This window comes from Wolffia australiana, chromosome 19 (assembly GCF_029677425.1).
Source record: "Wolffia australiana isolate 7733 chromosome 19, ASM2967742v1".
NCBI classification, from domain to species: Eukaryota; Viridiplantae; Streptophyta; class Magnoliopsida; order Alismatales; family Araceae; genus Wolffia; species Wolffia australiana.
In genome coordinates, this window is record NC_135853.1 from 1,771,020 (window position 1) to 1,842,340 (window position 71,321).

At 40.4% G+C, this 71,321-nt stretch overlaps 5 protein-coding genes and 1 non-coding gene across 12 annotated transcripts in view; 5 read left to right on the plus strand and 1 right to left on the minus strand.

Moving 5' to 3' along the window:
* Positions 1-26,999: 26,999 nt before the first annotated feature.
* On the plus strand, positions 27,000-40,921 carry NUDT9 (nudix hydrolase homolog 9). Of its 5 annotated transcripts, none has more exons than XR_013584764.1 (9): positions 27,000-27,154; positions 27,607-27,712; positions 28,313-28,347; positions 28,838-28,920; positions 29,768-29,826; positions 31,038-31,186; positions 35,550-35,751; positions 40,455-40,613; positions 40,704-40,921. XR_013584764.1 is itself a non-coding variant. In XM_078590930.1 (9 exons), the coding sequence occupies exons 1-9, from the start codon at positions 27,089-27,091 to the stop codon at positions 40,794-40,796; spliced, it is 894 nt and encodes a 297-aa protein (XP_078447056.1). In that variant the 5' UTR covers positions 27,009-27,088; the 3' UTR covers positions 40,797-40,921. The 5 variants fall into 5 exon arrangements, 4 of the variants coding, with proteins under 4 accessions (XP_078447056.1, XP_078447057.1, XP_078447058.1 ...); XM_078590930.1 differs by having other exon boundaries at positions 27,009-27,154; positions 35,550-35,693; XM_078590931.1 differs by having other exon boundaries at positions 27,009-27,154; positions 27,607-27,681; positions 28,313-28,369; positions 35,550-35,693.
* A 343-nt stretch (positions 40,922-41,264) lies between these two features.
* PAH1 (Lipin family protein) lies at positions 41,265-47,497 on the minus strand. Of its 3 annotated transcripts, none has more exons than XM_078590928.1 (11): positions 47,232-47,497; positions 45,267-46,537; positions 44,598-45,193; positions 44,450-44,523; positions 43,930-44,014; positions 43,397-43,483; positions 42,747-42,819; positions 42,270-42,313; positions 41,886-42,014; positions 41,711-41,809; positions 41,265-41,641 (listed from the first exon to the last, which is right to left on the minus strand). In XM_078590928.1, the coding sequence occupies exons 2-11, from the start codon at positions 46,393-46,395 to the stop codon at positions 41,585-41,587; spliced, it is 2,373 nt and encodes a 790-aa protein (XP_078447054.1). In that variant the 5' UTR covers positions 46,396-46,537; positions 47,232-47,497; the 3' UTR covers positions 41,265-41,584. The 3 variants fall into 3 exon arrangements, with proteins under 3 accessions (XP_078447054.1, XP_078447052.1, XP_078447053.1); XM_078590926.1 differs by having other exon boundaries at positions 47,213-47,497; XM_078590927.1 differs by having other exon boundaries at positions 47,099-47,497.
* A 3,063-nt stretch (positions 47,498-50,560) lies between these two features.
* Positions 50,561-52,062, plus strand: LOC144715924 (protein CANDIDATE G-PROTEIN COUPLED RECEPTOR 7-like). The gene has a single exon (XM_078590929.1). The coding sequence runs from the start codon at positions 50,664-50,666 to the stop codon at positions 51,975-51,977; it is 1,314 nt and encodes a 437-aa protein (XP_078447055.1). The 5' UTR covers positions 50,561-50,663; the 3' UTR covers positions 51,978-52,062.
* Positions 52,063-58,599: 6,537 nt separating this feature from the next.
* On the plus strand, positions 58,600-62,497 carry LOC144715914 (uncharacterized). Its single transcript, XM_078590914.1, has 3 exons — positions 58,600-58,636; positions 60,273-60,609; positions 62,080-62,497. Exons 2-3 carry the CDS (start codon positions 60,309-60,311, stop codon positions 62,355-62,357), a joined length of 579 nt encoding a protein of 192 aa, XP_078447040.1. The 5' UTR covers positions 58,600-58,636; positions 60,273-60,308; the 3' UTR covers positions 62,358-62,497.
* A 6,079-nt stretch (positions 62,498-68,576) lies between these two features.
* On the plus strand, positions 68,577-68,650 carry TRNAI-AAU (transfer RNA isoleucine (anticodon AAU)). The gene has a single exon. It is a non-coding gene; the product is annotated as a tRNA-Ile (tRNA).
* Positions 68,651-68,684: 34 nt separating this feature from the next.
* The window catches only part of LOC144715818 (valine-tRNA ligase), a 3,309-nt gene continuing 672 nt past the window's right edge, over positions 68,685-71,321 (plus strand). The window contains exons 1-3 of the mRNA XM_078590822.1: positions 68,685-69,006; positions 69,901-70,076; positions 70,763-70,955. Of these exons, the coding sequence (XP_078446948.1) occupies positions 68,931-69,006; positions 69,901-70,076; positions 70,763-70,955 (445 nt within the window). The 5' untranslated portion in view covers positions 68,685-68,930. The remainder of the gene's footprint in view (positions 69,007-69,900; positions 70,077-70,762; positions 70,956-71,321) is intronic.

A 71,321-nucleotide genomic window follows, 5' to 3' on the forward strand; every position in this document is an offset into this window, starting at 1 on the left:
ACCTCCAACATGGTGGGGACGAAGGTACCATATTTGGAATAATGGTCCATGACCATCAAGATAGCTTCGTGCCCACCCACGCGCAGAAGGCAGATGATGAAATCCATCGAGATGGACTCCCACGGTCTACCTGCCCTTGGAAGAGATTCCAGTGTTGCTGTAGCTTTAGCGTTCTTAGTTTTATCTTATTGACACACTAGGCATGAATGGACATAAGCTTCCACATCTCGTTCCATTCCTAGCTAGTGATAGCTGTTGGATAGGAGTGCAAGTGTATGTGTTTGTCCTGGGTGTCCGACATGGGGTGTGTCGTGTGCTTCGTAAAGAAGTTTGTAGTGCAACCCACTTGCCCACAGCAAATATGACCAGTTTCCACTGGCATAGATTATATCTTCCTCAATCCAGAATCTTCTCGTCTCGCCTGTAGTAATGCGCTTCATAAGGCGAACAACTTTTGGATCATCTTACAGCACCAACTTGATATCATCTAGGATGCTTCCCTAGACTATTGAAAGTGCAGCCACAAAAATCTCTGGTTCTTTGGGGCTTAGGGCATTAACAACTTGATTGGCATACCCTGATTTGTACTTCAAGTCGAAGTCGAACTCCGCCAAGAAATCTTGCCATCTTGCTTGCTTCGGGGTGAGCTTCTTTTGGGACTCAAAGCAACTAGTGGCCACATTGTCCGTGTAGACCACAAACTTACCTCCAAGGAGATAATGGCGACATACTCTTAGGCAATGTACCACGGCAATCATCTCCTTCTCGTGTACCAAGTACCTTCTTTTTGCATCTTTAAGCTTCTGGCTCTCATAAGCCATGGGATGTCCATACTACATCAAGACACCTCCAAGTGCAAAATTAGAAGCATCGGTATGTATCTCGTACGACTTGTCAAACTTGGGCAATCAGAGCGTTGGTTCATTAGAGACTGCCTTCTTTAGCTTATCAAATTCTCTCTAGCAGCGGTTTGTCCACTGCCACTTCGTATCCTTCTTCAACAAGTCTGTGAGCGGAGCAGCTAGTCGCGAGAAGCCTTTGATGAATTTTCGATAGTAATTGACTAGCCTGAGGAAGGACCTTAGCCGGGGAACTCATTTCGGCACTATCCAGTCCCGGATAGCCCTCACCTTAGAGGGATCCATTCTCACACTTCCCTTCCCGATTAGGTATCCGAGGAACTCAATTTCCTACAAGGAAAATTCACATTTCTTCAGGTTGAGGTAGAGCTCGTGTTCCTTCCACTTGGCCATCACCCTCCTCAGGTGTTCCACATGGTCGTCCAAGTTTCGGATGTATACAAGATTATTTTCCAAGTACACCACTACAAAATCATCGATACACTCCAGAAAATATTGTTCATAAGACATCAAAATGTCGTAGGAGCGTTTGTGAGTCCAAAGGGCATGACGCAGAATTCAAAACAGCCATAATGAGTAATCCACGCAGTCTTTGGCTCATCTCCCTCCTTCATCCGCACCTGGTGGTACCCACTCTTCAAGTCCATCCGCGAGAAGAAGCGAGCATCCCCGAGCCTGTAAAACAATTCCTCAAAATTCGGTACATGATATTTATTTTTTGCTATCACCTTGTTTAGTGCTCCGTAGTCCATGAAGAGCCGGAGCGACCCATCTTTTTTTCTGGAAGAGGGCTGGTGCACCAAAGGATGTCTTGGATAGCCACATTAGTCGGTTCTCCAACAGTTCTTGTAGTTGCCTCCATAGTTCCTCCCGGTAGGCTGGCAACATCTTGTTTGGCGCTCGTTTAGGCAGATGGGTACCAAGAAGTAATTCGATTTCATGATCAACGTCCCGCTTTGGCGCTAATCTCACTGGGAGTTCCGCATGCATCACCCCGACAAACTCTCGTAACACATCCACTATCAACGTCGGTAGCCACCTACAGCAGCGCCAGGGTTGTTATCATCGTCATCACCCCAATTGAGCGCAGCTAGATGGTTGGTGAACACCCCTACCTTCCACCCTTTTTATGGAGTGTCGGCCCTCAAATGGTGACGAGGAAGGTCTCTTCCCGCTTCCTTAAGCCATCCTTGATTTTCATCACGGACAACAGGGCGGTGTCCCGCGGCTTCTGGACCCCTTGGTCTCTCACAAAACATGGGTGAGAACCCTCAAGGAAAAATATGCCACGGTATTGGGGAAACACAACCGCACGGGCTCCCATCAGGAGGTCGAGACCTAGGACGGCCACAAAGTCATCCATGGGGGACACCATAAAGTTGGTATGGCCCTCCCACGTTACCACCTACAGCAACACCCCATTGGCCAAGCCTAGAGCTAGAGGAGGGATGACGAAACGTCATCTGTCTTTTTACTTTTTGTCATCCGTCTTCGTCCGTAGCGATAGAGGGATGACTGAACAGTCAGATATTTATCATTCGTCATTAGTCATCCATCCTTTGTGATGAATCAAGGATGACAAAAATTACGGACGAAATGACGGTAATGACGGATGACTTTATATGATGACAAAAATTTTAATCTATTTATTAGAGCAATGTGTCTAATTTTTTCTTCTTGTTTTTTCTATGTGTGTCTTTCTGCTTGGATTGAAGGACGGTGTTCTTACCAGTTTGCATCCATTGTTGCGATCAGCGTTCTCATTGAATTGGATCAAATTGAACGACTTGTTGTGGGAACTAATGGCCTCGGCCATTCGAATGCAACAATCGGATTTGATCAATCATCTGATATAATTAGACGTTTTTTTATGATCGAGCTATGAAATCAAATAACTTGATGAGTCTAGTTGGGTGCTGCCACTTGGCATGCCCAATAAATCAATTTTGGTCAACTGAATTCTACCACTTTGGATCCACGTTTTGATCTTAAATTTCTCGATGATTTGAGCTCCACTTGTTCTTATTTTGATAAGTAACAACCTGATTGAATAATGTTTCTAGGGTACCACTTGCCTGGTAAATTCCTAACCCAGTAGAGAAAAATTGTAGAAATAGTAAAACATCTTGCCGGGTTGAGTTTGGCATGGTTTTTTTGTTTTCCTTAGAGTCACTTGAAAATTAGAGTTTGGATTTTTTTCTATATTTTCCTCATGGTTTTTTTTTGGTTAATGCTAATATTCCACCTTATATTAAGTCAAGAACTTGTGCAATCTATTATCCCATGATGGCCATCTTGTGTGATTTTTGACAAATTAGCTCCACTACTATGATTTGTCGTATATGTGCTCATACTTGTCGGTTGAATAATAAAGTCTATTTTGTGTGATGAGTTGATCTTAAATATTTGAAACATATGTGAACAGTGAGAGATAACCCTGATCTAAAGGGTCCTGAGAGATATCTCCATGCAATTGAGGAAATTGCATGGAGATAGAGCAGGATTGAAGCATGTGAATAGGATTTGTTGTTTCCTTAGTTGCCCTTTATCACTTTTTTTAAGTTTCAAAATTGAAACAGTGGTTTTTATGGTTTTCTATCCTGCATACAGTTCACTTTTAAACATTACAATTGGTTCACTCAATAAAATGTGAAACAATCTCAATTTCAATAGATATTACATAGAAAAACTTAGGTAAAGTTCTGTTTAAAACTTAAAACCACCTCTATTTATCATTCTATTGGAAGGAATATGTTTCACCCCCAATTTGTAACCTAAAGTTTTGAGTAAAAAACAATACTTACATCTACATATCGATATTTACAATTTTAGCAAACAGTTAGATGCACTGCCATAATATTTCGACTGCATCGATCAAGAATGTAGACTCGATCGTTGGGGCAACATCCAGGCTCGATTGTTGGGGCGTGACAACCTGACCGCCCACTAAAAAGAGTCGCTCTGATGGTGTACTTGTCGTTGGCAAGGAGAGGTACTCCATGGCCAACTTTGTGAGATGTGGATAGGCGCGCGCACCGGTGACCATCCACCATTTAAGAGGGCTTTCACCTTCTGCAATAAGGGGCTCACTGAGGTAGGCATCCAACTCCTGCTCGGGTCTTGTTTTTGGCTTGGATATTTAATGCTAGCTTTGGCCTCTTTTATCATCTTCGTAATTGCAGGAGTAAGCAGCTGACCACCTCCAGCTTCGTGCACATCAATTCGATCGGGATGCTCATCAGTGCTTAGTGAAGTATGGAGACTAGATCGCAGTCACGCAATGGAGTCTTCAAGGGTTCGAGGATCGATGAGAGCCATTTTTGTTGCCAGGTCAAGAAGTGCTGCAGCTACAATGTATTCATTGCAGCGTATGATACTCTCGTATTTTCCAAACTTAAACTTCATGGCCACGCATGCATCCTGGATGGATTCCCTCTATAAGCTTGGTTACAAGTCCATCATTGCAAAAATACCATCCCCTTCAAATCAGTCCATGACATCGTTGAGGTGGTTTGATGCAGTCTTGATCACAAAAAGCACCATCGTTGCAGTGACAACCTTGGAACTACTTATGAAGTTTGTTACTTCGAGAAAGACTTCTAAGATTTTGCAAAAATCTTCCAACATCAGCCACTTGTCTACCTCTAAGCTATAATTCTTCATGCTCGTCGAAATGAGCACACGCACCATGTGATCAAGAATGTCTCGCTTATCTATGGCACCTTGCAGCATAGTATATGTCAAGTTCCACCTTGTCGGGCAGTTCAGCAGCACCTTATTGTCGTTTGGCATTGCAAAATTCTTGCATACCTGCTTGTAGTTTCCCCTCCTTTGGGAGGAGCGAGAAATAGCCTTCACTAGTTCACGAACTTGGGCCATTGCCTCCCCCGTGGAGGTCCAGGTGTGTCCATACGATGTGTTGATGGGATCTCTGACTTCGTCAAACACAAACATTTCTGTTTCTTGGGTGTCCCACAGAGGCTTTTTAAACCTGCCAACATGATCAGGTTCAAGACGTGGGTGACACATGGCACATGTCGATCACTACTAAAATCTAGATTCGTAGCATGCAAGCTAATCGTCAGAAAGTGCATCATAGTCGTGTTGTTCGCAATGTTGTCGGTGGTGACAGTAGAGACCTGTATGTTATTCAACATTCAGATACATATGCTAAAATAATTATCAGTAATACCAAGTTGCTATTGGAATGTTTATCACACATTCGATTGAAGGTTGAAATCTTCTACAACCTCAGCGATGAGTCCGCTCATCATCTCCCCGTCATGCTTGTCTTTGATATGACGTAGGCCAAGCACCTGCTCTTGAAGCTTCCATTCTGCATCAACCCATTGGCCGATTACGCCTAACATCGAATAGCCATTTGAAGTAGTCAAGGCGTCTACCGTGAGGGCCACAAGGTGGACGTCATTAAACCTATTTGCTATGGCTGCTTTTAGTTGGGTGTACATTGTTCTAAAGGTCTCCTTAATAGCCTATCGTCCATACATCTTTATGTTGGACTGAGCTCCGAATCTCCATGCCCGTTGGAATTGCTCGGTATCGACAAAGGACCAAGGCAATGCACTACAGGCAATAAGTCATAGAATTTCTTGCCTCTCCACCTCTAGAGTGACCCGATGAAGTACTGCTTCGTTGATGACAAATTGGAAAACACTTCTGCAACAGAACGTTGCGAAGTAGGTATACCTTTTGGTTCATCGTGTATCTTTCAATGAACAGTTAGCAAATGTTGCCAAAAAACATTTTTGCTCCCATCTTTTGGCCGTTGTAATAGCATTTAACTACAGGGTTGATAGCATGGCACAGTTCGCATATGTACTTTGAGTCTTCCACTGTCATGAAGTACTCGAAGATTTTTGCTCTAGGTGGCTTCCTTGAATTTTGACTCTGACCCTGAAGGTCGTTCCTAACCTCACCCTCTACCCCCACCGCCGGCACAACGTCATTGGTCTACTGTGGCACATTGTCAGCACTAGACTCCATGCTACGCTTAAATTACTCAGGATATACTTTTTCTTGGAAAATGTCCAAATTTCTCTGAGAGGTAACCAAGAATATTGTTGTGTATTTAAAATGACAAACAGATTTGTAAATTGATAGAACAGATAAACACACTGTTGTATATTCAAAATGACAAACAGATTAATAATTTGATCAACCAGATAAAATATTTGATGTGTATTTAAAATGACAAACACATTGTTAAGTTTATAGGACAGATAAAAACCCTGTTATATATTTAATATGACAAACAGATTTCTTAATCTGACCAGATAAAATATTTTCTGCTGTGTATTTAAAATGACAAACAGATTAATAGTTGTCGTGTGTTTAAAATGCAAGAATGTGGCGTTCAACACAGCCCAAGCATAAGTGTCAAGGGAGGCTTCTCTTATTGGGGATGGGGATCCAAACAAACTCCTATTTAAACATGAGACTCTCCCTTGTAACATGGAGAGAGAAAAAAATAAATAGGAAAAAAAGAGCCAAGTCCATGCTACTTTTGAATCATAATTTCTGAAGAAAAAACCAAGAATTGTATGTTAATTATGGTAATATTAAGGATCAGATAGTTTCTCATTGCAAGAAACTGGCTGTATTAAAGGAAAAAATAACCAAGAAACAAATTCAAAAGTGACAAAAAAGATGAAACCACAATGTTGTACAGAAAATACAAGCACAAAGTATGAGATGATTATACAAGCACGTACCACCGTAACATCCCATCAAAAATATTTATTCTGAAGGAGATGACTAGAAACTAAATTTGATGTATAAAGAGATAGGCCCAATCACCTATCCGGGGTCAAGAACTTGATCTTGTTGGAACAAATGAAGGGAACAAAATAAAATAAAACTATTGATAAGATGAAAAAAGCTCTACTCCAAATGGGTAAATCTCAAACGCAGCCCACATTAGTCCTACAAAGATTCCCCAGAAGAGGGAGGACAACCTTGGGAGAAGCATAAAAAAATCATCGGATCATGAATCCAAAGCAATGGGCAGCATGAAACAATCTCAAGAACAATATGTCATAATTTTAGAAGGACGATCCAATGTGATCAAGAGTTTCGACTTAGTGTCGACGGATGATACCTGGTAAGAAGATGCACTACTCTTGCTAGCACCACAACCAGCCCTTCTAATTGAGTTAGAGAGTTGAGAGATAGAGAGAGGGAGAGAGGCGACGACCGCACAGGGGGAGAGAAGGGACAGACAGAGAGAGGGAGAGGGGCGAGATATGGAGAGGGGGAGAGAGTCGACATATGAAGAGGGGGCAAGGCGACAGCGGACAGTCGAAGAGGGGGAGAGCGTAGACAGACGTGGGGGGGAGAGTGGCGACAAACGAAGGGTTTGTGAGAGGGGAGGCCAAGGACGCCCGTTCCATCATCAGGATGTCCATTCCGTTCCGTTTACTTCAATAGACGAATGACAAAATGGACTAATGATGGAATCCTGCAGATGACAGAACGGAGATGAATGACAAAAATGATGAAAAATTTTGCTCCAGATGGATAACAGAATAGAATTCCGTTCCGATACGTTCCGTCCGTTCAAAAGCATCATTCATTTTCATCCTCCAGCTCTAGCCAAGCCGACAATGTCTCACGCCTTCGAGTTGACGGCCTTGATCTTCCCCGTACTCAGGGGAAGCTTCAAGCCGAGTAGTCTTGTCTCCTTTTCTACGAGGACATTGTGTGCCTTCAAGCCAAGCCGTGTTGACCATGGCCTTGATGGGTTTATTGTTGATGAGTAACGGTATGTGTAGGAGACTGAGACCCTCATACTGGACTGGAGCACCGCCCTACAATGCTGCCAGGAACTGTAGAGGGTTTAGTGTCACTGTGCTGCTACCCCCGAAATGTCTGGCTAGGCCGGAGGTACGACCATCACATTGACGTTGATGGCCGCCCCCCCACCCCACGGGTAATCCCTCATGAAATGGGGGCCTCCACACGCGAAGCATGCCAACTTGCCGCCCCCCACCACCCAGGGCTGTCTTTGCCAGTCTTGGGTTATTTCCCTGGTCACGGCCTTTGCCGTAGCTCTATTTAAACTTTCTCATCAGACCCTTACTAGTTGGGGCTCAAGGTGTCTCAGTTCGCTCCAGGCGCAGCTTGTTTCACTTCTCGGATTTTTCTTCTGGTTTCCCAATTCTGTTGGAGCAGAGGTCTACTAGTCCCTCCATAATCTGGTAGGCTGTCTTAATGTCTTGACAATGCCCCCTCTCTAGCTCTGTCTGGGCCCAGTGGGAGAGTCCTTTGGCGAAGCGGTAGAGCTTGTCCCCGTCGGATATATCAGTAATCCTCCTGACTATGGAAGAAAATTGATTCACATATTCTCTCGTAGTACCGAACATCTGAAGGTTGTTGAGCTCTCTCCTCGCCATCCACGTGGTGTTGTACGGCATGAAGTTCTCTTTGATTTCCCGTACAAATTCTTCGAATGTGGCTGGTGGCTAATCTTTGTCCCCCCAACGTTGGCGCCACCATAGTTTGGCATCCTCCGTGAGGAAGCAGCTGGCCGGTAGGACCTTCTTCTCCTCTGAAGTGTCCGTCGATTTCAAAATATCTTTCACGGTCATACAGGAAGTCGCCCACATCCTCCTCCCTACGGGCGTTGTTGAACTTTGGGGGTGGCATTGAGATTCTTTCCATTCCTCCATTGGGTCGGATCTTGGAGCATTCAGCCCGTCGTAGTTCTGCCATTTCCAATTTTAGGGAAATCACCAATCTGTAAGTTCATGTATAGTGTCTCGTAAATAGTTGTGCTTCTGCCTGAATTCCGTCGTTAGGCCTCCAAGCTCAGCGCTTACTACCTCTCGATTTTTTTCCGCTCTGGTCTTCAAGCCCAAGAAATTCTTCTACAATAGGCTGAACTCCAGGCTATGTTGTTTTGCCTTCAAGCGTCTTTCTTCAAGTGACATGGAGTGTCTTCCAAACTCCATCTCTCCTCCAACGATTTCAGAAACACAAGCTGAAGAAACCCAACCTGGCTTTGATACCAATTGTCACACAGTCAAATCCTGAGCTAGGAACAATGCTTGAATTTGGCGCGTGCCAGCCTTAGTGCTTGGAGCAGAACACTAAGCAGCCTTGATCTCTTACAATAGAAGCCTTCACAATACCTTAAGTATGCATAGATGGGGTTAGAGGAGATTGTGGGGATGCAGCCCCATCAGGGAATTGGATCATTGGATTAATATTATAAAGAGGTTACATCGTACTCATAACCATTACATGGGGGAAGACGTGGGATGATACAGAAGTAACGAGACGAGGCGCAACGCACCTTGGTAGTGTCGCTCTTGCACTTTGAGCCCTGTCGCTTCACGCGCGCGCTTGTCAGCCCTGCTGCTACATGCACCCCCCGAGCCGAGTGCCACGCACCCGTGGGCCTAGGAATCACGCATGCCATCCCAGCCTTGACGATCATACATGCCACCAGCACCCGCGATGACACCAATCGCGCGTAGACTGTGCAATGCCACCACATTCGGCACCTCAAACTGGATGTTGCATGCCCAACGCTACCCATGGGGGCGTCACACGCCCGCACTGTCTTGGCGCTCTCTGCATCAATGCCTTAGTCTTCTGGCAAGATGCCTCCCGCCCTGCGCCCCGCACACGCGGTGCGCACAACACCGCATGCAAAACCGCGGCACTGCCACCCAGCTTATGCCTACCACGCACGCGCGGCTCTTGGCGCCAGCGCGTGCGCTCGGTGGCCCGCGCACCCAACACGCACGGGCCTTCCCTGATCTGCTGTGCTTGAGCACCGACGGGAATACACACCATAAAGGCGATGGCCCAAAAGATTAGGGTCGGGCATCACCACCCTCAGTGCATGTTCATAGTAGTTCGCACTAAAGGACTCAATCTCCAAATCGTGATTCCAGCACACGGACATGTCCCCACAGTTAGCACGCATGCCTTTGTGCAGGAATGCCGCATACTTTGGAGCCTTACACTAGGATATAGCTCCATGCATATGGGTTATCATTGCATGTCTCTCTAGTAAGGTAGTTATTTTTTTTGAAAATACATATCATTTTTTCTCTATTACACATCTTACCAATACACCCTGGTTACTCAGCTCCACACCCACACTTTCCTCTTCCAATTATGATGTAATTGGTTGCAAGTGGGTGTACTAACTGAAATACCATCCTACATGCGACATCGATCATTACAATGCAAGACTCTTCGCCAAAGGATATAATCAACATAAAAGTTTTTATTTTCTTGAAACCTTCAGTCCTGTCACCAAGCAAACCACTATTTACCTGCTTCTCTTTGTCACCATCAGCAACCAACTGAAAATTCACCAACTTGATGTGTCTAACACATTCTTTCATGGGGAGATATCTAAGACAATCTATATGGAACAACCCCCTGGTTTTCAGCATCCCCATTACCCTCAGCATGGCTGCACAAACCTATTTGTGGCTTGAGGCAAGCTCCCTACACTTGGTTTACCAAACTCACTTCTTTTCTTCTAACCTATTTTATTAGATCCAAAACTAATACCTCCTTATTTTTTCATCTCATCCTTCTACCCCTATTATCCTTCTCATCTATGTCACTGACATTTTAGTCATTTGACCCATAGTCTTGGCCATTCAGGCCCTTCTACATTAGCTTCATGTTGACTTTGCCATCAAATATCTGTGTCATGTCCACTACTTTCTCGGTATTAAACTTTTTTTCCCACTGCCATGGCTACCTCCTCACCCAATCTAAATACATCTCCACCCTCCTTCAGTGCACCGATAGGACCTCTTGCAAACCTCAAAGGATAAGGATTGTCACATTGTTTATTATTTCAAGTAGATAAATCAGTCCCAGTTTTGATGAATTCTTCTTCGAGATTGAGAATTATGTTTTTCTCTGGAATTTCTACTTTTATGAAGATTTGTTATTCATATGAAATCTTAATACTTGATATTCCATATTTTAGTATTTGACAATCTATATATTATATCAAGTGATTGATAAGTAGTTTTCAATATTCCGTCCTGGAATCGTGTTGATAAAATATATCATGTCGCACTCTGACTATAGAATCAAATATTTGTCACACTCTCACCAAATAGCAGTTCAAAAAACAGGATGCTGAAACAATTTGCCTCTATTGGATCTTTAGTGAAAATTTTGATGTTCTACAGCCCTTTCCTTGGACAGGCTGCCATGCTCAAGTCATTTTTTTGTGTATGTGATATGAAACTTAATGCAGGTTAGTATCAGGGAAGAAGAGATAGGAATGGTAGATGTTCCTAAGTGGAGAGTTGAATGGGAATGATAGGAGCAAGGGTCCAATGGAAGAGTCAGGGATCCATCAAAAGAGACAAGGGACTTCAATTTCATTCTTTTTTGATGCACTATTTAAAGGAAATACATATAACCCGAATGATAAAAATGCCCTTACTATGATAGCATGATGATACTAACTGAGATGGGATATCGATCATATCAATGTACATGTTGGACGAAGTTCACAAAATCCTGAAAACACTATCACTTAATAACAAGAAACATCTCACAGATAAAGTATCTTTTGTAGATATCAAACTATATATGTCACATTTCATTGCTTAATTTGAATATTTTGTTTTATCACTCTGAATTTATCTGTTAACTTCAGATTGTATTAATAGTTTTTATGTTTTTTTTTACTTTACCAGATAATTCCATATATTACATAAAAGAACATCTGGTTTTATTCAGAGCATTTAATCTATTTTCAAGACATCAGCTACGAAAGATAACCAAGGTGATCTCCCATTTTATTGAGGGCAAAGATGTTGGCGATCAAAAATCATGTAAAAATGAATATCTAAAGTATTGCTTTACTTTGTTAAAAATTGAAATGAAATATTATTTTCATTAATGTAACATTAAATTCTATTTCATTAATCCAAACTGAAAAAATGAATTGTGCTTTGTTGTATCCACATTTCTATAATAAAACTTAAAATACTGAATCTATATTCTGTATCTATTTTTTTGCAGCCGTAAAGCTGAAACTTTTCTGGTTTTATCTTAGCACCTTGAATCTAAAAGACATCCATCTCTGATTTAATAGTAAAATATCAAAAAGGATATGTCTTTGATTGAGAAAAAATCAGTTTATTATGTCTCTATTTTAGCTTTCATGGTGTAAAAACATATCCCTCTTTAAAATTACATAAAATACATCTTCAGACTTGCTCGGTGAATATGATCTAAAAATCACTTGATTATGACGTTTGATATTGAAAACATTATGGGATTATTTTAGATCATCTGAATGGTTTTTATTAATGTAATTTGACAATTAACTTGTTAAAACAGAGAATATTTTTTAAAGACTTATAACTGTTAAGAAAGAGCCAAAGATATTTCAGATTTAAGGTTGCTAAAAATAAACACAAAGTTATGGTTTTGTTTCCAATGTTTTTTTTAATAAAACTAGAAACAACAGAGCACAAGTCATTTTTGAGAAAGAACCTGATGTTAACCTCTAGTCCATAATGGACTCTCCATAGTCAGCATTGGTATATGTGAACCTTTTATGCATTGAACATGCATCCATGGCCAGCTTTCGCTTTTAAACAATCAGGTAATCTATGCACACCCAGCATGTGTATCCGTCAGTCTGTGCGTTGATCCCTGTTAAAAAACTCTCACACATATATGAAGTCTAGCCTCATCTAATTTGGAGATGTTAGCTGATGAACCCAAAATAGGGTTAATATCACGGTTCAGCCCAAACTTTTCTGAAAATTTGAGTTATAGCCCTAACTTTTTTTTCACCGCGGCACAGCCCGAACTCCCTATTTGGTCCGCCGCCGTAGCCCGGCTGTGACGTGGAATCGACGTGGCTGCCAGGTGGGTTTCCGGCGGAGTCCACCTAGGCGAAATCCACCTGGCAGCCACATGGATTCCACGTCATAACGGGATTTGAAGAAAGTCAGAAATATAGGATCGATTAGTCCGTCCAATGTGAATCACCCGGGAGAGAGCTCAGAAAGGTGGTGAAGGAGAAGGAGACGGTGGAGAAGGAGAAAGAAAGGGCGTGAGAGAGAAGGGGCTTCCGCGCTGATCAATGCCTTCTGCAGTGGAATCGTTGTGAGTTTCTTCTTGGCTACGAGAGTTCCACGAGGTAGGGTTCATTGCGGTCGTCGGGGGCTGCCTTATTATCTCCCCCATTGGTCTTATTCATCCAAGGAAGGTGCTCTGTGTCCCTCCTAATCTTCTTATTAGGCAGCTCGTTCTTTTTTGCTGCGTCACTTCGGCGATCTATAGGGCATTTAGTCTTACCGTTTTATGCACATTCCACCTTATATCTTCACCGACAATGTCCATCCAACTGCATATTCCTCTTCCCAAATCCATTGAGCCATTTTTCTCTTCTTCCTCTCTCTCTCCCGAATAGAACACCTAGGTTCATATCAGAGTCCACTTCAACTAAAACACTTTCCGTAGCCCTTCAGGCCCACTGATCTGCTAATTAGAGGACCAAGATATACCTATATAACATTAATTTTTTTTAACATAAACTCTATAATGTTAACTTCCTCAAGCTGATATTGATCTAAGGAAACTCGTATAAACCAGAGAGAACATCTATTCAACAGAATTTGAAATATTGCAGTAAAAATTGAACAACATTGATAACAGGTTCCTCCACAAATCAGAGAAGAGAATGTAGCCAATAAAGAGAGATCAGACAAAGATGAACGTTGATATAGTTTATGGAGATTTCCTGTGAGCTCTCCCTTTCTGGTTTGCAGGCCTGATCCTGCTCACCAGCCCTCAGTCTGCTCTTAGCAACTGAATAATTGAAAGAATGTAGGGTTCTTCACATAGTAGGGTTCTTTTCTTTATGTTATTTACTACGTGATAATAACTCTGTGCTCTATGACGTTGTAGAGGTTGGCATTGGCCTTCTGGGCTGTGGCGCCTTCTTTGCATTTTTAGGCGTTGTTCTCTTCTTTGACAGGGGACTTTTGGCTTTAAATAATGTAAGATTATATTATCTTTATTTCTCCATTTGCTCTTAAAAATTGTAATTTTTATTATTTCCAATGTTATTTCAGATATTTCTCTTTGCTGGAGTGGTTATTCTACTTGGTTGGCAGTCCACAAGGCAGTTGTTTTTGAACAAACTGAACTATAAGGTACAGTACATCGTGAGAAGTTATTTTCGCGTTGATGATTCAAATTTTTCTAAAATTTATGAACAATATATCAATAGAACTCACTCTTCTAAATAACCCAGTAAAATTTTTTATGTTTATTTTTTGCGTTGAATGTTCTGCAAAGTTATAAATATGTCTTGCACCCTTTTGTATCATGACCTAAAAAATTTTGAAAAATATTGCGGGTAGCAGGCTTGGCATGTTGGGCTAGAGAGAGATGAGTTCGATGGAAACTTGATTCAAAAGAAAAAGAGAATTTCAATTCATTCTGATGAGCGGATAGCCTTCAGACACAGGAATAAAGTGTTTATTGATCGGGTAATGCAGATCTCAAAGTGTTCTTAAGTTTATTTATCTGGTAATGAACACAAATAAAGACGATTATAGTACATAAAATATTGTTGTGAGCCGCCAATAGTAAGAGGTATTAAGGTCCCATTGGATTTCATAATGGTAGTATTTTTTGCTCGAATCATCTTTTGTCAAGTCAAAGGAAAATTGGTGTTGATTTCTTGGTTGTCTACTAGCTTTAGAGAATGATCATTCTGACTTAGGGTTGATTCCTCGGTTATCGATTTATGGGTCATTCATCATGATTACATTTATGTTTGTTAAATTTACTTATTTTTTACGGTGTCTTATATTTTTTTGAAACTTGCATTCCGAAATTTATGGTCTGAACGAAGCAGAACGAGGTGGACCACGACCCAACCTACTTACATTTAAGGTTCTGCACGTAAGAAGTATCTTAAATCGGACTGAATTTAAGGTCCGATTCTTCATCGTGCGGAGGTGATCTCCCCCAGTGCGCTCCTATTAGTGTAGAAGAATGTAAGATCTCCTTGGTAATTTAAGTATATTGCACACATGATCAATTACTATTTTCCATCTGTCTCTTAAACAGGGCTGATGACGAGAGTAATGTGTTTGGTTCTGCTTATGATAGCGATGATGATTCTGAATATGATATATGTGGGGAAGATGAGGAAAGTGACGTGTATGTAAGTGCTCCCGACGAATATTCGAGTGACGAATGGAATGAGGAATTGGTTGACGGCCACAAAATTAGAAACGAACATGTCCAACAACAAACATTTGTTGCTGGATATCATAGCGAGTATGATGATTCAGAGGATGATATGTTAACCCCCAATGATACCGATGATGAGGATGAAAATGGAAGGAACATATATAGGGGCAGGTTGTATGATCCGAGATGCCCCGCCGAGAGTTTTATATTTCAATTGGGCATGAAATTTGAATCGGCTTCTCAGTTTAGGGCAGCTATGAAGGACCATGCTATATGGAACGGATTCAACATCAGTTTTGTAAGGTCCGGGGACCGAAAAGTTGAAGTCGTTTGCAAGGGATGTTGCCCATGGAGGATATACGCTAGTTGGGATGGTACGAAAGAGGCGTTTGTTGTGAAAACACTTAATGATACTCATACGTGCAGTAGGGCTCCGAGGAATAGCCAAGCCGATTATCATTGGGTTCCGAAACACTTCTTAGAGAAAATTCGAATGAATATGGATTTGAAGGTGGCAGATATGATGCGGGAAATAACTGCTCTGTTCGGAATCACTGTTTCAAAGAAAACCTGTTATAGAGCTAGATCTGAGGCGCGCATGAAGCTTCTAGGAACTTTGGACGACCATTATCACATGCTTCCTGCATATATTGCCGAGTTAAAGAAGGTCAATAGGAATGGTACTTTTGAGCTGGTTCTTGATAGAGCCACTCCAGATTCTTCGGTTAGGTTTAAGAGGCTCTACATATGTTTTGATTCGATAGCAAGAGGTTTTCTTGAAGGTTGTAGAAGAGTCATTGGCTTGGACGGATGTTTTTTGAAGATCGAACTTAAAGGCCAACTGTTGAGTGCTGTCGGCAAGGATGGGAATAATCAAATGTTCCCATTGCCTAGGTGGTAGTCGAAGGGGAAAATCAAGCTTCATGGACTTGGTTTATTCAGCTATTGATGAATGATTTAGGAATGGTGGACGGAAATGGTTGGACTATTATTAGCGATCAGCAGAAGAACTCGCTCATAAATATTTATTTCTTTGAACTCTTAATGCTTATTGTCGAACAATTGTAGTACATTAATAGATTGGTACTATCTAACATTGTGCAGGGACTGGAAAATGCAGTGTCCTATTTATTAACACATGCGGAGCATAGGAATTGTACTAGGCATATTTATGCAAATTGGAAGAAGAAAGGACATTCCACAGAAATTTTGAAGAACTTATTTTGGAAAGCTGTGAAGTGCACAACTCATGAAGATTTCCAACGGATTATGAGAGAGATGAGCACATTGAACCCACAAGCTATGCAAGACTTCCAAGATATGGGTATAAAGAAGTTTTGCAAGGCGTACATTAGTAAGGATACAAAGTGTGAGGTGATTGACAACAATATTTGCGAGTGCTTCAACAATTACATCATACAGGCTAGATCTAAGCCTATCATAGACATGTTGGAAGAAATTAGAGGTGCAGTCATGCAGAGGGTAGCTAAAAAAAGGGAGTTGTTTTCTTAAAGAACTGATCCATTATGCCCCCGGATAAGGGAGTTGGTCGAAGAGAACAAGAAGAAGTCTAGGACATGCACTCTTAGGCATGCAGGCAAGTATCAATTCGAGGTTACAGACTTGGGAAGTAGATTTGTGGTTGATCTACTTCGTAGAACATGTAGTTTTGGATATTGGGAGATAAGGGGCATTCCATGCCCCCGTGCTATATCTTGCATTCATTGGATCAAGGAGGACCCCGTCATTTTTGTCAGTGAGTGGTTGAAGAAATATGTCTACCAGCTAGCTTATAGTTACGGTATCCCGCCAATGAATGGAAAAAACATATGGAGTGAAGCTGATGGGAGCTATGTATTCCCTCCTCTTGTGAGGAGACAACCTGGAAGGCCCAAGCTGAAGAGAAAAATTGACGTCAGTGAGAAAGAACCCATGGTACAAAGACTATCGAAGAAAGGCGTGCATATGAAGTGCTCCCTCTGCCACCAAGTTGGCCATAATCGGAAGACATGTACCCAACCAAAAATAGAAGCTGGAGGCCAAGTACAGTTTGAATTTTATGTCCAACTTTGTTTATATGCTTCTTTGAGTTTTTTCAACGTAAACTAATAAACTTGTTTGATCAATCATGCAGGGATCTGAGGGAGCTACATATCCGCCAATTATCAAAGACCATCGCCGTTGAAGTTGCAATGGAGCTACAAAACCTCCACGCGCTCAAGCTTATCATTCACTTGTACTATCAGAACATTTGCAGAACAGGATTTAGTTGTCATTTAATGATACGAACTTTGTTGTCCAATTGCCCAGAATTTTCGTTCATGTTTGCCATTTCAGGCCCTCTAGCAGTCCATGGCTATGAGGAAATTATGATTAAATGCCCACAATTTCTGTTCATGTTTCCCATCTTTAAGGACGCCAACACGCTTGGACGAAGGCATTTTGAATCGCCGTTGATTAATCCATGAATTTCGGCGCTTGTTCGTCCTTCTTGTTCGTCATGGACCATGAATTTATAGTAAACCAAAAGATTCTTACGAAGTAAATCAGCCGAAGTCATGACTAATTATATTACGTATTTCCAATAAACCAAAATATTGTTTTCCAATAAAACAGATTTTATTATGTTCCTCGCTTCTTTAAAATAGAGGCACACAACAAAATATAATACGCACGTCTGGGAAAGATGATACATCCTCATTTACGAGATGTCGATAAAAATGATACATCATGTTTGCGAGATGTCGATAAAAATGATACGTCCTCATTGAACACACATGTCACATCAAAGGGGGCGGGCAGGGTCGAGCCAAGCAGCTTATCCCATGTCATACTTCTGGGTCCAGCTCCGGGTCGTGCTGTCGTACATGTTGCGGTCGGCCTTGTACATGTCGACCTACGGCACCAGCGGGTCGTCTGGGTTTGGGTCCGTCAGCAGCTAGCAGATCCACAGCAGCACTTGAGACACACCAAATTTGACCCACGGTCAACAAGATTATTGGAGATGGTCATCGGCGTGCTCCACTGTTCCTTGAGGATGTCCAAACATCCGCAAGTAAAAGACTGTCAATTTTGACGAATTAATGGGTAATCAAAAATAACACTCACACTACTACAACCGCATCCAGCTGAGGAAGATCATCTCCCACGCCAAGTTTGTCCTGAATCTCATTTACCCACATTGAAAGAGCAGTCAAAGCGCCACCAACAGACAACCTAGTAAACAATAGCAACTCAGTTATGCTGACTGAAGTCCAATTTAGAGGGACAGAGAGACATGGCGGGGGAGAGAAAGAAAAGATGGAAACAGAGAGAGGTAGAGAGTAGTATACTGGGAGATAGAGACCTTGATAGAGAAAGATAATGGCAACTAGTTGAGGCATCTAGAGAGAGATGAAGAATATTGGGAGATAAATAGACAAAGAGTTAAGGATATTCCCATTCTAGTGGAGGAAGAAACAACATTGAATGGAAGGAAAATATAGAGATCCAGAAGAAGGAGATAATGACCCGGTCTCTGCAATCTATCTATCTATCGAAGGGAAATATAGAGATAATGACCTGATTTTAAAAAAAAATCAGAAACTTACCTATCATTTTTAGCTTAAACTGACAACAGCAAGCAATAAGCTACCACACTGGGCATGCTATCAGAACCAAGGTTGCAAGTTGAAATCCCGCAAAATTCAACACAACCTGCATCGGAGAGCGTCCGAGGACATCGGGATAAGCTAAATTCATGAACAAAGAGGCAGAAAAAACCAAGAATTGAAACGGAAAAAAGGATATGATGGTCTTGACGGGGTTGAATTTGTAGTGGATGGGGGAGGCAGGGCAGGCAAGATGGTAGATCTGGTCGACCTCGAGTAGCACCGGCTCGACCACATCATGCCGGATGAGCTCGAATCAAGGATTACCAAAGTGGTGCATCACGTTCTCCTTCCTCCCCGTGAAGAAATTATCCACAACGATCACACTATCGCCTCTCGCCATCAACCTGTCCACCAAGTGCGATCCAACGAACCCCGCGCCCCCGGTACTTGAATCTTAACATGGTTTCAGAGCCAAGGTTGCAGGTTCAAATCCCACCAAAAACAACTCCCTCTGCATCTAGGAGTGCTAGAAGTAGCACCCTTGCTGTAATCCATTGCTTATACCTTAGACTAAGGCACTCAAATCAAGGCACAAACTACTAATTTAATGAATAAAGAGGTGCTAGGATCTTAACATGCTATCAGAGCCAAAATTGCAGGTTTAAATTCCAAATTCAAGATAGTCAGCATTCGGGAGATTTGGAGAAATAGCGCCCTCGCAACGAGTTATTGCATCAACCACAGAGATAAGCACTTGAATCATAACACAAAGTAACAATTTCATGAATAAACAGGCGTTAGACATGCTATCAGAACCAAGATTGCATGTTGAAATCCCGCAAAATTCAACACAATCTGCATCGGAGAGTATTGGGGGACCTCGGTAGAAGCTAAATTCATGAAAAAAGAGGCAGAAAAAACCAAAGAAACCCAGAAATTGAACCGGAAAAACGGATATGATGGTCTTCACGGGGTTGAATTTGTAGTGGACGGGGGAGGCAGGGCAGGCGAGATGGTAGATCTAGTCGACCTCGACCAGCAGCGGCTCGACCACATCGTGCCGGATGAACTCGAATCGAGGATTACCAAAGTGGTGCATCACGTTCTCCTTCCTCCCCGTGAAGAAATTGTCCTCATGGAAGCCCGGCGCGGGCGTGGGCTTCCATGAGGACGTTGTAGCAGGCGGGCTCGGGGGCATTGCCTTCCTCCTCCATCTCTCTGAGCAGGTCACTCACTCTGGAGAGACGACGGAGCTTGCCAAAGGTCTCGACGAGGTAGGCGTCGGGGACGACGTCGAGGAGTGTTGTGGGTGACGAGATCATGCCGCATCTGCCCAAAGAGCCCAATTAGAGTGTCCCAGGGCACCTCCGTGGCCCGGGGCGCAGGCGTTGATGACGGTGTTGTAGGTGAGGACCGTCGGCGCGACGGAGTCGGGCCGCCGCATCATCCAATCGAGGAGGGCGAGGGCGGCGGCGTGGTCGCCGTTGTGGCCGAAGGCATTGATCAGCGCGGAAGCCCCTTCTCTCTCACGCCCTTTCTTTCTCCTTCTCCACCGTCTCCTTCTCCTTCACCACCTTTCTGAGCTCTCTCCCGGGTGATTCACATTGGACGGACTAATCGATCCTATATTTCTGACTTTCTTCAAATCCCGTTATGACGTGGAATCCACGTGGCTGCCAGGTGGATTCCGCCTAGGTGGACTCCGCCCATCAACCCACCTGGCAGCCACGTCGATTCCACGTCACAGCCGGACTATGGCAGCGGACCAAATAGGGAGTTCGGGCTGTGCCGCGGCGAAAAAAAAGTTAGGGCTATAACTCGAATTTTCGGAAAAGTTTGGGCTGAACCGTGATATTAACCCCCCAAAATAAGGCACGAAATTCTACATATTTAAAGGCCATTTTTGGGATCATTTTACTTATATTCTATTTATTTTGGGTTCTCATTTCATATATTAAATGAAGCACTTGGTTAAAAAAACAGTTTTAATATAATTTTTACAAATTTTACAAGTCCAATTATTTTCATGGAAAAAGAGTTTTAAAATAATAAATTTTAAATGGTTAAATTATCTCTCTAGTAGTTATTCTAATTTTTTTAGGGCTGAAGAGAAATAAATGAATAAATAGATAAGAACAAGAAGAAACAAATATATATGAAGAAAAAATCAAAAAATGGTTCAACGGCCAAGGCAGCTAGCTCGGTGTAGTAGTGCACAAGCCAACCATAGACATGAAACCATAGAGCACTCAAGCCTGCCCACACCTAGCAAGGACCAGCGCACAAGCAGTAGTGCCCAGCACAAGTAGACCACTCAGCAGCTCACAGAAGGCCTATAGAGAGCCCATTGAATGGAGGCCCACATTGAGCCCACGCGCACACATAGCATGGCCCACGCACGTGCGCGAGGAAAGTTCATTTCTTTCGTAGATATATATATATATCAATGCGGAATTTATATAGCAATCTCTCTTATTAACATATTCTATATGGAATATTGATAAAGGAACTTTTATTAATAAAAATCTACACATTTTAGAGTTAGTAAATGCAGCACTTTATTTATATTATCTCTATTTTACTATAAATTTGCCATCTATGCATTATTTCATGAAAATCCTCAACATGGCTATTTTTGTTATTAAAATCCTATTTAGTGCATGAAAGCCATTTTGTTATCTTGTTAGAAAAATGACTTGAAATTATTATGGCTTGAAGATAAAAAAAGGGTCTGCAATGCCCACAGGCCAAGGACAAGCAAGTGGCTCTCAAGCCACCTGCTAGCCAGCGAGCGCACAGCGCTCGAGCCGGCCATCAACCAGCGAGCACCGCCGGACAAGTAGCCCAGGGCCATCAAGGAGTCCACCACCAAGGCCCAAAAAAAGAGCCCTATAGTAGGCCCACAGAGCCCTGATAACATGCATTTTTAGTACCTTATATGATCATATTTACATGTTTATTTGCATTAAATTACTTATATGTGTATGTTATCAAGCTTAAAATGGTCAAATCTATTTTTAGAATGATGTTCTGAATTTTCTGCATTTTTATGCATTTTTGGGGAATTTTATGACAATCGATGCTGGAAGAATATAATTTTTTTGAGACGAAGTATGATTTTTTGGAGTTTTTCGACATAAAATTTGGAAAGATATGATTTTTCTAAGTCGAAATATATATTTGTATTTTTTGGGCTTTTATTTAATATAATATGAATTTTAGAAGATTTTCTAGCTCCTTTATCTCGCGCCGCCATGTGTCATCGTTCGATTCGTCGAACGATGACAAATCACAGCTAACGCTGATGATTGGTGACAGCCAATCATTAACTAAGTTAATGATTGGCATCAACCAATCATTTGGCTGAGTAGTCATGGCATCGTGATTAGCAAAACGGCGATTGTATTTATGATTAATATACCGATTTTTGAATTTTTCAACTGAAGGATGATGTGGACCAATAAAAAAAGGGACAATTTTTTTCAATAAATGCTCATGTGGACCGAGGCGCAAAAAGACAAAACTTCACTTTTCTTCTCTTCTCTTTGAAAGTAAAAAACGGCGACCGGGAGACCTGGCACAAAGACATGGCGCCATGTTTACATGTGGCGCCCGCTTGTACAGGTGGCACTTACGTGTTGTATTTCTATTGGATCTTCGCTGATGTGGCTCACGCTGATGCGATGCCACGTCAGCTGCGAGAATGAGAAGTAAAAAATTTAAATAATATAAATAGTGTGACTCTGTTTTGTCTTTTTCCAACTACAGGTATAGGTGGCGACTCTGGAAGTCGTGAGCACGGAAGACGATGCGACGCAAAACTTTAAGTGATTTGACAGTTGAACCGAAAATGGAAAAAGATGAAGCGTCGGAGACAATGCTGAGGAGAGAGAAAAAATCAAGGGCTGATATTGATTGAACCTTCCCTAAAATTATTCTAGAGTATAGTATGTCTCATATTGATCTATTCTTCCATACCTTCAGTCTCTTTTCCACTTCTCCAGCACCGACTGACCGTATGTGTTTGTTCGAGAGCCATCCACCATCAATGTTAGGCCTAATTGGTGCATATGAACTAATAGGATTTGTGTCCCTTGTGCTCTAGAGCACTGTACCTCTTCTAGTGATAGGCTATACCCCACAAATGCAGTCTTGTATCAATTGATATATAGGCCCAAAAAGTCTACAAATAGGTCTAAAAACGTCAAAAGATTCCTAGCTTCCTCTTTGGACAATTCCATAAAGAATCTAGTTTCATCTAGATACTGGAGTAGGGGAATGCCATTTGGGTTGCTCGCGGTTGAGAAACCACTCAACATGCCATTTGCACAAGTTTTGCGGGTACATGTTGCCAAAGCATCCATGAATAAGATGAACGATAATGATTGTGTTCAGGATCTTAGCTTAATGGAGCCTAAAGTATGTATCCAACAAACTCAAGAATCCACCAAGAGTATAGGGATGAGAGTAAACAAAACCCACACATTGATTTGTAGAAAAATGACCTTCTTGAATGGGATGATAGGTGTTCACAATAGAGGTTCAAAACAGCAAGTGCAAAAGGAGAAAGGAGAACAAGTTCACCAAAGGGATTAACCAACAAGAAGATACACACTTGGTGTCACCTTCTCCCAAAAGCCTCTTTGCAAGATGCTATGCTGTCCCCAACTCTTCTCCAACTCTCCAATGAGCTTAGCTTGAATCCTCCAAGATTGCTCACAGGATGCTCTCAAGAATTGCCTCAGAATTCCTGCCCACAAGATGAGATAGACACCTCCTTTTATAGAGTTCCTTGGAAGCCTCTAGAAAACTCTCTAGAAGGTTTCCACAACTTTCTAGAACACCTAGAAAGACCCATAAGCTTCTAGAATAGTCTAGAGGGTTGATAAGATTCTAGAAGCATCTAGAAGGCTCTAGAAGAGTCTTGATGGTTCTAGAAGCATCTAGAAGATTCTAGAAGAATTTAGAAAATTATAGATCATTCCGGAAGCTTCTAGAACATACTGTTGAACAAGTCAACCCTCACAGGTTGCAATAGACATCCTAGCTTGACCCCCTGTTGTAGATGGATCCACTCCAGATATAGGCACCCATTCATCATGTGGTCATTAAAAAAATAATGGGGCATAATGCATCGCCACACCCATGGCACCAATTAATAAGGAAAGCATCTCATCTTCATAGAGGACCTTAAAAGATTCCACTTGAGAGAATCAAATGCCTTTGGAAAGCCAACTTTCAGCATGAAGCCCTTTGACATGCTTCTCTTTCATGTTACTAGTATGTCATCTGCCCCTATTGTGATGTCCACTAGCAACATGATGTGAATGTAGGGCGATTAAAAAGGCCCAATTAGGTCTCTAATCACCACCCTCAACTTGTTGGCCAAGACCTTTTCGATAATGGGATAAAGGATAAAAATATTTGTGGTCGGCAATCCAATCACATATTCCATATCTTTTTCTATGTTCATTAATCCAATGTATTCATTATAGTGTATGTTTTATGCGTAAAATGATGTTCATGAATACATGTTCTGACTTAGTGAATTACGATGACATCGTAATATAGAGATCACTAGTCTTTTAAGCATGTGTTCTAAATATTCTTATTTGAAGGATACTCAAGAATGACATCAAAGTATCTGGCTAGATTAACACAATCTAGATTCACTGATATGATGGTAGCCATTAGTGTGGAGACACAAAGAATAGATTGGGGGTGTTTTTTAGTGTAAAGAGTTCATTGAACTAATCATGGAATTCTAAACACTCTTAGTTCGGGTGCAGAAAAAAGTTCACGAAGATAATTAAATGGTCAAGAGTAGACAGCCACATAAGATGATGCAATGAAGTCATTGGCCAAGGGACCAAAATACCAAAGAAGATTTATCCAATGACTTTTGAACACATTTGTATTAACTTGCATAATCGATTAGGGTTTGACATTTGACCTTAGTCTTATTCATCCTATGAGTGTGAAGTGGATGAGGGACTATATGTACACACCAACCAATGATGGACAGGTTTCATGAGTGAGTCTTAAAAGGTCACACACAAATGGTATTTTGGAAATCAGAAGATACACTTAAAGTTTGAGGTTTTTTATGGAAAATATCCACTTAGTATAAATAGGGGAAGCCCTTGAACAAAATTCACCTTGGCCAAAATTGTTAAGGGCTCTTTCCCTTCTTCTCTCTTCTTCCCTTAGCTCCTCTCCATTCCCGATGAGATAGGGACGTCATAACGACAACAACAATGTGTGAACGGAGCTCGTCAAGGTGAAGGAGGAGATTTTGCGTGCCACGGATTGCATGTACACATTTAGAGGCTACACACATGAGTAACTCAACATGTCTCACTCGAGGATCCAAGAAACTATGGATGTGATCTGTGCCTAGGTGATTTTATTCAGTATTTTTGATGACATAGTTTTTATTCCATTCAAAGTCTTCTGCTAAAATTGTTCTAAGATTTCCTCCATATCAAGGTCCTAGAACCCAATAGAGATGTCCTTGATATCTAAGGTCAATCAATCACTTATACAACCGTGACATGAATCAATATGATTGATGTTTATATACAATACCTTTCAGGGATTCATTATGATAAATTCATGGAACTCTTTCTCCAACGAGAACCCACCATTGTTGCTTTAGTGTTCCCACACTATAGACACGATCAGCCATACTTATTGTGTAAGTAGTGTCAGATAGTGCTATTCTATTTGAATAATTTGATGTCCTTCTTGACTATTCACCAAATAGGAATATTTAAAGACTGTTTAAAGATTGGTGATCGATGTAGTATAATCTCATCATAATTCAATATGTCATGGCGTGTATTCATGGACTTCATTATAAGCATCAGACGGGAATACTAATGAATTTTTATTTTCTTTTTAATGAACTTAAATAAGACATGGTGGTGTAATTATCTTGACCACCACATAATATCCATCAACGAGAAGGCACTAAAGATAAATGACAATATTAGAATCGATTCACAATATTTTCTTGTGAATATAAGGATTCATTCTTTCATTAACAAGAAAAGTTCATAGGAGCTGAAATGGTTAAAGGCTGAATCAACTTGTCACAAAGGAGACCTCTAAGAAGTTGAAGCCTTCTGAGAAGAATAAGAAGAACACAACTATATTTGTAATATAAAGGAAACATGATCTCACAACCATGAACATTGCCGATACTTGGGACTTGTGAGCTAGTGTCTACTACCCATGGTCAACCTCAATAGGAAATTGAAGGTGTATTTCAAATCCATTGAAGGTGTCACAAAGGTTGTTGGAGCCTAAATAGACAATTAATTACTGAGTGAGGATTCAGGAAGTAGGGTACTAGGACATGACATACATGAGTGAATTACTCCTTGAGTGTGGATAAAAAAATATTATGTCATTTCCCTATTTCCCACCTCTTACTCTTGATAAGAAAGGATTAAGACTTAAATCCCCCTTCTTAGATAATTACTACCCTGTAATGCAACATAAGGTTTGGAGAAAATTTGAATGGATCAAAAGATAATTCAGGGAGCCTACCACTGTTGAATAGTTTTGAATGAATTATGTTATACAAAGAGTAGCACTTGATCAAGAAGTTTTTATCATACATATAAATTCTGACATAATTACCCGACCATTAAAGTGATTATCTTCAACAAGTGACTTTGAGATTTTTATTATTCTATTCAAAAGATCAGTTAACAACTTGAATGAGTGACTGATTCCAAAGAGGGAGGTTATTTTTAAGTGGAAAAACTAATTATATTTGAATCCTCTATCTCTAGGTCTTGAACCCCACAAAGAATACCATTATTTGAGTTTTAGGTGCAGTTAGTGAATCATTAAAGTCACCCACTAAACATATTCTTCAAATATTTTTTATGCTTTTACTCAATGCAAGTGAATAACATAAATGGGGTGAGAGGAGTCTAAAGAGGGAAGGTATTGTTGATTGGAAAAAACCAAAATTTGGTTCAAATACTCTATAGTTAGTTCCTGGACCCTACCAATCAACCAATCCAAGAGTTTTACATGAATGAGAGTAGTTAAAGAATATCATTTGGTCAAGAAGCATACTGCAGCTAGTAGGAAATATTTATCATTGCCTAGTCATATAAGACATCAGTTTCAACAAATGGTTGCAAGATTTTTATTGCTCTACTGAATTTCAGGTACTAAAATGTGTAATTTTTAAACTGTTAACAGGAAATATTTATATAGTAATACGTATAAATGGAAGTTCCTATTTTGAAAGTTGCAAATTTTGAACTAAGGCCGTTTCTACTTCTGCCTTATATATAGGCCTACTGCTTCTCCAACGAAGTCGTCTCTTCGTCGGAAGGTGGTTTAAAGAGAGATTGGAGTAGAGGAAGCAAGGCGACGATGAACGCGTCGGGATCTGCGTACAATCTACTACTGTCGTGCCCTTTGGGGCTTTCACCATCGCAGGTTGCTAATTCATAAGTATCGTGATCATCAGATTGTTTTATTTGCTTGGATTTGTTCTCCGGAGACGCGAAAGCGTCGAACGTTGGTCCGAATGTCGGAATTTCTTTGTTAGAGTACGAATTCCGGCATAGTTTCAGATTAAGAGTGCAGTTAAGATCTCTGATCTGTGTTCTGGAACAGAGTTGCTGTTTTTCATCTGTTTGTTTCTCTATTTTTCATCTTTATAGATTTAAGTGGTTCTGTTGTCTCTGCAAAAATCGGCTGGACTATGTCGGAATAAATCCATTGTATTCTTCGAATATCTCAAAGCATAGGCTATTTCTGAACTTGCCCTTATGCCAGTATCAATTTTATTTATTTGTTTGGTGAATGATTTTATCCACATTGTGTTGAGCTCAGCGTTTTTTTCTCATCATTTTCCTAGTCTTGCTCACATTTTCTTTTGAATGAAGGTATTCGTTGATTTTGGTCCGTCATACGACAGGATTCAGCATCCGGACGACAATTTAGAGAAATCTATATCTGAGGTAAAGAAATTGCATCGAGTTATCTGCCAGGGTGCGTGATCGTCTATACAGTGTAAAGATTAATTTCTTTTTGACGTACTATGAATTGATGTAACATCTGAAAATTGTAAATCCTTGGAATTAACCGCACGTTTCCCTATTTTTTCGACCATGCATCAATTGCATTGCGTTATGAGAGGAACTCTTCCCGCAATGTCTAAATAAAATGATCTTAAATCATTTTTATATTCCGCTTATCTCTAGAATTGGTAGGAAGCATCCATCGATTAAATAAGAAACTACTGTGACATTTTTGTACATGAATTCTGGAACGATAAGATTCATGCTTCATTTATATATTCTGTCTGGGTGTATTTATTCTGGAAATGTACAGGGTTACCCGGGTCTGTCATTTTCATTCCACGTTATGCTTTATTTATGTGGGCAAGAAGAATCTTTCCTGGCTTCTCATTCCCCAAAAGAGTCCATTCTTCAATCTTATTTGTCTTTAGTCCATTAATCTTGTCATTAGAGTAATAATTAATTATCTTGTCATTTTCTTGTCAAATTACAGCTCCTCGTTACCCTTATGAACCGTAAAATTTTAGTGCTTCACATTGTCTTCTACCTTACTCGCTGATATTATTTGCAGATTTGGTGTCAAAGGATCCTGGAAAATCCATCAATGTACAATGGCTTGAAGTTTAGAGTATTTATTCATTGACTTCCTCTACCTTGAAGGATTTTGGCTATTTCCCATTGGCCATATCATTACTTGAGCTTATATCGCATGTCAATAAAATTCAGTGCTTTTAACATGACATAAATTGATCATCATAAAGCACGAGTCCCATGAAAATCATAGGATTTTTGGCCTTTTGGATTCGTTGTGAGAATGTTAAAAAATGAATGCAGTGAACATCATTTCAATACTTATCTTCCATGACTCCTGGTGCTGTAAGTCAAGGTCATTGGACAACTGGAAACCGACTTCGCTATTTGTCTAAGGTCATTTATTAATCCCATAAATTTGAAAGTGTATTCTTCAGCCATCTTTTTTCTGGACGGCAGATATTCACCATCTAAATTTGAATTTTTCTCCTGTCTAACGTTTGATTATATTCTTGTGGTTTGTTTTCACACATTTTGTACTTATTTTTCCTATTCAAATTTGCAGTATTCTGGCTTCAAATTAAAGGACATGGAAGGCTCTTATTCAGACAACTCTGTTTGCCTAAATCTAGGTTTGACAGACTATAGGTCAGTAATCTTTGGTCTCCTGGTTAGTGTTTATTTCCCTTAGTCAATTCCAGGGCAAGGGAGGTAGCTTCTACCTTCCTTGCCTGGAAGATAGGAAATTATTCAGTGTTGTGATTCTTTGGTCTCATATGTCACGCCCAATTTATCAAAAGTTTCTTTATTTTCAGATAGTCTGAAAATAAATGTAAATTTAGAAAGATGCATTGTTGGGTATCTCTAGTTTATTTCGTTATCCCTCCCCTTTTTCTTTCTATTTACTCAATAGTTTTCTCAAAATTCATTATTATTTTATTCTTCTATGGAGTTCTGCAGTATGAATTTTTTTATGGCTTGCTATCAGTTGTTGATTGTATGTTGAGATGATTTACACGCTCTATATCGTCTGGCTTTTTTGTGAAGTTATTTCTTGGATCTTCGATGTTTTCTTGAGAGCAAAGGCAGCAGCTGTAGTCTATGTAAAGCTCCACGGGGGAAATAAGGAGAGAGAGATGCCAGAGAAACATGAGAAACACAAGAAAGATGGAGAAGAAGGGTAGGAGCGAGTTGGTAAACAATGAAGAGAACTAAACTCGCTAAGAATAGATGTATTCCTATCCTCTAAAGGTATATACATACCCAATGTGAAAAAACCATAAAAGAGAAAAAAATTTAGAAATACTCCCCTTTACTTTTAACAGTTCCCACTTTGATAAGATGGCTGAAAATTTTGTTTAGAAATACTCAAATATGCAAGGAATGAGGGTTTCTCTTGTCAAGTGTTATTATGTAATTATTGAAAAGTACTTATAGTTTGTCTGACTGACTTTTTCCCATTATAATGTTTTTCGAATGTTCGAGTATTATTCAGGGCATTTGTGGGCACAAACTTAAATCCTCTTTGGGAGAAATTTCTTGTGCCCTCTGGAGGTAAGTTCAAGAATTGATTGTTTATGTATCTTGTGCATTGTAACTTCGAGGAAACATTACAGATTCTAATGCTCCTTTTTTGTACTCTAGAGTAAATGCTTTCCTAGATCTCACGTGGTTGACTTTCATCAATATTTTCAGTAAGTAGTTTGTACACTTAGGCTGACTGGATAGAATGTGAACCCGCTACTTTCTTGAGATCACATTAGGGTCAGAATCTTCTCCCTTGGTGGTTTGTTATGCCTAACTTCGTTACACAAAGCACCCCTAATAATCTCTGTAAATCTACTCTTTGATTCTAGATTCCCCCCTCGAGCTGGGGATTGTGATTCTTCATTCTCTAATTACCTGTGATGTGAATAGCTTTCCTTAATTGTAAAAATGATTTATTTCTGTTGCCAAGCCTATAACTTTTGTTAAAGATTCGGATTCTGTTTCTGTTGTCTTCCAAGTCTGCAATACTTTTCCTTTTCATTCTGCGGACTCCGATCGTGAGACTGCTATGATGCTGATCTATAAATCATCTCTAATACATCTATTTCATCATTGGTTGTGTGGGTCTTATCCCTTTCAAGACATGATAAAACTTGCCTGCCTGATGACTGTGTTATGTCTCCATTAATGATGGGTGCATTAAGTTATAGTACTGTTTTCTTCAAGAAAACATTAAGTTGTAGTAGTGCTTGTAGTTGGCACTGATTCTAGATCCACGATTGTCAGATTTCTCCCTCTTGTTTCAATGCTGCTTGCATGCATTGTGGGTCTTCTCAACCTCTGTGGTTCATGTCTTTAGGGACTGCTACTCTCTGGGTGGAACTTCTGTTCCCTCTTTATGTTGCTTCTCTTTATGCCCTCTGCAGCATGTCGTAACTTGGGCACATGCTTTTGAAGCTAAAGAACTTGTGTCATTCTTGATGTTCCTTGAGTGGGACATTTTTTTGGCGAAAGTTGTGTGGTTGGCCTTGGATACTCTAGTTCACTGATTGCGCAGAAGTGCAAACTAGTTCGGTAATAATCTGTTGGATTGGTAAATGGAGAATACTTAATATTACCTCTACCAAACTGTCGCCAAGTGGAGGGGTAGAGAGACGCACGGGAGAAAAAAATGATATTTCTTACAATGTTCAAAAGACAAGTTCCTCAGCTGAAATATAATAAAGGACAAAGTCAATGCTCCTCAGCTGACAGAATCATACTGGATATTTCTGTAGATGAAGCCATACGCTGCCAACATGTTGCAAGTCCTCTGGGTAATGGTGCAATCGTGGAGACTTTGGACAAGAAAATAATTCTTCTGCAAAGAAGTTCTAAAGTTGGAGAATTCCCAGGATTCTTAGTGTTCCCTGGCGGCCATTCTGAGGTATATTTTTCAGTCTTTATTTCAGTGCAAACAATTGGATTCGATGCTAAATCAACCTTTGAATTTCATTGACATGATTAGGTCTGATGACCTTTAACCGCTGTGAATGTTTTTTATTGCAATATGGAGTCAATCATTCTTTAGTAGTATCTCTATCTTCTCTTCCACTTGAGCAAGAATTTTCAAGCAGAAAGGGGGCTGCCATTGTGGTTTGTGTAGGAATCAATGTAAGTGTCGAAGTTCCCAAATATGGTTCTCTTCGCAAGTTTCAGCTCCATACATTTTTTCTGAAACTTTGATGTGATGGGATGATAAGCTTGGATGGTGAAGTTACCAGGGGAGAAGAGAAGAACGTGAATGGCAAGAGAATGGCGAAGGATCGTGATACGATTCCTATAGGAGCTGGGAGGGTCACCTACTCATTGGGTGATCGTCCCTTTAATGTTTCAAAAGAAAGATTCTTTTAAGAGCCTATGAAAAAGGAAATGTCAAGGACAGAAAGGAAGGTTTAATAACCGAGAGGAGAACATAGGCCCAGGGGGGCCAAGGGGCCCAGGGGGCACTGATCTGGCATAGTAACAACCGGTTCTTGACTGGTAGTGTAAGAGGAAATATAGGTAAAGGAATCCTTCTTCTGCATCGGGATTTCCTGTAGCGCAAGGGTCGTCAAGAGAGCAGGGCTGCATTCAGCCTGGGAGTTTGACCGGAATCCTTGGAGACCTTGGAGACCACGAGACAGAGATGAGTATCATATCCCTTGAAAGATCAAACCGAGCAAAACTCCATACTGTGAGTGACATTCATCAATCTTGATTCTTACCATTGTGATACACCTTCATATCAGAATGCTGATGAACTGGTTGTCGCTAGTGAAGGGAATAATGTCAAGCCCACGAGCATGAGGGAGAGAAGTTATGACCTAGCGAAGACGGGGAGAGACATCACAGTAGACTTGTGTTTCAATTCCTGCCCTAACCTCTTCAGAGGCAGGACTTGAGTAGTACCCATAATGGGCTGGCCTTCGTGTCAGGGCCACTCTTCTCTTTAGTATAACCAGCTGTGGATCATATCAATATCCCCCCTATGTTGACCAGCTTGTCCTCAAGCTGGTAGTCTGGGAATTGGGTAGGGAGTGCGGATGCTGATTTCCAAGATGCTTCAAAGGTGAGGAGGCCTCTAGAATGGGGCAGGTGAAGCACAGAAGGCAATAATCTTAGTGGGAATGATGTACTACAAGTGATCCTCAGTGACGGATGGGGGAAGTGGTTGGGGTGGCACTCTCTGGGTGACACCATGTTTTAGCTATGACACATGGTAGATAGGATGAATATGGGCCTCATCTGGTAAGGCTAGCTGATAGGCCACGGGCCCAATATGCTTGACGATTGGGTAGCCAAAAAGCGTGGTGACAGCTTTTCAAACAGCCACTTGGTAAGTGACTAAATGCAATATGGCCAGATCTTGAGGTAGACAAGGTATCCCACAGCAAAGTCCATGTGGCAGTGATTCATGTCAGCCTTGGACTTTAGGGTTGTTAGATATGATCCCCATCCTATCTAGGGTTAGTTTCATCGTGTTAGCCCATAGGAGCATTTTGGTCGTTTGGCCCCTAAGTATTTCCCGTAAATGGAGCAGGCCTCCATCTGGGAGAGCAGGCAAGAAGAATGAAGCTAGAGTTACTTTTCTGCAATCCCTGTCCCTCGTGATGGTCTCTACCTCACTGCATCTTCAAGCAGCCCATCCTAAGTCAATCCCTGCCACCTTTGTTCAACCTCTCCTTTGATCATTCCCCTTCTTTCCAGCCATGGGAACATCTACTCTTCTCTCCATTCCTCTCCTCAGATACAAGCCTACATCAAGGTTCGTATCATCCCCTTGGCATGGTCCAAGTTCTGGCGCAACAAGTCGAGGTCGTGGTCTTGGTCCCAGAGCATGGTGTCCAGAGCATCGGCGGGGAAGGGCATGGAGCTGTAACAGAGAAAATTCGATGATTCACAACCGTATTCATCTTGGAGTGGCGCCATCTTGATGGGGACTGAGAAGAAGTGTTGTAGCTGAGTTCGGCCCAATGTAAGCACTTGATCCAGTGTCTTGGTTGATCCCTTGAAAATTGATATGACCCTTCCTCGCGCGTACATGCGACGGAAGAAACATATCAGATTCACCCGTGCGGAGGCGCGCGCGTGAGACGAATAGAGGCAAGATCAAAACCATAAAGAAGAAGGTGGGGATTCTGAGCGGGGAGGCAAACAGACTTTCCTTGCAAAGAGCTCCGGGCACTCCGACGCTCTCGAGGCTGGCTTGGGAGATTCTCCCTTCCTTTCAAAGGACGGTCGACCGATCCGGTGTGGTCGTTTATTTTCTTTCTTGTTTCTTCTTTGGACTCCATTGTGATTTCTAGATCACATTGTTACAATTTCGAGTTAAATTTGGAATTCTTGATCCAAGATTCGTCCGGAATTCTTCATATTCATTTGGAGCGTAACACAAAACAACGAAGATAATCATCTGAGCTGTGGATGACCACCTCTGTCTTGCCGTCCAAATTGGGGTGGTACAAGGAGCCTAGGTGCAGCTGCGTGCTATGTAGGGCATGCAATTCCTGCGAGAACCCACTTATAAAAGTGCATGGAAAGTTGCTGGTGCATTTGATAATGTACTCACGGTCCCCGGGATGGGTGTGGAACGCTGTCTTGTCATTTCGCACTCGTGCATCCAAATTTTATGGTAGCCTGACTTGAGGTCCAACATGGAGGAGAAAGACATGTCATGGAGTTCTTTGAGAAATTAATAGATCACCAGAATGGGGGAAATGGTTTGAAACAGTTAATTTGCCAAGGGGCTTGAAGCCGAGATATACATCAGACTGTTTCTAGGCATTGCCGAACTCCTTCCACTTCGAACTTCAGAAGGAAGAGGTCTCAGTGCGCGTGCATCCACCTCAAGATGTGAAGCTTAAGGTACCCATGCTGACATATGTGCTGAACCCATAGACTGGTAAGAAGGAGACGACCGCCATGTAGCCTTGAAGGTCATCAGGGACATCGTTGACTTGCACCAACCCCTTGGAGGCATTATGATACGATCCTTGGTCGTATCGTATAGTTCTTGTACTCAAACAGATCTCATTTCAACGATGAAATTTGGCGTCTATAGCAATGTTCCACGGGAGAGGAGAGGAGGGAAGAGGGAGGAGAGAGTTCCCGGGGTGGAGAGAGGAAGGGCGAGAGGCGGGAACGGCCGGAGGTGGATTGTCGGCTCCGCGGCAAGGAGGGCGCGTCGATCTACAATCACGAGAGGAGAGGAGTGAGGAACCCGGAGAGGGGGGTCAGGAGAGGAGGGGAGTGCTTACTTTCTGAATGCCTGCCTTCCCCATCCTTGGGGACGGCTTAAGTAGGCGTCGGGGTCGGGAGGGTCTGTTCCGGTGTGACGGGCCCGGCCCGGTCCCTACGCCTCACGTAAACCCGTCGCCGGATCATATCACATTACTGTTCCCACAGTGAATCTAGTGAGGGGAGGGCCGACTTAAGGTGAGACCTATATTGTAGGTTTTGGTGGCACATGAAGTTAGCCATTGTGCCTGTGTCGATAAGCACCCTCACATCATGGCCCGGACATCACCTTGGATCTGCAGAGCAAGGGGTGCAGTGAAATCCAAAGCTGTTAATGATTCTACTTGGAAAGTGAGATGATATGACAGTGGGTCTTTGAGTGGAACAAATCCAGACAAAAACCCAACCCAGAGGAACCAGCTTAGCCCACTTCGGCATCTACTGAAGGCCCGTCTCTATGGAGTTAGGGTAGGAAATCACACTGTGAGACTCTCTTGCATATAATCCCTGCTCCTTTGCCCAGTTGTAATTCCTCTAACCCGGTGCTCGCAGTCCTGAAGCCGTCCCCCTGCCGAGCGATGACAAGAAGAAGAGGAAGTTCTGGGGTAAAGGAGATGAACGGGCATGGTAGAGTAGATCGTGTAGGATTATCAGCGCAAAAACCGTTGACATCTGCAGGGGAATGCTCCAAGATGTGCAGAGAACCAAGGGGGAGGAGAGTCACTGTCTGATACAAAATCTATGACGAAAGGGGAGGAGAAGGTTTCTTATGTCGAGGTTTCTTCTTGTCCCTTACCGATCTGGAGAGGGCTTAAGTTGTGTGAGTGGGCCCTTTCAACCCACATCGCTCATAGATCCAACACTGGATCATATCAGCACCTCACATGTATGTTTGTGAAATTAAAAATTCCATGGCCGTTTAATCTATTTTAAAAAATTCTTTTTATTGCTTCATTTATGGTTTGTGAATGCCATTTGTATATTAATGTCTTTTGTTGCAGTGTTTATATAATCGGGTTTATATATGACAGCCAAAGGAAGTTGGTATCTCTGGACACCCAACTAAAGGCATATCTGAATGTTGCAACAATCTGAAGGAGAAAGTTGCGGCAGAGATGTTCGATGGCATCATTCGTGAAGTGGTTGAAGAAATTGGAGTTCCTCTTCGGCATCTAGTTAAGTTAGTTTACTTATTCTCCTCTTTCCATCGTAAAATTGGGGATCAAAATACAGGTAAACTGGGGTCTTTTGATATTCTTTTATTTATGAAGCTTCTAGGGCTAGTAATTAAGGCCAAAGATCTTGGTGTATGTATTCAAAGTAAAATATTACAATTCCCTCTAATTTCACAAAGTTCAATTCAGAGCCATTTATTCCTAGAGTGAAGTTTTGTGAAGAAGCTTCCAGAGAGACTGGAAAAGACAAAGATCTGATTCAATACTCAACCCTTTTAATGGGTCATCTAAGTAGGTATCTGGCCCTCAGGTTATGTGGTCCAGCTACAAAAAAAGTGAAAGATAATACAAAGGAGGGTGTGTGTACAGTAATCATAAATAGAGGATTCTAATAATTATGAAAATTAATAGTGAATATTGAGAGTTGAGCTATTGGTCGAGGAAGATGCAACAGTATAGTATTCAGCATAGAATGGATATATATATAAGAGAGTATTTGGCTGGATTAGTCATAGACAAATCCAGCCCAATATAATGGCTATTATAGCCTCAAACTGTGTAGAGCACCTAAGGATCATATACTATAATGCTACATAATACTACCTTAACTCGAGCAGAGGAATCAATGTCTTGCATTCAAAGCTTAAACACCAGAGATTCATGTTTGGCTCTAGAAAGACCTTTGGTTAGGAGATCAGCCAATTGGTGTTTGGTAGGAATGTAGACAATGTGGATAAGTTTGGGCTCAGGTTTGTCTTTGATAAAATGGTGATTGATCTCCATATGTTTTGCCCAGTCGTGCAGACTAGGATCATGGGCCAAGGTGATCTCAGATCCGTCGACGCACCGGAGGACGATAGGTTGTGTCAGAGAGAAAGCCAACTCACAGAGTATACCTTGAATCCAAAGTGCTTCACAGATGTCCTTAGTAGGAGCACAAAAATTGGCTTCAGTACTAGAGAAAGGAGAGGATCGACTGCTTCTTATTGCAAAGAGCCTTGGGCCACTAGTCACACTTTATAGCATTCTTATTGATTATTTGCTCAATATTTAACTGTGTAGACCCAGTGACAGACAATTGGATGCTTACCGGGAGGAAGGGAAGTCAGTTCCCAGGTTTGGTTAGCCTATAAGGCTGCCATTTTAGCATTCATTGCTTCCTTCAACTGTAGGTAAGCAAGTGCCACCTGTAGAGTTCTGGTTATATTTTAGTTGCTGAAGATTAATTAACAATGTTTTTTTGCGCAGGGGGACACATTCTCATAATTAAGAACATTTCTTTCTGGAAAAGTAGTGTGGGTATTGTTTACTATTCTATCATGAAGGAAAGAGACTTGGTTGGTGCAGCACTCGCTGAGCGTGTGGGACTTGGAATAGTAATTGACTCAGCCATTGCGGTTTGAGAAATGGGTGGAGCTAGACTTCATACTGGGGTCCAGATAAAATGTCTGGGAAAAGGGGCAGTGGACTGGACCTTTGCCCAGAAATGTGATCACTGCGACTAAATTTCAAGGCAGGCTCAGGGGAGCAGAGTCCCCAGTAGGGTCGCTAGAGGTAGGTGAGGAGACACCTGAAACGGAAGTTTTTACTTTTCTTTTAAAGATTTAAGGCAGACACCTGAAACAGAAGTTAAGGGTAATGGAAAGATAGAAGGCACAAGATATAGATCGATTGTTCAATATCAAAGGAGTTATGTGGATAATAAAAAATTATGTTCATTGAAGTTAACATGCCTAGAGATCTGGAGGTGTCTGGTGGGAGGATGATAACACTTATAACCCTCTTGGGTATTAGAATCCCCGACAAATGCACAGGTGAGATTTCTGGGAGCTAGCTTAGTAGTTTGATGAAGGTGTTCGTGTACGTAGCATTCACACACAAATTGACAGAGTTCCGAAAAAGACATAATGAAAAGCATAATGAGTTGCCTGAATGAAAAAGTGACATGGAGCAAAACATTTTGGCAGCCTTCAGTTGGTTTCTAAGGTGATGCAGTTTGCTCTACAATTTTTCTCAAAATGCTGATGTGTCAGGGCCATCAGTAGTAATCACACTGTTTCTCCTGCAATGGAGTTTATCCACCTGGACATGTCATCCATTGAGTTTCCTGTAGGTTCCCTTCATATGGCGATGTTGTCCACAATGACTAAGCAATAACGGATCCCTGTCATCCCCATGTGGACCTATTGTTCGATTCTTCTTTCGCCCTTTTGATGCAGCGGTGGAGCTGGTCTAGGTGCTAAATTAACACTCTGCATAGAGTGTCATTGCTGAAGAAGGTCCCTTACTTCCTTGACGTGGTCATTTTCTGCATAAGATTCACCAAATTCAGGTAACATAAAGTCCAATGACCAAGTGAAGCGGATTGTTGGATGGTCTTCTGTTTCTATCTCTCTTATATCCCAATGTAATAGCCCATTAACATGGGTCTCTTTGGATTCTCTCTCCTCTCCAGTATAACTAGTATGTAATGAACCCTTGAACGTATTATTTGGGTTGAACCTCTTTTCATTCTTGATTTCATCAAGGATATTTGAAAATCAACAGTGAGAAGTGGAGCAATTACACCTCAGGCATCATGTTTCCACAGTTGAGCATCCAGGCGAGTGATAGCAATAATTAACATTTCGGGATTTTATCAGCTAAGAATTATTGTCTTTCAGAGAGAATAGTAGATCACACACTTTGGGAGCCATGTGCTGGTTGAAACTAGTCGAGCACAAAGCAGGGATGTCCCAACGGCAGCCAAGAAGTGCCACCAAGGTTATCAAGCTTCTTTTATGTGCTGTTCAGCAGGGACATACATGCAGAGCGAAGGCTTGGGCGTCTAAGTTTGGGCAGTGCAGATGAGATTAGTGGAGCCAGGGGGAAGCGTCTTCACTGCACCTCGAGGAGAAAAGCTATGTTGTTGTCATCATGTCGGAATCACTTTGCGAGGATCCGCCGTCGCTCTAATACCATGAGAATTGAGCTCTTGGTCAAGGAAGACATAACATAGAAAAAAGGGTAAAAAAGAGCTCAGTGTTGTATTCAACTTACACTGGGTTTACACTAGTATTGGGCTGGATTAGTCACAGACCAATATGTGCTACAGCAATGAAGTATAATGGCTATAATGACCTCAAATTGTGTGTAGCATGTGTGGTTCGTGTGCGACATAATACTGCCTTATAAATGTCTCTGAAACATTCCCAGCTTATCAAGGAATATGTGAAGCATTGCTTTCCGAGGCCAATCGTAAAGAGATCTACAGATCTGTGGACTTTACATATGGGGTGCAGATCAGTCCCCCCTTCTAGCTTCTCCTTGATGAATTATCAATTAACTTACTTGTTCTTGGTCCTGTCATTTTTGAGAAGATCATGGTCAGCACTAGTGGCAGATCTGTTGACCCAAAAAATTTGGCCTACCTTTTGAAGGTTATTTATCAGTTTGTTCGAGATTCCCTTTTCGTAATATTCACAGGCTTCTTGTGAGATCACTTGACCTTGAACTCCACATTTATAGCAAGCTTCAACATCTTGCCTCTCCTTCTGCCATGTGCTTTGGCAGCCAGCCAGGAAGGAACAATATCTTAATCTGCATTATTGTGTTGGTGAGGACTTATAGTGGTAGGGTTTTCGTTGTTTAGGCGTCAAGAATACCTGCTAGCTGGTTTTATGATATCTCAATACATGGTATGCTGCTTGTTGATGGAGGGGCCAAGAGACATCTTGCATATGTTGACTAAGAATACTTAGTGAATAAGAGATATCAGATCTAGGTTTGGATGAATAAAATTTCCCAACTAGGTGTTGACAAACCCTTGAATTTTTCTACCTGGCTCAGTTCATAATTTTTTTTTATGGTTGTATTGATCATTCGTCCATGAAAAAAAGAGTTGGGAAGACATAAGTGAAGTCTCAATGCCTAATAAATGCTTCTTTATCATACCTTCTTGTTCTCTATAAATTCTGTTGACAAGTGGCCACTTCAGGAAAAGTTTGACAAGTCCTTTATTGTCTTGCGTACAAAATTTTCATCATCTGGGTTATTAAATTTTTGGAAAAACAATTAATTTTTGGTGAAGTGTTGGCTGCCCATGGAGACTGCAGACTATTGTTGAACTCCTTCTGGGCAAGGATTAGAGTGAGTGATGGAAGAGAAAAGATAGAGGAGAAAGAGATGAAGAGAGGTAGGGAGGGATAATACAACAGGGCTGCAGGAGTAGACCTGCCACCCTGGTAGTGGAACAGACGACGAAGATAAAACAAAGCATATCTACAGCCTAGGTGCAGGAATTAGAAACCCTATCATGATTTTCTCTAAATAAAACTCCTCAATCTACAATTATGTTGTTATCAAGGTTGTTTTGAGCCAATTAATTGTTGTGGTTATAATATTTAACCAATGTACTCGAACGGAAAAAAAAGAGAAAGGGTGGAAGGGCGATTTGTTTTGAGTCCTGAGATAGACCAAACAGAAGGAACTGGATCTGGTTCCATGCTAAGTTCTCGCCCTTCTCCTTCTAACATTGCGACAACCACTTTGATGTTCTTGTTCAACACTTTTTCCTGTAAATAGCAAGTTTTAGTCATGTCATGTACGAAAAATGATAATTTAGTCTTTTATTCACTCGAGCAGTATCAGTGATGATAAACAAACCAAATCAACTTGCAGTTATTAACTTTGTTCAAAATTACTTCTCAACTCTGTCAAATTCATTTAGTTTCTTCTGATGTGGTTTAGACAAACCCCGATATTAACTGTAAAAAAATGCAGGGGGAACCGCAGTTTATCGGGATCTCTCAGAGGTTGTTGAATGTTAGGCCAACCGCATTTTTCTTCCTCAGATGCAATCTTCATTCAGGAGAGGTGGAGGAGTTCTACTCCAAGGCCCAAGATGGGTTTGAATCAACCCAGCTCTATGCCATGTCCAGGGTGAGCTTTTTTTAAAACTTGTCTTGCTACTATTTGTCATTTCTTTTCTTATATAAAAACTATATCAATGGATTGCACAAATCATTCTAGGAGGAGATAGAGGAAAATCGCACAAGGCTCCCGGGATGCCACAGTGGGGGCTTTACTCTGTATGAACAGATGGTGGCGTTTCACGGCACTTGAGAGGCATGTCTCCTCATTATCTCTCTCTCTTTGTTCATATTATTTAATTCCATCTCTCCTATTTGTCATGTCCTTTTGATTCCCTATTGTTTGCCTTTTGATAATACTTCATGATCTTTCTTCTCCATTGTGCGTTCTTTAAGAATTTTTCTCTGAGCCTCCAACCCAAACATATGTTTACACATGATCAACGTCATTAGATTCTTCACGCAATATGAGGTGGCACCACCCCTTGTGACGATAACTAGGACAATCCCTCTCAGTTAGTTAAAGATTGATGACCCCGGAACTTTGGGCTGTTTACCTGATGCCGGAGTCTGATTAATGATAATCAGACTTGACAATTGTCAACCAGGGCGCCCTTTGAGATCAAGAACTCTTTCTCTCTCCACTTCAATTTGCTCTCTATGAGATCGTCGAATCTCAATGCTTCCGAGCGAACTTTCATGACTCCAAAGGACACACCCAGTCACGAACTCAATCAACTTCACCACCTTTGCCGCCATCCTCACCCCCCTCGTCCGTGTGGCAACAACGACACCGACACCGCAGTTCTACCTCTTCACTTCCCCAGATGTGGTTATGGTCGAAAAAGAAGCGCGCCGGCAGCAGCACAGTTGCCGGCGCCGAATCCTTCAGACCCTCGGCATTTTGGGCGAGCAAGCTCGCCTCTCGTCGAGAATTTCAAGCTCCAATCATACCGCTGCTCTGGCGGGCGCGAGCTCTACTCCTTTATGAGACCCACGCTCTTATTCCCCTCCTCGCCGGCAGTCTATGGACGTCAACGATCAGAAGTCAACGCTCGGGAGTGGCATCTTCCAGTAATTCCACGAGTTGAAGTCCTCCTGCATTGCATGAGATTCCAACGGTTGGCTTGGTTGGAAAAGTCAACTACAGTCAACCGAGTGTTTTACCTGCTCGACGACAGACGTGGGCGGGAACATGTCGTTGACCAGCGTGTGCAGCGACGTGTAGGATTTAACGTCGATGCTGTGGTTAACAGCCACCTCGCCCTGCGGGGGGACGAGTTAAATTTTTAATCTGTTTTAAAATATGTAATTTAAAAAAAATATTTAATCCGACCCGCACCTTGGGATTGATAATAAACACTTTCCCTCTTGGAATTCCTATTTTCCTGTAACTGAGCTCGTCGGTGTCTCTGTTCCCAAAGCCGGCGTAAAACGGGTTGTAATCCGATGGAAATAGCGCTCGAATATCCTGCCACGTTGGATGTTTAATAAGATTGGATTTGTTTTATGTGATACTTTACACATGATCATATATATAGATGGTTTAATAAAATGAAACCAGTAATTGGGAAAAAAGTAAAGAATCCAATAGTTTCTGATGATGAAAAAAATCCAATAAATGTGGTAATGAATTCCAGTAATGATAGAGCAAATGTTTATGACAGTATAAAGACATAGCAAAGTATTTAACAAAAAAAAGATTGATTCAGTGATAGGTTGTTACCTCCAAACATGCAATCTTGAATTCGTGGGGAGTCCTGCGGATAACTGTCATGAAAAGAGAATATGAAATAAAATTAGAGATCAGGTAATAAAATAAGACGATTCATTATCAGAAGATTTTTTCCTTTTCTCACAGTGATCAAAATCACGATAATTAAAGCCTTTTTGGTCAAATGGGGATACACGTGGGTCTGTTCATTATTTTTATACCGAAACTTTGGAATACCTTATACGAATGTCAATCAATCAATTCCTTTTAAATCACTGAAATTGATAAAAATAAATGATATGGCAAATAATTCAGATGAAAAAAGGGCCAAAAAGTAAGTGGCACAAGACAAAACGGTTAGCTGAAAAGGACAGAAAAATTACGTCACTAATCATTTTTATGAGACTGCAATTTTTAACACATGATGATCGATTGCAATTGTGATCCAAACGATTAGATTGATATTTTATCAGATCAAAAGATCAACACCTTCACGGTATAATGATGGAAATAAACCATCAGGTGAAATCACGACAGGTCCATTCGGCAATGCCTTACCATCCTGCACACATTAGAAAGCCACAATTATTATACACGAACATTAAAAAACTATGCAACAATCTAGAAAAACTCTCGATGAACAGATAAAACTAGCACGAAAATGCAAACACCCATTCCAATTAATTTTCTTGCCACGTTCGAGCAAAAAAGATACAGCTCAATTATCGTTTTAGAGCCATATTTTTTGGAAAAAAATAATAATAACATAGAAGTTAAATGGGAAAGGCCCCCCAGTTCTTCCGTTTAGTATCTCTTAACAGTCGAGATATTGAAAAAATCTATCATGGCTTCAGCTGCCTCATCTATCACATCACAAGAACAACTTGGAATCAAATGACGCTACGCGCAATCCAAATTAACTAAATTTCATTTAGCTGAAAAATTAGTTGGTGAAAGAAGTAAGCGAGAGAGACGAGTTGATACTGATCTGTGCAAAGCTTTGCTTCAGCATCTCAAAGATATACGACCAACGTCATTGAAATAAAAGAAATTAGGATTGTGAAACAAGAATGGAGGGGTAGAGCAAGCATCACAATAAATAGGAGGATTAACGGAAAAAAGGATGATCAGCACCATACCTGCTTGAGATTTAGAAGAAAGCTGCGAGTTAGATACGCCTGAACAATGGCTCGGGCACTGAGAAACAATAACTGGTAACCATTCTCCTGGAATCAATCAATGATGAATTTATGATAAATCAGCCAAAGATTGTCGACCAACTCAAAGTTGACGACGGAAAAATTATTATAAGATGTTCCTGCGGTTGATCATCAGTTACATTGGAGTCAAAGTCAACAGAATCACTTTTTATGAAAATGGTAACCTCAATTATTTCTAAACGAGATAAGTATGACTCCATCCAATACACGTATTATTTGGCATGGTGTGTTGTAAAAAACATGTTACTATAAAAATCTAGAAGATGTTACTTATGAAACCACTCTCATGAATACACATTTACAGTTATTAACTAGAAAATTTGTCATTGTCACTAACGGATGTGCGATGAAAACTATGATAGTAACCCAGGAGTTCCTAAAAGGAGAGTGTACATGAAGCATTTATGAAGGAAAATTCCAAAATACCCCAGGAAATATCAAACTAAGAGTACCTTTATCGCAGAGAAGAGACGCGCTACTCCAGATTGTGTCCAGTCTCTTCCCACCAAAGGCATAAACTGCCCCAAGACATCAGACCTAAAAAGAACTAAATAGGGTAAGTGCCGTAAAACCATGAGAATCTAATGAACATGAAGAGACTTCAATGGAAACCAGAGGAACCCATTCATATGAATATGAAATCACATTGTAACACCAACATTAGTGCAATCTCTGCATTTAGCCATGCAGTTGTGAATAGAAAAGTCCATAATTCACTATTACAGTTTGTCATCACCAATGACGCTAACAATTGGACAATGAGTCATCATTGTCCTCGTCATTCGTCCTTGCCAGATGACGAATGACGATCTTGTCTAGTGATCCCTCTCGTCCCTTTGTTAACTTGGCTCAGATGACAAGAGACGATGACAAAATTGTCATCGTCGTTAATCTGCCGTTAGGATGACCGCGACGATGATGACACCATAATTTAAAATAATGCAAGTTCAGAATGTGACGGTAGCAACTTACTTTGTTATAGTGCCGTCAACATCAGATATAACAATACGCGCGTTCCACTTCCACAGGTATACATGGGCATCGACCTGGGCACAAACCAAATACGAAGATGAATACCAAATATTTTCATCTGCAATGAAAAATAACAAACGCAACAGACCTGCTGTCTTCCCAGAACCCTGGTAGAAAAACTGAAGGCGATGGTGTTTTGCCCCTCTTTCAAGTTCAACGATGCAATCTGTTCGGTAGTCGGGCAATTTGTTCGAACGAAACACTTACCAGGCGACTGCCCATCATTGAGACGATTAGAAACCAAAGAATCAGAGCGCGGGCTTTGCAAGAATGAATCCGAGTCCAAGAAAACTTCTTCTGATGATGAGCTGCTCTCAGTGCGTTGCAGTGTTTTGACCCTTCGGATCGGCCACAGTCTCCATCTACGAGAAGATGGTGACATTGTTAACGTGCTCGGGCTAGGGTTACATCCTGACGAGCCATCTTCTTCAATAAAAATACAATTTTTGCAGTCTACCGGCATGTCGAGATCAAAAACCACCTTCCCAAGGATGATGGGTGCAGCTGCATCCCAAGTTAAGTATTTCCCTCTGAACCTTAGAACAAGGTTTTTATTCTTAACAATTGATTGTGAAGAAGACTCAAACTCTTCCTTGGAAACCCGGTGGGCTTCAAACACCTCCTCAGCAGATTTTCGGTTCATGCCAGCGCGCATGAGATTTCCACAAAGAGAAATCTCATATCCTACCACATCAAAAAATAATAATAAAAAAAAGCGGAAGCTCCAGAATAAGTAAATAGAATTAGGGTTTCTTACCCATGTTGAACACAGTTCCTTCCTTGAGCTGAATATCTTGTGTGGATGAGTGTCCCTGGATACTTCCCACTTGCTCATACTTCACGTCCAAGTTCATATCTAATGACTCCACGGAGACGGAAACAGAACCTCTGTTTGATTCTGAATTATGAATGACTAATCTCTCTTCATGTGACTCAATGTGCATGGATAGAATGTTTGAGTCATGGTCTCCCTTTGTATCATCATTAGCAATCTTTTGACCCAAAGAAGGAGAGAGAGAAACGGAATTACCAACAGAATCATTTGATGAATCAAAACCCGGGGATGTAGAAAGAGAAACACAAGTATCTACATGATCTTCAAGCTGAGCTCTTCCATTTATGGTGTCATATGATGTATCACAACCCGGTGATTCCCCGCTTTTCACATTTATTGATGGGTCTGAGGGTTCCTCACAAGCTACAAACTCATCAATCCTACTATCAGGATCTGTGCTTTCTTTAACCAATGTATCAAGAAACAGATTTCCTCCCCATTCCTTTCCCCTGGATGCAAAACCTTCATCCGATTCCTCAACATGCCCAAGGTGAAACTGAGGGATGGTCAACTGCACGTTTTCCATTGTTTCCTCACTCGACGAAATAGGCGCCGTAAGAACATGACCATCGACACTATACAAGACCATCTCTGACTTCAAATCCTGAGAAGACTCTGCCAGATCATGCACCTCATTTATGTTCTCATATCTATAAGAATACTCTGCGGATTCGGTGGAGTTCCCATCCAAGGCACTTCCTTCGTTGAACTCAAATAATTCTTCATTTTCTTGAGTGTTTCCATTTTCATCCGCAGTTTCTCTCCCTTCTTCCAACTGTTCTTCCTTTACAAAGTAGGCCTCGCCGGAGTTATCAAGGTACATATGGAAGTTGGCTTCTGTGCCATTGACGGATATGCGGACAATCTTTTCAGCGCCTTTAAGAACACCTTGGAACTTGCCAAAACGAACATACCAAGGGGTACTGCGGTAAGATCCATCCTCTTGTTCAACAACAATGATATCAACTGCCCCGCCAAAAGGGTGGAAAGGCGTTGCCACAGAGTAGACGCCCTGAGTTATGAAGCTCCCGAATTTGCTCACAACATTCATCTTCACTAGCAGCAATGCTCTTGCCTTGATTTCACATTGAACCTCTCTGCTGAGAGCGGAGTAACTTCACAGAATTAAAGCAGAGCCCAAAATTTCAAGCCCACTGGCCCGAGGAACCGTTTAGTTATCTTGCCCCCTGTCCCTGAGATGCATGTTAAAGAACGAAAGTGTGACTAAGAACATGCTTGTTGTAGATGGACAATAAGTTGATCGTTTTGAAGAAAGAAAATAATTTGATCTTAAGCCTTGAATGAAGTAAATGAAAGGTTAGCATGTTATTCCAAAGATTTTTACCGATCTCCAATTTGCAGGGGTTATCTTTTAGCACCAACAAGAGGATTTCCAACGCACGTTTCTTAATGAGTAAAAGTTTTAAGACAGTATTGAATTCGGGTTGATAACTGGCGATCTTCACGCGGATGATTTACCAACTCGGAGACATTCGGGTTGATAAATGTTCATGCCCTGTCAAACCCATTGCTTTAACATGCGTCTTCCATGGAACTAGAAATTGACAGTCTGACTACCACGTCAACCTGAATTTTCATTGCGATAGTAGGAAACAAGAAACGAGTAATATTTCAACAGAAACGAAATGAGGCCACGCCGCAGATCCCTTTGCCGCTAATTATATCAGCAAGAAACCTAGAAAAGGTCTCAAGAAGATCAAGAAAATTAAAATCCATCCTAAGCAGAAAAAAACCTTCAGACACCTCCACGCCGCGATTCTCCACCAATTCGGCCTCAAATCGAAACCCTAGGACGCGCAATTGATCTTCAAATCAAGAAAAACCGGCGAACATACGATGAGCACTACCTGAAACCTCACAAATCACCTGCCGCAGATGGATCAGTGATGCAAAAGCCGTCAGTTGCGATCGCATTCAAGAGGAGCCTCTTCTGCCGCTGCTTCTTCGACGTCTTTGACGTCGGAAGCCTCTTGAAACGTGAAATCGCCGCTATTGGATGAATTCTGCAGACGCGTCGCCATCATCTTCTCAAAAATCTCTCTCGATCGCGACAAGAATCCATCAACGACGCAATTTCCCGCAGGAATTTCGCCTCTCCTCTCCAGATTCTTCCACCCAACTCAATTCAGGCGGTTGAAGAACATATTTATATGCAGAAGAGCGAGAGAAAGAGTAAGAGAGAGAAAGAGATGACGTTGAAGACTGCCACGTGCGCCGCTGACCTGTGGTCGTGTACGGCTCTCATCTTTTAATCTGACGTTATCCGTTGCCGCGAGGCACGTGACCGCCGCGGAAGCATCTATGAAGCTCAAATTGACGAATCAAATTACGCCACGACCACCTCCACGTAATTTAGGTTTTTGAAAAGTACCCGCGAGACGAGATAGCTTATCCCACCTCTCCTCCATGCTATTATACACAATTCTCTTAAACTAACTCCTTACCTCACACGTTATCCTTTTCCGCGAAAAAGGATACCGAGTAAATATGCTTCAGTGTGGAATCTGACGTGGACGAATCAAGTCACGCCACGAAATCTCAACGTAATTCAGTTTTTTAAAAAAAGAAGGGGTAAAACGAACCCCGGACGCGAGATACCTGGTCCTATTTCATAATATTATCTAAATTCTCAAAAGGCCAACGCGCTACTTCATATGTTATCGTTTTCCGCGAGACAGAATACCGAAATCAATTTACTTCAGACGTCATACGTTGCCACAAATTAAAAGTCTTTTGTATCTGATGTAGACGAATCAAATCACGCCACGACACTTTAAATAAATTCATTTTCTGGAAAAAAAGAAGAGGTAAAAGAACTCCGGACGCTAGATAGTTCATCCAACTCTTCCCCCATGCTTTTACATAATGCTCAAAAGTCTGACGCTCGACTAGAAAATTTATCATTTTCCGCAAGACAGAATATCTGAGTCATATAATTGGACGTTATGCAAGGTTAGGCCAAAGTGTAATGCAAGATCGTCCAGGACGGTGACGAAGGAGGAGACCAGACGAAGATTGTCACGTCCTACATCCCAATTTTTAGAAGTTTGTCTGAATCATCCCTTCAGTAATATTTTTGTCCACATCCCGTTCCGTCAGGAGCTGTCCCGTCGTCCAAGATATTCTCATCCCATCCCACGTCCGGGACAAAGCAGTGCATTAGGCATCTTGGAATTTGACATGTGGCACAGCATGTGTCTCAATCCAACTGGAGCTCTCAGGCGGATACATGACTCTTGCAGAATGCAGAAACCGTCCCGTCCAAGGCCCATTTTGTGTCTTGTCAATCTTGGAAATCTGGGACGTGACGATTATTTTGTCCCGATACAGTAATCTGGGACGGTAATTGTGAAATTACCGTCCTTTCTGTGTCCCTGCTCTATAGGCTCAAGCCTAAGTTCATATCTGACGTGGAAGAATCAAATTATACCACAAGACCTCCAAGTAAATTCTTTTTTTGAAAAAATAGCAGTAAAATAACTCCGGACGCAAGATAGTTTATCCCACCCTTCCCCCATGCTATTAGATAATTCTCAAAAGCCCGACGCTCTAATTAAAATATTATTCTTTTTCGCGAGACAGAATACCGGAGTACATATAATCAAACATTATCTGTTGCCGAAAGTAGGGATCACCCGTCCCGATACTGACATCGGATTACAATATCAGGACCGATGCTGTACTGGATACCGGAAATCAAATTTTCGGTATCCATTTTTCTGATACCCGGATATTGGATAACAATATCGGATATCCGCTGCTACAGTACCAATATCCGATATCGGTATCCGTCTCAATGTCGTCATTCCCCTCCGTCTCTCGGGGAGGATGATGATATCAGATATCGAATTTTGATATCCAACATAGAAGGGTTGTTACAAATATAATTTAATCGTCGTAGTCACCATAGTGCAATGGTTTGGAGAGCATATATGTGGGCCATCAGGTAAGCAGATAGCTTTCTAAGTTATTAAGTAGTTCGTTCAATATATACAGCTCAAACTTTTTGTTTTCTCCCATATGGGATAACAAGATTCGGAGTTTAATAATAACTCTTAATCCTATTGTCCCATATGGAAGAAAACATAAACTTTGAGCTTTATATAAAAAAGGAGTCAGTAATATAATAAATATATATTTATTAAATATATTATGTAATTAAATGAGGTAATAATAGAGTAAATATTAATAAAATATTATTGAATAATTTCATATATAGCCCACTTTGTTAAATATATACAGCTCAAATTTTCAGTTTTCTTCCATATGGCTACCAATCTGAGCTAACGATCCAAGTCCTAATCGAACATTCAAACCTCTTCAGCAGCACAAAGGAAAAAATAAAACTATATCACTCGCGAAGAACCCAATTCTTCACAAAATCAAAGATACCTAATCCTGTGAATCTTAATCTGAAAATATAGATAATTTACGGAGCAAAAAATCGGAGTGAAAATGTGGCAGAAGTAAAAAACTGATAATTTTCGGAGAGAAAATCGGAGCCCACCTCTAATATACGGTTGCATATGGCATTGGCGACACCTTCAGCAAACTTCCGCTGCTCCCCAGCAATGATGGTGAGCTTGGTGATAATGGGTGATAACGAACGAAAATTTTCTTCCCAACCCTAACTGCTATTATACAATTCCCAAAAAGCCCGACGCTCTAATTAAAAAATTATCCTTTTTCCGCGACACAGAATACCAGAGTCCGTATAATCAGACATATTTTGCCGTAAGACATGTCTAAGTTTGAATCTGGTGCGGACGAATCAAATTAAGCCACGGCACCCAACTAAATACATTTTTGAAAAAGGAGAAACGGTACAAAGAACTCCGGACGCAAGATAGTTTATCCCACCTGTCCCCCAGTGCTATTATACAATTCCCAAAAGCCGGACGCTCTAATTAAAAAATTATCCTTTTCCGCGAGACAGAATACCGGAATCCATATAAGCAGACATGTGTCGCCGCAAGACACGCTAAGGTTGAATCTGATGTGGAGGAATCAAATTGAGCCACGACACCCAAATAAATTCATTTTGGAAAAAAAGAAAAGCGGTAAAAAGAACTCCGGACGCAAGATAGTTTATCCCACCCTCCCCAATGCTATTATACAATTCCCAAAAGCCCGACGCTCTAGTTAAAAAAATTATCCTTTTCCGCGAGACAGAATACCGGAGTCTACGTCATTCGTTCGGGTAGGCGGTTTGGGCGAGCTCGATCTAGATTAATGGCGGACGCGCAGATTTGAGAAGCGAGGAAGAAGACGACGCCTTCGAGCAGAGATCCACACGCCATGGCTGGAAAGATCGCCTCCGGCCTCTTCCTCTTCCTTCTCCTCTCCTCGATCTTCTCCATCTCCGTCGCAGAAATCAAATCCGAGAGGATAATCGCCGATTCTCGCCCCGTGATCCTCTTCGAGAAGTTCGGATTCACCGCGCGCGGCCACATCAACATCGTCCTCTCCAACGTCTCCTACGCCTCCTCCTCCGCCTCTCCAGATCCATCCCTCTTCGGATTCTTCATCATATCCGATGAATCCTTCCTCCAAGTCGCCTACGAGTATCAAGATCGCGCCAACGCCTGTATCCTCTCAAGCAATTACATCAAGATTCTCCTCAAATTCACCGATCTGGCCGGAAATCCGCCCTCTTTCAACAAAACTTTCCCGATCACGCATCCCGACGAGTACAATCTCTTCTTCGCCAGCTGCGCGCGCGGCGCGAGCGTGTCGATGTCGGTGCGCACGGAGATGTACAACGGCGCGCCAGGCGGACCGAGGGATTACCTCTCCGTCGGCCAATCCAGCCTTCCTACGATCTTCTCCCTCTTCGCGATCGCCTACGGGGGATTCTTCGGGCTATGGATCTACCTCTGCTTCTTCAAGAACAAGCCTTTCACGCACCAAATTCATCTTCTCATGGCGGGATTGCTTCTGATCAAAGCTCTGTACCTCGTCTGCGCGGCCGAGAATCATCACAAGATCAAAACCACCGGATCTTCCCACGGATGGGACGTTCTGTTCTACATTTTCCAGTTCTTGCGAGGAATTCTTCTCTTCACCGTGATCGTTCTCGTCGGAACTGGCTGGTCGTTCTTGAAGCCGTTCCTCCAGGAAAGAGAGAAGAAGGTGCTGATGATCGTGATCCCCCTCCAGGTCATCGCCAACGTCGCATCCGTCGTGATCGGCGAATCTGGGCCGTTCGATCAGGGCTGGGTCACCTGGAACCAGCTCTTCTTCATCGTGGACGTGGTCTGCTGCTGCGCGGTCATGCTCCCGATAGTGTGGTCGATCAGGACTTTGAAGGAGACTTCCAAGACGGATGGGAAGGCCGCCAGGAATCTCGCCAAGCTTACGCTGTTCCGGCAGTTCTACATCGTCGTGGTGGGTTATCTCTACTTCACTAGAATCGTGGTGTTCGCTCTCGTCGCTATTTCTTCTTACAAGTATCGATGGGTGAGCGTGGCCGCTGAAGAAGTCGTCACGCTTGCGTTCTACGCGTTCATATTCTACATGTTCAGGCCGGCTGAGAGAAACGAGTATTTCGCCATTGATGATGATGAGGAAGCAGCCCAGGTAGCCCTTCAAAGAGAAGACTTTGAATTGTAATCGGTTCTGGGTTTTTTTTCCCTTTTCCTTTGATGCTAATCGTAATGGGAATTTTGGAATTGTCAAGATTTTTTTGTTGTTTCAAGTCTTCGGTTAATTCTTTTTGTGGAGTCGTGTTTTTCTGAATGTGTTTGTGGGTTTTAACTATCGTGTATGTGGAACAATTTAAACGGTTTTGAAAACTTTTTACCAAGTTTTTTTTCTGGAGGATGTGAAATGGGTCAGCAATTTAAGGATGTATCTTTGCATATTGTCAAAGAAGTAGTGTCAGATAGAGACTACATGACGATGCCGCCTTCATTAAATTTTTGTACACGTCGGTGTAAATCTGCCAAGGTCGGCTAGACATGGTTGTAGAGTTTTAGTTTTGCTTCTATTTATGTATGAAGGGCATGAATGTGGCAGCCATTGTTTGTGCAACATATGATGGTTGGTTTATTCCATCAAGAGATTTGCGATAAATAGGATTTCGTGGCTAATAGCCTTATACAATATACGATCAATCTTAATCTTGTTGACTGATTTGGAGTACTGTTGTATGTATAGTGCAGGGACGCAGACGAGATGATTTTTTCGTCCCGGGACGAAAAAATCGTCCCGTCCAAATATACAGACGAATTTTGGGACAAAAATTCGTCCCGGGGACCACCGGACAGCACGGTTTTTGTCCCATGGGACGAAAAAACCGCCCGTCCAGAGGTCTTGGACGTTGGATGAACGAATCTGGATGGAAAACAGCCAGATTCACATCCGATGGTTGAGATGTAGCCACGTGGCCTCGTAATGACACTTTGCATCAAAGTCCCTGTTTTGTTATGCGCACGCAAACAGACGCCGCTCAGAAATAATTGTAGATATGGCCTTTTGCATTCTCTCCCCTCCGTAATTCCCTAAAAAACTTAGAAAAATCTATATTAATAAATTAAAATTATAAAATGGGTTTTCTTCGTCCGGGACGAGGGATGGAATGAAAATTCATCCTGGGAGGACTGGACGGGACGGTTTTCTAACCGTCGGAGGAAAATTCGTCCCGTCCTTCATCCCTGCATTGAATCTGGACGTCAGACGGGACGAAATTTGTCCCGTCCCATCCATCATCCACGTCCCGGACGATCTGGAACTATAGTTGTATAAAAAATCAGCATGTGGTAAAAGGGAATCCTATGATATGTGGCAGTCATGTATAAGACAACCAAGAAAATTACCAAGACTTTTGTTTACCCATCAGTTTGAGGATAGAAAGATGTGGAATATTGTAGTTTAGTCCCCATATGCTGCCGCAAAATTTTCCAAAAGTAATTCATAAATGTGGTTTCATGGTCAGAGACAATAGTTTAACGAACACCATAAAGATGAAAATTTTCCACAAAGAGCAATTTGGATATAAAAATATGCCATAATGATGTCACTCTGATGATCAAGACATTACATCATTATATTAACTTTATCAGGATTGATATTTTCATCATCAACCATAGCATCTTTAGATTTCTTTTAACACATGGTATTATACCCATTTGTTTTTTTTTCTTCGGACTTTACCTGTCAACATCATCATCTTGTATTAAAATTGAGAAGCAAAACAGCTCATCAAACTTCAACTTGTGGTAGAAGTGGGTGTAAGATTTGTTGATCTTGTAGGAGTTGGCATTAACCTTGGATGCACCAAAGCCTAATTGTGTTATCGGCATTGATTGGCTCAAGTTGGCATTGACCTTGGATGTATCAAAGACTAATTGTGTTATCGGCATTGATTAGCTCAAATTTCAATCTCGTGAGAGAACATAAGGCATGGGCCCGAACACGGAGGCCCGCAAGACGAAAAGACATGCAAAAAATGCAAACTAGGCTAATGTCAACATCCGGTCCGGGCCCGTTGACTAGGCCAAATATTTGAAGGTCGAGTCTTTCACCTTCGTGCTGGCTCCTCGTGCCGGTTGAAACCATATCTTTGGTGCTAGATGGTCCCCATCAGATGCTCATGAGAATGTGATGTATCAGTTAGATGCACCCCCTAGGATAGAAAACTTTTCTATCATTCTTGAAGTTTCTTTATCATCTTGGAAAATGAGGCATCAGAATAATGATATTGTGTTATGAGGATGATGAGATATCCAAAATAGTCAAGAAGTATGCATCCTTGCGAGTGCCTTGTACAGCGTTGGATAATGTAGAAGCATTTTATGGTAGTATAAATCACTCTTGAAGAACCTCTCCCAAGGAGAAAGTTGAGGGTGGAATTAGATCCCCACAAGGTAATGTGATTACATGTTGTTTCGTTGATCAATTGGAAATTGATTTACACCTGCTGCATGAAAGTGTGTTTTCTCAAGCATTAAATCAAATGCATAGAACCCAAAAATTAATTAATTAGGTTAGCCAATAAAGAGTTATTGATTGAATGAAGTCGTTAACAGACTAGTACATCAGCCTATTGTGATGCTGACTGAGTAGAAATAAAAAAGATATGACATGTTGAGGCCATGTGGGTGTGTATATAGGCCAGACATCTATGTGGCTTGATAAAAATAATTTCAGGAAACAGAAAGTACTCAATTCCAGTTTGTGCAATGTGATTTGATCATTGATATGTCTTGATTCTTACTCTAAACGTTAAATTTGATTGCTATTATTCCACAACATAAATCTCATGATGGAATTTCTATTTTGGCAAAACCAAAAAAACATAAAGAGTAAATTACATTTTTCAATATTTTTACATGTATAAAAATTATCATTTAGTTAACTATTAGCCAAATCACATGTATCATTAGACTTATTTTTTCAGCCATTCAAATCATGTCGAAATCATCTTAAATTTGAATGGAAGATACAATGTATACATATCTTCATGCCCAAACATTTTCATTTCTGAGGTAGAAGTTTTGTCCCAATAATTAAATGGTCAAACATTTTCAGTTGATCAATTCAATTTCAAATTGGTTTCTTTAAAAAATTTAAGTTCTAGTTTTTTAAACATGTTCTCATGTCTAACCATGATTTCCAGCAGAAAACTTTCCATTGGTACATTTATTAATGCAATTAAAGGCTTTATGAATTTTGAAAATTCCTCAAAAAAATGTATGCATACTTTTTTTACTCTGCAATAGATGGATGTAAAAGTAAAATTATATTTTAATTTTAAATATAAAACCATAAATTCATATTTTAAGAATGAAACATTTTATTTAACATGAGTTCATAAAAACCATAATAGTTTCATTTTAATATCATGTAGAGAAGAAATCAGAAGACCATAAGCAGTGTGAACAAGTACAAATATATCTACACGAGTCTCGGCATTTGATGTGTATAGAATCAAGGCTCAGGTATGATAATCCCTCCTTTAGAAAAAATCTAGCAAAACACCAAAGTTAAATATTTAAGCAAAGTTTGACCACAGAAGGCAAAGAGAAACTGATGCCTCATAGTTATGTTGGAAACTCTAAACAAGGATGTTTGAATATCAATCAGATAAAACAACATGATTATTTGAGGTTGGGAACAATAGCAACCCAAACAGGAAAATAAAAGAGTTATAATGAATGTCAACAAAGGGAAGTAACTTTTCCCAGAAAGTTTCCTCTCTCTAATAAAATATAATTTTTAAATCAGGAGTTTTTCTCTCTTTTATTTGCTCCCTATCATCCATAACTAAAATCTCAATTGAAATTGGAGAATTCTCTCTTGGTCCATTCTTGTATCCTCTAATCCCATGGAGTTATCTCATTGTTTAGGATCTTTCCCCCATCTTCATCTCTCCTCTTGGTACCAACCCTTATCATTCTCACTTCCCTGGTGGAAACTAACTATCACTGTCTTATAACCTTTTTCAATTTCAATAGAATGCCTAAGATTAAAGCGGTAAACTGATAATTTATATAAGATAAAAAAACAGTCGTTAAAATGTAAACAGAGTTTGTCAATGCGCAATAAGAAAAAAACACTATTTACAGCCACTCTCAATGCCATCAGTCTGTCAACTATGTAATTGGTGGAAATATCTATAACTACTTTTCTTCTGATAAATAATTCGAAACTAAACTAGGAAAACATCAAATGGACAAATCTCTAATTCACCCTTTAATACATGAAGTTAGGATCACCTTCTTGGTAGATAAACACATTTGAAATCGTGATCTGAGTCTGGAATGTTACTTATCTGTTGCCAGTCCTTAAGAAACATTCATTAGCTATCTTTTCACTTATTGACAAAGAAGGAAAATAGAGCTTGAAATAAACTTTATGATATTTTAGAGGCACATATCCTAGAAGAACATACAACATTGACACATATTTCTTCTTGAACAAAACTGATAAAATTCTTGGATTTTTTAAAAAAGGATTACCTCCCACTAATAAAAACCATGCTGTGTTTTGTATTGGATTAGAGGATGAGAAGATATAAATCATCAAACATTATACGTAGTCTCTAAGAGGCCTGGCAATATAAAAAGTACGAGTGGAAAATTTTAGTAAAACCAGCAAAGATCTGGAAAATATAAAAATATGAGAGGAAAGTTATATTAAAACCTGCAAAGATCTGGACAATATAAATATATGAGAGGAAAATTATATTAGAAAAGGCAAAGATCTGGGCCCCTGTCTGGTCAAAATAGAAATAGATAGAACAGTTTGAATAGTGCACAAAATTACAAAGAAAGGTCGAAAAGAGTATAGTTAAGATGCAACTTCCTCGGTATTTCACTGTATCCATGCAATCACATCACCAACCACCAGCTCAAACAAGAATAAAAAATGAAACTTACACCAGATGGTCAAACAAGGAACTGATTAAAAAATTATAAGTGAACAGCTAAATAGGATAGAGAGAAAGAGAGGGAGAGAGAGAGGGGGGTGAGAAAGAGAGAATGAGAAAGACAGAATGAGAGAGAGACAACGAGAGACAGAGGGAGTGAGAAATAGAGAGAGAAAGATAAATAACGAGTTAGAGAGATAAATAGATAGAGAGAGAAAGATAAATAACAAGTTAGAGAGATAAATAGATAGAGAGAGAAAGATAAATAACAAGTTAGAGATACATAACAAGTTAGAGATACAATATATAGAGATACAATAGATAGAGAGAGGGAGTGAGAACAAAAGAGAGAGGTTGAGAAAGAGAGAATGAGAGAGAAAGAGATAGAGAGATAAAGAGACAGAGAGAGAAAGAGATGGAGAGAAAGAGAGAGAATGAGATAGAGTGAAAGAGAGAGAATGAGATAGAGAGAAAGAGAGAGGATGAGATAGAGAAGGAGATAGAGTGAAAGAGAGAGAATGAGAAAGAGAAAGAGAAAGAGAGAGAGAGAGAGATAAAGAGAAAGAATAAGATAGAGAAGGAGATAGAGTGAAAGAGAGAGATAAAGAAGGAGATAGAGAGAAAGAAAGAGAGAATGAGATAGAGAAGGAGATTAGAGAGAAAGAGAGAGAATGAGATAGAGAAGGAGATTAGAGAGAAGGAGATTAGAGAGAAGGAGAGAGAATGAGATAGAGAGAAAGAGAGAGAATGAGATAGACAAGGATGTAGAGAGAAAGAGAGAGAATGAGATAGAGAGAAAGAGAGAGAATGAGATAGACAAGGATATAGAGAGAAAGAGAGAGAATGAGATAGAGAAGGAGATAGAGAGAGAGAGAGAATGAGATAGAGAGAGCTAAGAGAGTGATAAAAAAACAATGTTAAGATAGAGATAGAGAGAGAGAGAATGGGACAAAGAAGCCAGAGAGAGACAGAGAGAAAGAGAGAATGAGGGAGAAAGAGAGAGAAAGAGTAAGAAAGAGTAAGAAAGAGCAAGAAGATATAGAGATAGAGCGAGAGACAGCGACAAAGAGTGAGAAAGAGATAGAGCGGGAGACAGAGAGAAAGAGAGAGAAAGAGATAGAGCGAGAGACAGAGAGAAAGAGATAGAGCGAGAGACAGAGACGAAGAGCAAGAAAGAGAGAGAGATATTGAGAGATACAGAGAGAAAGAGAGAGTGAGAGAGAGAAAGTGATAGAGCGAGATACAGAGAGAAAGAGCAAGAAAGAGAGAGAAAGATATAGAGAGATGCAGGGAGAAAGAGAGAGCGAGAGACAGAGAAAGAGTAAGAAAGAGAGAGAAAGAGAAAGATATAGAGAGAGAGACCGAAAAAGAGTGAGAAAGAGAAAGATGACAAGAGATGAAGAGAGAGAGAGGGTGGAGAGAGAGAGAAAGAGAAATAGAGAGACACAAAAAGGATAGAGACAAGGAGAACGAGGGAAAGAGGGAGAAACAAAAGAGATAAGACAGAGAGAGCGAGTGAGTAATAAAAAAAACGATTTTAAGAAAAAAATCAACCGAAATTCCATTAAATTATTTTTTCTTTTCTCCCACCACGTTGTTTGCTAGCCGAAGGTCTGCAACTATCCGCGTCCAAGGCGTGTCTGCCGGAATAGAACATCACATTATCCAATGAAAAAGCGCCACGTGGAAAAGTCAGAGAAAGTCAACAATGCCTCGTGAAGGAATCCAATGGACGGTCCAGATCAACGGAGAGAATCGCCGTCGGCTCAGATGAACGGCGATGGCGGTGTCTAAGTCGGCACGCAACTGCGTCGATGTCGGTTAAAAAGAAGAACGGAGATGAGTTTGATTCGATCGCCGGAGAAGAATTTTGCTTGAGAGGGATCGGCTAGCGGGTGTGGTGAGCATCTCTTCTTGCGTGATCTTGTCTTTGTTACGATTTCATTTCAATTCGGTTTGGTTCTCTGTTCAGGAAATTGTTTGATTCTAATTAACTTCTCCGATCGCGGATCTTCCCGCAGATTAGCTTACCTTTTGATGTATTTCTTCTTGACCTCTGTTTTTGTGGAAATTCATCGTTTGGATTCCCTTTTGGATCTATGGGGATGTGGAGCGATTGAATTTTTTTTAATCTATTGGTTTGCATGAAGGAGGACAATATTTTCTGTCTAATTTGGTTTGTTTACGGGTGTGGGGAAAGTTTTTCTCTTAGATTTTTATATTCGAGGATTTTACTGTACTTTGTCGAAAATGTAGTCGATAACGGGTGGAGGGAGCTGAATTTGGGACTTGAGACTTAAGTTTTTTCGGTTTCTATATTTTCAAAGATCTTACTTTGAAGCTTCTAGGAGGGATATTTATTTTGGAGAAATTGCATTTAATATGCAGATCCGAACCCGTTTTTAAATCTGGGTTCAGGTAGAAGGGGCCGAAATTCCTTGATCAAAGGATTTGTGTAATTTCCATCTTTTCTTAAATCTATTTCTTGGATCTTCCTTCGATTTCGATCTTTGGGAGTAACTGATGCCTAAGCACTAGTCCAAAATGCTAGATTATTATTCCGTCCTCCAACACTAAGCCCAAATGGTTACCCAGGCACACTGCACTTGCTCATTATCGTTGCCTTATCTTTCTCTATCCCTCCGTGTTACAAAATGACCAAATCTGACTCTAACTGCCGATTTTTTTTCTTATTTCTATGCAAGTTTCGTGATCATTTATGTTCTTCATGTCTCCACTTAGTCGCCATTCTTTCTCCTTTCATCTCTCTTTCTCTCTCTCTCCCTCTCTCAGCTTCCACAGTAGTCATAAATTTCCTCAACCTCCCGCCTTTATGTCTTTGTCTATCTCTCTCTTCTGCTAATCTGGTGAAATCTTTCTTTATCTTCCAGGGAGGTCTCTCCATTAAATTGTTCTACTTAGTTACCATTCTTTCTCCTTCGCTCTACATCTTTCGCTCATCATCGTCGTTCCCTCTGTAGTCGCGAATTTCGAGTATGACCTTCCTTTCACTCTTTAGGTCTACCTCTTCTCCATATCTGATGACATCCTTATAACTTCCAGGGAGGCAATTACATCCATTTTTGTGCTATTCTATAACATTCTCTCTCCTTTGATCTCCCTCTCTCTGTGTTGTAGATCTCATTGTAGCCATGAATCTGTGGTGAAATCTTCAGACAAGTACCAAGCTCGCTTCTTTCATTTCCGAATTTCCTTGCATAAAAGTCCTTGCATTAGTATGAGTTTGTTGACCATGTTAGGGGGGCGATCCATCTTGATGACGAATTCCATGATAACGAGAAATAGAGATTAATCGTTCGATCTCTTCTTGTTTTCCCCTTTTCAATTCCCAATGAACAAGGTGATCTTGAGCTATTATTTGTTCAATTTGGTTGATCTGATACTCGGTTAACTCATTCATCTTTATGTTACCCTTATATCTACTACGTCGTATTAGTTCCTCCTTTACCAATGAGTTCCATCACCACTCTTCTCTCTCTTCTGCATAACTAATGAAATTCATTTTTATCTTCCAGGGAGGAGATCTCTGCATTCGATTTTGTTGTAGAGAAATGGGGGGTGGTAAGGATAAGGACAAGAATCATGAAGGAGAGCACAGTGACAAGGGCCTGGTTTCTAACATAGCTTCTGGGTTTGCGGGATATGCGTCTGGGCACCACCCTGGTCATTCTCCTCATGGCTATCCACCTCAGGGCTACCCTCCTCAGGGATACCCTCCCCAAGGCTATCCTCAGGGCTATCCTCCTCAAGGCTATCCTCCTCAAGGCTATCCTCCTCAAGGCTATCCTCCTCAAGGTTATCCTCCCCAGGGCTACCCTCCCCAAGGCTATCCCGCGCCGCAGGGTTCTCATGGTACACTCTTTACTTTCTCTTCAATTCAAATTAATTTATGTTTTTCTTGTTATTAAATTTTCTAAATAGAGATAGAGTTAAAGATGTAAGGTGGAGATGGAACTGGAGAAAGAGATAGATATAAGGGTAACGATACTGATCTTTATAGCGATAAAGATGAAAATGGAGGTGTGAAGAATGCAGAGAATTCTGCCTTTGGGAACAGATAGGACAAATGAGGCCTTTTTGAGACAAATGAGAAAGATGCAGAAGAAGTTTATTGAGATTTTTTGATACAGAGAAAAGGGGAAAAACTCACATCTAAACAGGTTGGGAAAGACTTTCCTTTATAGGCTAAGTCCTTTCTCAAGATAGCCGTTGGGGGCAACAGTCATATAGCCGTTGCCCCAACGGCTATTTTAAGGGGCAAAAAGGTCATTCTTTGGGGAGCGATAGAAAAAGAAAGAAAAAGAAGGAAAAGAGAAAGGAAAAAAGGAAGAGAAAGTAGGAGAGAGATAGGTGGGCCATTTATAACTCATGGCCCACCTTTTTTACATGTGTGTCAAAATAGAAAAGGATGAAATTAGATGTTTAACAGGAGGTATAGCTAGTGATGCTGATAGAGATAGAGATGGAAATGGAGACAAATATAGAGTCGGAATTACTGATCGAGATCGGAAGAGGGATAAGCATAGAGATATGGACAGAAATAAAGATGGGAGATGCATATGAAGATAGAGATAAATTTAGGGAGAAGGGTGCAGAAATAAGTATGGAAGATGGAGATAGAGATCAGGATGGATGATGGAGTTAGAGATCTAGAGGGAGATGAAGAAATAGAAATAGAGACCCAGAGAGAGGTGAGATGAAAGATTGAAGAGTGAAGATTGAAGATTGAAGATTGACGATTCACGATTGAAGATTGAAGATTGAAGATGGATTCAAAGATAGAGATACAGATAAAAATAGAGACACAGAGAGGTAGGGATGGAGATGGAAATTAGAGACAAAAATGACAGAAACAGAGAATCTGAGAGGTATATATGGAGATCGAGGTAGAGACAAAAGATCAAGGTAATAGACTAGAAGATTGAGAGAGAATGAAGAGAGAGGAGACATGGGAAAAGAGGAGCTCAATCATTTGTCACGTAAAACCCATATATATAGAGAGAGAGATGACATGTATGGAGATCGAGGTAGAGACAAAAAATCAAGGTAATAGACTATGAGATTGAGAGGGAATGAAGAGAGAGAGGAGACATGGGAAAAGAGGATCTCAATCATTTGTCATGTAAAACCCATATATATATATATAGAGAGAAAACATGTATGGAGATCGAGGTAGAGACAAAAGATCAAGGTAATAGACTATGAGATTGAGAGGGAATGAAGAGAGAGAGGAGACATGGGAAAAGAGGAGCTCAATCATTTATCATGTAAAACCCATATATATATATATAGAGAGAGATGACATGTGAGCTTTCGTCTCAGGGCATGGACCAGGTATGGGTACGATGCTAGCAGGAGGCGCAGCTGCAGCAGCCGCTGGCTTCGGGGCGGGATATCTCAGCCACGGTGGGGGCCACGGCGCGAGCCATGGCATGGGCTACGGCGGCTATGCGGCTCATGGGTTCGGTCAGCATGGCAAGTTTAAGAAGCATGGGAAGCATGGAAAGCATGGGTTTGGTCAGCATGGCAAGTTCAAAGGTGGGAAACATGGCAAATTCAAGGGAGGGAAACATGGCAAGCATGGAAAGAAGTGGAAGTAAGCTGCAGATCTGACTTGACTGGCTCTTCTTTGGTGCTTTACTTTCTACTGTTTTCATCCATGCTAAAATAAAGATCTTAACGCGGATATTATGACATTTATCTTCCTTATTTCCCTTGGGTTTCTGCACCCGAATGCGAAGAGCTTGATCACGTGGAGTTCAATTAGAGGAAGTTCTCCCAAATTTATCCTTTAAAGAAAGTTAATGTCAGAGTCTTTTCTTCTCCCAGTGATTGATCTGGATGGGCCTTGTGATATTTGAACTCGCTCAATTGAACATTTTTTAAGATCTATAATTATATGGATCTACTTTCTGTAAAAATATCCTCCAAATTTTCTTTCAATATATATCATTTTTCTTAGTAATATCCACAAGTCGTTGATAGCAGATGAATCGGGACGATTACACCAAATATCGCAAGTCCCTAGAAAATTAAAGTAACTGATTTTCTTAAAATCCCTTTGTTTGATCATTAGAGGAATTAAACCGCTTCATCCATCTAAATATTATCTTACTTAGGTATGGCTATGATCGCGCTAATTTTAATGTAAATGTTATTCAGTTCCCATGTTCCAAACAACCAATGAATAACACTTTATTATGATTTACAGGATTTCAAATCCAGAAAGCAAGTTAATCAGTACTAAACTCTAGAAAAATTCATTCCAATCTCTGGCAAAATAAATGATCAATTCAATGAATGGGTTAATAATAACCTTAAAGAGGTTATCTGACTTCTGAATTTTGTCACTTCAAACTAAGATTGATAGTGTTAGTCAAAATCTTCACTTCAAGAAATTTAATTAACCACTCTAAGTTGTTACCTCATCTTTCAATACATAGTAATTGTAATTTCTTTCTCATTATCTTTCCCTTGAGTTTCGTCACATGAAAATTGATGATTGAAAATAAGAAAAAAGACACATTTCTCTCAAAAAATTGATGATACGTTTCAAAAACATTACTCTCATCCTATTATCCTATTTCCATCTGCAAGGAGGAAAAATCAAAACAAAACATGAATATTTTACTTAAATTAAAGTTAATAATTTCATCGTATGATTTTAAGGTCTAAAAGTAGATGTGAGTGAGCTTCCAGGAAAGCAGTAACATTTCAACGAGTCACCATCTGTGAAATCATTATGATAATGTAAGCCTTCTTATAATGTAAGGCTTCCCACAATACATTCAAAGCAATGTTTGTATTGGTAAAATATGTTAGATGCCAATAATGGTAGTCAAAGATCAATTCAGATCCCATTTATGATGCTTTCAAATCCAATTAAGAAGTAAAGGGGAAGGAACCATGAACTGGGTTATTTGTACACATAAACCATGAGATTTTAGAATAAACTATGAATGTTTTAAAGATACAAACTAAAAACATGTGCAGAGGAAAAATCAACGGAAAATAACATTATATTCAAACATTAACTTTTTTCAATATATATTAAAACATAGAAAAATAATCTTTCATAAAAATACTAGGTAAGCATAAACAGAATACTTAGGACTTGTCTCAACTACTCTATCTGATCCTTCAAACATATGCAAATTATCATGGCTTCTTACTCACACCAATCATGTAAAAATGTTTTGACACTTATTTTCCCTGGCACAAACCACAGACCACTAGAGCTTTTCCGCAACTTATGTAGTCCAAGTAACAACCAACACATGGCCTATTTATGTTTATTGAGCATTATAGTGGTAGGTTAGTAGGCCTGAATTTTTAAGTATTATTTTTGTAAAATGTAGTCTTAAATATATTTTAATTTGAACATTTCAGAGGGATATTTTGATAGAACATCTTTCTCATATATCAGATCTTTGTAACACTTATGTTATGTGGCCGTCAAGCCAATCAAATGTTTATTTAAGTTCATTGAATAAAATATTTGCGTTCATTATTATTCCGAGTGATGTTTATAATGAAGTCCATGAATATGTGCAATGACTTAGTGAATTATGACGAGATCATCATAGAGTGATAACTAGTCTTTAAACATGTATTCTAAATATTCCTATTCGATGGATAGTCAAGATGGACATCAAATTATTTGGATAGAATAGCACTAGCTGATCCTAATTATACGATAAGTATGCCTGATCTTGTAGCTATTAGTGTGGCGACACTAAGGGCAGATAGTGGGTGCTCTTTGGAGAAAGAGTTCACTGAATTGATTCGTTCGAATCCCTGAATGGTATTACATCTAAACATCGATCAGATTCAAGTCACAGTTGTATAAGTAATCCACTGACCTGAGACACCAAGGACATCTCGTGAGTGGACAACTACGATTTGACTATGACTTACGAGCCTCTAATCATGGGATTCAAATAAGTTATAGATTAGATGTAGTAAGAAGCTTACGGAGAAGATTGAATGGTCAAGATGGGAACATTCACCCTTGGTATAAGAGGAGATTGACTCGAGGAAGACGATGAAGAAAAATCTCTGGCCAGGGTAGTGAGGATATTGGAGAGGGCGTTCTCCAATGATCTCCGTTATGCATCAGTACTAATTGAATGAAGGATTAGGGTTTGACGATAAATCATACGCTAAGTCATTCAAGAGTCTCATGTGGATGATGGATTATACATATATGGCAACCAAGGACGTTAAAGGTTCCATGAGAGAGTTCAAGACTACTTGGTATCTTCTAGAGCACGAGGTGTAGCTTGGCACCCCACGGGCTGGAAACTTAACCTGTCGATTTGGTTAAATTGATCCTTATTTAATTAATCTATATGTTGATATAGTTAATTAATAAGATTGGTCAATACATGTTATTGGGCTATTAAATTTATTAACTAGAATGATACATGGGCCTAGAGGGTCACACGCACAAGGTCATAAGGGCATTGGTGTATATATTTTACTTTGGAGGGTTTTTGAGAAAAACCTTAAGTGAAATGTAAAGAGGGAAAGGGGTCTCATTTTAAGCCCCTCCCTTTCTCCACTCTCTTCTCCACTCATCCAAGGAAGTGTCTTCATGGCGAGGAGATCTTCAAAATTTTCAAGAAGAGTTGAAGAAAAAGACATGGAGATCCAAGCGCCGAGTGATCGCGTGGATACTTCTAGAGGCCGGACGCGTGAACAGCTTCAGGACGATCTCGGAGCGGCAAAGTCAAGGGTAGAATGAGTTCCCCAAAATGTACTTTCAATTTTCCATTTTAAAGATTGATTGTGAATCGATCGACACGCTTCCGCATCCATGGAACGTGTTTCATGGACAAACCAAGGCCCCGAACCCAACAAGAGCTTGGCTGGTAAATATGTCATTGTGACACACCTTTTGTCAGAGCTGAAAATTTAGAGGTTCCCACACAGATATGCAGATATTCCAAAGATCCCAGATTATCATGACATTTATCTTGTCAATGGTGCTTCTTTTTTTACCATTGCATTTATTCCTTGATTTATCTGGTTTCTGGCAGACTCTTGCATATCTATGAGTTTTCAGAAATCTTGATTTTGTTATTCCTAGACTTTCCATTCATTTTAGTGAATATAAATCCATATTTTATCATTTGGAAGACTTTTCAGGTCTGCTAAAAACCAAACACCTCCCTTTGTCATTTACTAGTTGGTAGAAATATGATTTTTATATTTTTAATATCTTACAAGGACTATAAAAAATGACATATGATGTGGCATGTGTTGTCACATCCTTTTGGACCTTGTAATTTTTAATGCCTATATGAGGCCCCCCCATGTACTCATTTATTAGTTGATATACACTTTTACTTCTTTGAAAGGTTTTCTCTTCTGTATGATCTTCTTGATGTTGGAGTGCTTAAATGGTTATGTAAACATATCTTGTGGATGCAAAGGTTACGTACATGTCCTTGTGGATTCAAGGAACATAGTTTATAGTTACATGAAATGACAATAATGTGGAACATGATATCAAGGGGAATGAGAGTCATTAGTATTATCTTCAACAGAGAGTTTAATTCTTTGTCATGCAAGGTGTCGAGTAGTAAGATTGGTGGCCTGCTGTAGCAATATCACCCGAGGGAATAATCATCTTGCTTATGTTGCAGTACCACCTAAAAAAATAATCTTTGTCACTAAAAAGCTTGCTAAATATCGCCAAATATACCCAGAGATGGGATGGGTAGAAACATGTCATTGATAATATCAATAAATTGTGGTTTTACATTTCAGTTTTACCACTTATCTTTATATTTTCACTTTCATTATTTACCATTAAAGGATTAAAGGAGACACTTATGATTTATTTCCTAAGATATGTTTTTATGTAATTTTAATTTTTGAGACTAACCCCACTTGACTACTTAGAGTCAAATAGATTTCTCACATATTATTGGAGTTTTATTTTATATATGGCATTTAGGTAAATGAAATGGTGAATCTGGGATACAGTGGGAGGAAAGCAGAACCCCAACCCATCTCCTAGATTAAAACGAGGCCCAAAACACAAGTAAGCACTCTCTTGAACCCATTTAAACCTCATTAAAAACCAAGTCAACTTAAGGCACTAATTTTGGAACTAACCCACAATTTTAGTTTGAAAGTTCTTTTTACAAATATGGGGAGGAGGGAATGTAGATCTAGGTTTTAAATCAACTAATCGTAGCCCTACAAACCCTTGGAATTAAATCCAATGACTGAGAGAGTTAAGGTATTTATATTTAATCTCTTCTCCCCTCTCTTTGTATATCATTTTGGATTTCTGCTCCCAACTTATTGTTGGAGGCCTAGTGCATCACATTTATTTGATACATTCTTTTTCTGCACGATTTTTGGAGAGGGAGTTCAAGTGTCATCAAAATCCTTGGATAAAAATCATCTCTTGGCCCTTGGGGGAAGTGACAAAAATGTTTGTATGATCTCTTGCATGTTTGATTTGAATGTTCTAGCCTTTTTCTCTATGTAAACATTCTAGTGCTATCCTAGAATTTAGGTTTTTCAACGTAGGAAATGGCAAATGGGTCTTCAACATCTCCCAATAGAGACATCATATGCTCTTTTAGGTTGAGGATTTGAGAATTTGAGCCAAGAACTCTCGTTTATTCTGAAAGCATCATTAAGAAGACTGGCATTTGATATGTTACATCTAATATCAGTAAATAATGGTTCAACCTTTGATACATGTTTCAATTTTGAGTGATGATAGGAACTTCAACCACTGTAAATTTGTTATTCTAATAATTTCAAATTGAAAAAAAATTTAGGAATTTATTCAAAAGAATAGTCTTTTATTATTAATTAAGATGTTGGGCTTTTCACCACCAGGTCCTATCATAAGCAGGTGAAGGGGGTATGATTTTCCAACATGAGTATCACCTAGACTGTAAGGGGTCCTCAAATAGTCATGTAATTCTCCCTCTTTCACCAAACCCCACTCCTAAAAATTCCTCATCTCATAGATTCAATTTATGTTTTCATGTCAATAGGTAACCTAGCCTTGAGATTGATTTGGCTACTCTCTTACCTCTAAATTATTCTAGAAAATCTCCTATTCCATCTTTATTTGCTCCAATTTTTTTCTGCTGACTTCTAGATACCTGAAAGTGAAGAATGTGATTGAAATACTGAATACCTGATATTATACAGTCTTTTTCAGATCACTTTATATTACAAGTCAATAACATTGGTTCTCCAAAAAATTGATACAAACTCACTCTATAATACAAGAATAAAGTAAATGTTATCCGAAGGTGCGGAAGCAGGGAATCTTCAGATTCAGACGCAAGTGAGCGAGCAAAAGCTTAGGAGCAAGAGTTTTGAAAAACACTTCTTCTTCTTAAAAGAATAACTGACTAATAACTTTTGTAGGGGGAGGGACTGGACCAAGCCTTGATGGTTGACATATCGGCTATAGTACTCTAAGAGCGGGGTTAACTAACATTAAGCATGCATTGACACCACTTATTTCATGAAGGTCCCCAAACAGAGTAAAGGGATCTAGGTAATGGAGCTCACTCATGGTGCTTCTTTGGGCATAGAAAGTGATCCTGTGGTGAAGTGTGGCCTGTGGTGAAGGCGAAGAAAGGCATGACTTCGTGGGAGATGAATCATCCTCCAGAAGACATTTATTTGCTGGAAACAATTATCCAGAGAATAAAAAATCAAACTTAAATTAAAGAATACATCACAGATAAAATTGATGAGAAGAGAATGGTCAATAAAATTTTAATTTAATAAAAATATATTTATATAAATTTGACTCATTGATTTTGTAACATGGCCTATTAGCTCAGCTGGTTAGAGCGTCGTGCTAATAACGCGAAGGTCGCAGGTTCGAGACCTGCATGGGCCATTTTTTTCATTCTATCCACATTCAATTTTTATTACCCCTTTATAATCTGAAGGTTACTTCTGCCCAACTCCCAATTTCTCACTATTCAAGGGGTTTTTAATGCTCAACAATTCTCGTCAACTCCGGCATAATCAATCAGTCGGTGTACAACAATTTCGTAGTTTTTTCTTCTTCTGCAGAGAGAATCGCGTTCTTCGCTGGCAGATCTTTCCCGTTGTTCTTTCCCATGATTCTTGGTAAAATTTTTCGCATTTCAAGGTCAATTTGATTGTAATACGCCATGATCGGGGCCCAACCTCGTCTCTTCTATCCTCGATTCTACTGCTTCGCTGTCTTCCTGGCTTGCGTAATTGGAGGTGAGCTGAATCCACCCACTTACGATTGTTTGATTGATGTCCGATATTGGTCTAAATTATCGAAATTTCTTTTATGTTTATGGGTGTGATGGGTTCGGATTATTGGTTGATTTCGGTAGAACTTTATGGAATTTTTTCTCTTCGCTCGTTGCCTATGTTAGGCTTTGGTGATTTTCTGTGTCAAGTTATCCTTCCTTTCAAGTTTCAGTCAATATTAAATCTGTGATTTTTTATTCCTCTGGGCAATTTGATCAACAGGATATCAAATAAAACATCAGAAAATTGGTGAATTTCTCACAGGGTTAGTTTTGTTTGTTCGATTTGAAATTTCTTACGGCATACGCTTGTTCAAACATAATGACAGCCTTATCGTTCTTTTTTCTAAGATTTGTTTGTCATTATACCTTCCAGACTTCATTCCTCATCTCCAGTTTTTGAAAGTTTTCCATTTGTGATGTATTCGTTTAAGTGGTATCTACCTTCAAATAGTTTCATATAGCATTGAATGGTCAAGACGGCTCTGACTTTGTAATGTTTCATCATTTGATAGTTGAAAAACGGAATTGACTTCATCAATCCACCACAAAACCTTGCAGAACGTTTTTTGTGAAAAAGAACATACTTAAAACCTTAAAATTAGGCAAGGTGCTCAGCTAATGAAAAAATTATGGACTCCATAACACCTTATATGGACTCCAGGTCGGTGTCAAAAAATCTGTATTCATCTGAATCTGAATTGGATTTCTATCATTAACTCTTTCTTTTCTTTTTTGGAAGAATCGTTAACTCTTTCGTACAAGAGTACAATTTATGTTTACTCGTTTCATCTTTGATTGGTCATAATAGTAAGTCAGAATATGTGATACGAAGATTTACCTCTAATTTCTTGCGCAGGAAGTTTTTCCTTCAAGGTCGTCACTCTGGAATCGATACAGATTTTCACTACTCACGAGTTTATACCCGGCAGGCCAACAGTTTTCTTTCAGTGTCAGGGAGAGAAAAGAACAATATTGCCTGATGTAACGCAGGTCAACTTGCTATATACATTCAAGGGCGAAGAATCTTGGCAGGTTTGTGAAAAATTAATAAATAATTTCTCTCTTACTGTCTCTTATCTGTTCCGTAATTAATGAATGTTTCTTCTGTTTTTCTATAAATTCTGAATTTTATACCTCAATGGCCAGTCAACGATGAGAGCTTTAGTCATCTTGGTCTATGTTTCGGTCGATGAATTAATCCCACTCTCTCTACATATATCGATCAAAACGCTCTAAAATCTCCTTTGTTAAAACCTCCTAGCGACGCCATGTTGTCCTTTTAACTTTTGAGGGACAGCCTCTTCCTAGTAAATTATTCCACATGAATTAAACTTCTATAAACGTTTGATGTTTCATCTGAAATTTTCTTTTCCGTTGCATACAACATTCTTTATTTCCACTGTTTTTTCTGCCATTTCAACCCGCTAAGGGGAACTTTGGACTTTTATCATTATAGTAGATTTTCCCATTAAATATTTAAAGATGTTCCCTTAGGAGGCCAGAGAAGAATAATGAATTGAAGTTGAACCCTCTTTTATCCTTGATACTTCTATCTCTTTTCCCGCTCTTCCCTATTAGGAACTCCAGGATTCCAGTTGGAAAAATATTCTACCGGATCTAACATTATAATGCCAATTGGGATTCGAATTCGTAATCAATAATTCTACGTTCTGAGTTCGTTCAGTGTCCCAATTTTTCTAAAAATGTCTCATCTGCAGCCTCTCACAGAACTTCCAGAAAGGAAGTGCAGGAGGTGTGGTTTGTACGAGAGGGATTTTATAAAGTCACCTGATGTTTTCGATGAATGGGAGCTCTGTTCCAGCGACTTTGTCGATGGAAAGTATATTCATTTCAAGGAAAATGAGTTCAATGCCACATTCTCCTGCCCCGAATGTAGGCCTCTCAAGGATGGTTAGTGACCTTAGAAAAAAACCTTTGTTTTGAGATCATGTTCATGTTTGTTTTTTTATTTTTCTGCATGAATAACTCAAGAAACTTTAAATATGTGATTGGATACTCTCTAATGGTGAAGATAGGCTTAAGCACCAGTAAGGTCTTGTTTGAACTTAAAGAGATGGAAATTGTATTGTAGAATCGATGGATGGATTCATGAATAGGTGGTGCTGAACAGATAGATAGATAGATATAGAGAGAAAGGAGCCAGTCTTCTAGTGTCCAAGTCTAGGTTTCAACAGTATGAACGAGAGAGAGAGGATGATGCAGTTTTCTCGCGTACAAGTTTTGGTTTCACCTGGTGGCAAGAGAGAGAGAGGGAGA

Bases quoted from the DNA above. Each gene is read 5' to 3' on its own strand.
- LOC144715924 (XM_078590929.1), top strand. From the start codon at position 50,664: ATGGCTGGAAAGATCGCCTCCGGCCTCTTCCTCTTCCTTCTCCTCTCC.
- PAH1 (XM_078590928.1), bottom strand. From the start codon at position 46,395: ATGAATGTTGTGAGCAAATTCGGGAGCTTCATAACTCAGGGCGTCTAC. The intron at 42,015-42,269 runs GTAACAACCTAT...CCAACGTGGCAG, and splicing joins TCAAGATTGCATGTTTGGAG to GATATTCGAGCGCTATTTCC. The intron at 41,810-41,885 runs GTGCGGGTCGGA...GTCCCCCCGCAG, and splicing joins TGTTTATTATCAATCCCAAG to GGCGAGGTGGCTGTTAACCA.
- NUDT9 (XM_078590930.1), top strand. From the start codon at position 27,089: ATGAACGCGTCGGGATCTGCGTACAATCTACTACTGTCGTGCCCTTTG. The intron at 28,921-29,767 runs GTCAGTAATCTT...AGTATTATTCAG, and splicing joins CTAGGTTTGACAGACTATAG to GGCATTTGTGGGCACAAACT. The intron at 29,827-31,037 runs GTAAGTTCAAGA...ATATTTCTGTAG, and splicing joins ATTTCTTGTGCCCTCTGGAG to ATGAAGCCATACGCTGCCAA.
- LOC144715914 (XM_078590914.1), top strand. From the start codon at position 60,309: ATGGGGGGTGGTAAGGATAAGGACAAGAATCATGAAGGAGAGCACAGT. The intron at 60,610-62,079 runs GTACACTCTTTA...CTTTCGTCTCAG, and splicing joins CGCGCCGCAGGGTTCTCATG to GGCATGGACCAGGTATGGGT.